The following is a 57368-nucleotide window of genomic DNA, read 5'->3' as shown; positions in this document are numbered from 1 at the left end:
AAGAGAAAAAGGAAGAGAAAAAGGAAGAGAAAAAGGAAGAGAAAAAGAAATTTAGGACCAGCACTTACCTCTCAGTCATGTGCCTGCTGCAGTTATCAGAGTGAAAAAGGCACCTTGCTCCAGTTTACATACATGAAATCTCCTGAACAAGCATTCTACATCACAGTGAAAACGAACCACCACTTACAAAGAGCCAATTCAAGGTATTCACAGTGTTAGAGGACAAAATCTGACATTCAATGTCAATTCCTGCTTGAAACACCTTGTGATAATGAGCGCATATCAAGACCATTCAGCGTTGCACTGTTAACACCTGCCCCACTGGTTTTCTACTGGAAAGTCCCAGCAAACATGCTCTTCCCACCACAGTCATTTCACTGTGCTCGTTTCCATGATCAAGAAAAACAAGGACAGAAATAAGATATTCCATTTACTACGTATTTCCTCCCTTACAAGCAACTTCCATAAAACAGTGTGTGTAAAACTCTAATTCAGCACCATCCTCAAGGCCTCAGAGTACAAGTGAGATATAAAATAATAATAAAAATCTGTCTTTACAATGATCACCTAAAGAGATCAGTATTTTAAAGACTTGATGAGATCTTCCCAGTTAGGGAGCTGTCAATGCATTATCTTCTTCCTGATGGCTGTACACTGCAATGCTCAGAAGCAGACATTTTAATTCTCTTTAGTTTGTAGAATTTTCTCTCCAGGAGCATAAACAGCACATGATTTAGAAGTAATAAAATAGCTTGTGTACATGCCATGGTATTTAACCACCTCACCAATTAAAATATCTAAAACAACTACCTCCTGATGAACAAGAATAAAGATACAGAAACGTTTAGTCATTCACAGGATGAAAGCCTCACAGTAAATATTTAGAATTTGTATTATAATCATTAAAATAGCTTATTATCAATCAATTATATCCATTTTCTTCTTCACTTGCAAGAGACCCCACACAACTTGCTATGTCTTCACGCTTGTTTAGTTGGGCAATTTTATTGGTCAGAAAGATCCTCCGGACTTTTTCCTGGTGAAATTAAAGGAATTTTCATTGAATGTAATTGCACAGAATTAACCTAGACCTAAACCATCCCTTCTCAGTTCTCCTTCCACTGATTTTTTTTCATTGAATTCATGGTATTGCAGCAACCCATTAGATTTGTTCCTGCTCTGGAGGGGAATTGGACTAGATGACCCTCCCAATCCCTGACATTTTGATTCTGTGCAATTTAACTACTTTTATTTTTAATGTTTTTGACTTAGCTATTTCAACTGAACTGACTGCTTTTCAAAAGCAGAAAGTCTGGTAAAACACGCTTCAGCTTCGATGAAATATTTGTCAGGAGCTTTCTTTCAGGTCCATGAAATTTAAGATCAGAAGAAAGCAGAAAGACAGATCAAGCTTTTGTAAGTAGACAGCCAGATCAGTCATACATAAAACCACTACTTTGAGTCTCTTGATTAGTGCCATGGACACCTCCCCTTGTTTTATTCCCAAGTTTCTTGTGGCTTAAAAACTTCTCTTTCTCCTCACTGAGCACAAAACCAGACCAGGACCTTAAGAAATGTCACAGATAGGAAAACCCAGACCCCTCTCACCTTTAACTACGTGTTTTCAGCACATTATACACTCACAGAGGGGGCTGCTAAATCCAACATTTCCACATGTTTCACTCTGAGGATGCTCCTCCTGTGCTCCTCCAAAAAGAAGTCAGATCAAAACCTGGCTCTGATTGACAATTCAATTGGGGTATCCCAATCACCATTCATCTTGACAACATAAGACAACATTGATAGAAACAAAAAATGACACAACTGCCATTTCCATGCAAGGTCCAGTGTATCACAAACTTAGCCATTAAACATACAAGTTTCCAAAACCTACTTCATGCAGAACATGCTTTGACAAACTACAGATAGTGGGAGGGACATAAAGATATTACCACAATACTCATGAAATGCAATTATTGAAAAATCTCTATCCTTCACAAGTGATGGAAGGCAAATGTTTTGCATATTGGAACTGGACTGATACTGCTCCAAATCTTATTTTATGCTTAAAAAAACATCGAAGTACATTATTTTAAAGGAGAAGTTAAAATATTTCTTACACAGCTTTACTTGGAAATTAACAGAGCCTTGGAAACTTTAAAGACGTGAGCAAAAATCCAAAAATACGGCTGCATTCAACTAGGTCCATATTAAACACATGCTGAATTTTAAGAAAAACTTTCCATGATTGTTTAAAGCCCTGTGAGCAACAGAAAATTATCAGACCTACCATCATCGCACTAAATCAAAAAATGGCATGGGACTGCATAGCCTGAGCTTTACATTTTGGCTTTCTCTCCTTAAATGTCTGCTTTCTTAAATCACACTTTGATAGCTACAAAATACTGATCTCACAATAAACACTCACCGATCTAACTGATCTTGGAAGTTTCTATATTCTCATCTGAACTTCACATCAAGATGCTTTGTGGCCAGACACAAGTTGGGCATTCAGCAAACTGCATTATGTTTTGTACAAATTTTTCAGTCTACTAACAGGTTGTCCTGCTTATTTTAAAGTCTCTTTGCACGTATAAAGAAGGGGAGCTAGGGCAAAGAAGGAAAGAAAAGAGTCCATTTGAAAAAATTACACTGCTAGATTACAAGAGTTGAAAGCTGGTATGTAACTTTGCTCCGGGTGATCAAACTGCTAATCAGGAATGCTGTCGGGAACAGAATGGAATTCCAAATAAATTAGCCATGTCCAAGAAGCCAATACAACACAGGATTAAGGCTCACAAAGAAAACAAATTTATTCAGCCTACTTTATCAGAATTCTTAATAACGTGTACTAGTTTTTCTCATCGCAGCCTGAGTTCTTCCAGTGGAACAGTGTGAAGAAGGAAAAATGAGTCACACTTCATAAATCATCTCCTAGTTCTACGGACACCTAAAAATGTTCTACAGAGAAAGACACAATACTGTTACATATTAATTCATATGCACATCAGAGTTACAGTAGAAATGGGCATTTTTGTTTCTTCAAATTTATTTCCAAAGCACTTGATCAAAGAAAAGGCGCTGCACAATTCTTTGTGAACATAAAAAGCTGAAGAAAAAGGTTAGAACAGCATTGATCTTCACACCGAGATTATCTTTTTGTAGCATATAAATCACTGAATTAAATAACCAACTAGTAAAATAAACCCCCCTCCAAACAACCGTGTCAAGACCCACATTTATTACTAAGTAAGAAACAAAATTTCTAATGTTCACATATACTGTGACTGAGGCACTGTCTGCAACTCCAATGCATATTCTATTTTTGCCTCTGACAGCATCCCAGGAAAACTTTTCAGAACAGTTTACGCCAAAATCACAGGAACATTAACACACGTGCTTAAATTTTTGCATTTTCTTGAATTAGGGTTTTAATCATTATCAGGCTGTTTTTCCACATCCATGAAACACACATGATTGTACAGTCCACCGAAGTTGGAACTAGTGCTTCTAAAGTACTTTCATTTTGAAAAAAATACTTAAAAATACTTCAAGTACTTCACACTGTACTTATTCACTGAAAAATAAGAAATTGGATATAGCAGTGCTAGCATTTGTGCAACTTTGCCACATTACCTCGAGAACCCATGTGCGAGTATGCATGTATTTTTCACAATAGAAGCTACCAAGCAAACCATAAGCTGAGAGCAAGTGCTAAGGAATCACATGTCTTGTAGTTCCCAGGTATGGCATTGTCCTGCTTTCCAGTTGACCAGTTGGCACCAGCAACTGGGTATGCATGGTTAACTTGTAAGGCACTTTCTGAAGACTTTTTCTCCCAGATAATGGAGTCTCCTCCATAAGACGCCATTTGTGTCCCTTTCCCAAAATAAATTGTCATCTACTCACAGAATCATCGAATTTGGAAAAGACCAGTAGGACCACCTGGTCTGACTGTTACCCTATCCAGTATCTTATTCAAGAGCAAAAGCAAATATTTCTACCAACCATGACTGAAGATTTTCTGTCAGGTGCATTTTTCCTTCCTGTAGGAGGACATTTGCACAACCATAAAAAGAAAAGCGTATATCTCTAAATCATCATCTCTGGAAGTGCTTCACCAGAGAGTGAGGGTCAACCTACGCAAGTTTCTGGTGCATCATTGATACCTTTAACTGGAAGGGGTCTGTTTACAGCCCAGACTCTCAGTCAGGGGCACGTAAATATCCATTTACTCTGGGTGAAATATCTTAGGGGTAATACAAAATATTTTCTCAGAAAAAAATAAACCAAAACAGCATCAAATACAACCAAAGCTTTTCATAAAGCCCAAGGAAAAGCATAGATTGTAATTTTCAGAGGAGTCTTTTCAGATAGGAAACAGACTTTTATTATTAACTACTGAAAGAAATGTTTTGATTCAGAGGACAGCAGAAAAGACATTTTCCCAGCTTAAATAATTTCCCAGTTTTGGTACAAATTCACAAATGGCTGCAAACGGTTTGAGGCCACAATTGCAGCAAATGAACCAGCGGTCTAAAAAAATGTTTCCCTGTTCTACCTTGGTCTGGCAAACAGCGCCATACATACTCCGTATTAATGAGCCATTCATGTGCTCTAGCTAAGCACACGTGCGGGTGCTTGCAGAATTGGGGTGGATTTCTACACTTCCAGAATACAGACGCTGGATTTCTGAGTGAAGAAAGGAGGATGATAGCTGGCAACGAGCGGAGCGGCTCCGCTTGCCCTCTGATGGCTGGTCGTAGGCCAATCAGCTGCCCTCCAAGTTAGCACATTAACTATTTGCCTTTATGAAATAATGTCATAAATTATGCTTTGATGGGCAAGCACACTGCTCTTCTTGCCTACAAACACCACACTGCAATTACATACGATATTTTTCTTTTAAAATGCTCAGAATAAAGCAAGTAGGTGAAAGGTAACTGTATCACTTTACAGACACAAGCTGCCCTCTGATTACAACTAATTAAGATATTCAGCAGCCTTAAAACAATACCTTTTTTTAAATCAATGAACCCAGACAGCATTCACAGCTTTTTGCGATGACAAATGCCCTTTGAAAGAGTTAATAGGCAAAGGTTTGTACTGGCAATGAATAGGGCTACCTTTAATTGATCCAAGAGCCTTAGAGAGCCGTCTTATAGTGATGTATTTGGGTTGCAAATAGGCCAAAATAAGCATAAAGAAAATCTGTAAGACCATGAGACCTTTCATTTTTCATCGCGGGGAACGAAGGGGGGGGTGAAGCACTGAGGAAAATGAGAGAACTATGATGGGGTTATCTTTGTGCTTCAGCACTTAAAATAGATAAAACGAGAGAAATTTTGAGGAAAAGGACAGGAAGTGATCAGGCCATAATTCTCAGAATAAACGTCATGATGCATGAAAACATACAAAACAAGGATTCTTCAGAAGAAAAAAAAATTAAAAAAAAGAGGAGATGATCTAATGCTATAAAGAAACATTGATTAAAGAAACACCCCAAGGGAGGAAGATATTCCATCAGCTTTCACAAACACTGCCTGGCCACGCATTCCCTCCAAACATCTTAAGTGAGAGGAAAAAAATGCCTGGAGAAGAGGCAGTCACATGGATCCATTTATAACCTTCCCCCTCCTTCTTTGTTCATCTTCTACATGTTTTTAAGATGTACAGGAAGTTTGCACACAAGTGGCAGCTCACGAAATTAAACAAGATGGGTTAATAGCAAACGTTCTCCCCTGACTTGCCATAGGAGAAAAAAAATTCATCTTTATAGGCAAGATAAAGTCCACTTAGTCATTTTTTTTTCTTTGCAGGCCTGATCATACATTAATGTTACCTAATAATTATGAAGAGACTCATCTGTCCATGTTTAAACTAGCCTTTCATTATAAACCCAATTTTGGCAGAAGCCCTTCCTCATTTAGCAAAAGCTAAACCAATTTCCCTGAACTTCCACAGGTGCAAACTTTATGCCAAGGTAGAATATTTCTGGAAAGTCTGAGGCAAATCAGACAAGGAAATTCCTAGACTAAAAGGCTTTTTTAAAATGGAATTACAGAGTAAGCATATTATCAGCAAATTAGGAAAAAAATTCAAGAAGAATGTTGCTGAGGTCTGAAATTTTCTTAAGTCAAATACTGTAGGAGCTAGAAAAGTATTGACATTGCTCCTTAAAAACTGAATAACCAAGAAATAAAATATTCTGATCCTGCATATATATTCAAATGTGGATTCACATTAGAAAAGGCAAGTCCTTTTTCAATTTGGACCAGGGAATTGAAAAACTGTTCTTAGACTCTGCTCATCCTACAGCCACAAATAAGTCCTCTTCCAGCAACAGCCAAACAGAAAAATATATCAAGTCTACAGTTGCATCCTTCAGCAGAACCTCACTTCAGGGCAAAAACATCACTGGACACACAGGAGAACAGCCATACATGGACACTGCCAACAAACTAAGGAAAGAATGTTCTTGAGGAAACTTCAAAATCAACTGCTTTTTGTACAGAGGACACGAGATGGATTTTCTTCTCCCAGGCATGATGAAGAGCCACTGTTTCATAAAATAGAAGACGTCACATCACAAAATAGCTATGTTCAGTAGCTTATCATTTGGTCAAAAAAAAAAAGGTGATAAGGTAGAAGGGGATTAAACTTGCTATTACACTTTTAGTGCTGGGGGTGAGGGAGTATAAACCGTATTTCCTCCACGGTTTGTAGTCATCAAAACTGTGAACAAAGAAAATTCATCAAGATTTGCAGGATAGTCTTAGAAGTCCAGAAGAAGCATGAGTGCTTGACTGTATGCACTGTCTTACTTTGTCACTTGTGTGTGAAGAGCCATGCGAGCCAAACTACAAACTGCTACAGCACCAGCCTCATGACAATCTCTGGGACCTTGGAGACAGCTAGGGTCACCAAAGGATGGCAGGTAACAGCCTGGGATATGGAAGAAGGAACTGAGAAGAGTGTCGTGAGCAAAATGAGTCAGAGAAAGGAAAAGAGTTATCTAAGATATTCGCCTAGGGCTTGTCAAGATGTTGTGTTCTCTACCTGCTGTCCCAACAAACTGACTCTATTCACAAAAGCACTTTCAACTGTGAAGCTTCCCCCAACAAACAGCTCGACGTGCCAGACTATTCAATGTCATACTTCAACTGCTTTCCTTGTAGACAGCAAAGAAAAAAAAAAGGACAATATTCAGAAGCTGTTTATGAACATTCAATTTCACTGAAGAACACACTAAGAAAGCAAAGGGCTTCTGAGACAAATGCAAGGAATATTGGAAATATTCGTCTCAATTAAGTCTAGAATGTGTTTATAGGTCTAGTTACAATAGCGGCAGAACATCCCATCTGGAGATGTACATAGGAGTAATTTAAGTAGGGCATACCACCAGGACATGACCATCATGGCCAGAAAGTGAATATGACTGCAGATGGCAACAAACACACAGGAGGACAGGCATAAACCAAGGCTGTTAGACCCACATTTTGGGCTCGGTGACTAAGCTGTGCCACACATTACTTGCATTTTACTGGACATACATGCTTAATACTGTTTAACTGCAATGCTCCTCCACATGTCCAATTGACTGTAATTGTCAGCAAATTTATTCTAAATTAAATTTATTACATTTTTATAATATATATAATTCATATTTTAAACTAAATTTATTGCATATTTTTTAAAATAATCTCACATAGATGAGTTTATTCTTGATCAAACAAGTCCACCTTCAACTATACTGATGAGGAACTGAAGAGTAGAAAGTCTGAGTAGAAATGAACCTGGATTTTCCAAAGAGCATCTATTTTGCAGCTGTCTAATAAAATTAACAGCAACAACAAATTTTTAAAGCCAATTCAAGTTTTACTCTTAAAGAAGTATTTCTATATTTGGCTAATCTTCATCCCTGCATGCATCCACACGCCTGGAAGGGCCAAAACAGAAGGACTTAAAAGCAGGGGAAGCTGAAGCAGGAATAGAAATGGATTTTCCAGTGGAGGAAGCAGACTTAGGTTAAGAGATGAGATTAAAAAGCAGTAGTTCTTGTCCTCAGAAGCAGTGTTTGCACAAATACTTCCCAGGCTCCTGACAAACACAAATAACCCTCACTGTCCTGAATAATTTGTTTTTAAAAGTAATCTTGAGCATGTTCTACTTGAAAGCTAGCTGAATCTCTTTGCAAAACTTGTTGTTTAACTCAGCTTTAATTACACTCTCTGTCATCTCAGATCCCAGGCCCAAGTACAGCAGAGGGGAAAACAAAACAGCATTTTGCCACAGGAGGCAGGAGGAGCTGTCACGCTGTAGCAGAAGCAGCAATGGACACAGATATAGCTGTGCTCCCAGCTCCACAAGTATAAATCCTCAGCAACCCCACATTGGCACAAACCTCATCCTAAAAGCTGCACGGATCCCCCTCCGCTCAGCTGGGATACCAAGTAAACTTTGATCCTTTTTCTAAAGACCTGCTTCACAATTCAACATCTTTGATGTAAATCTTTTAAAAGACCAAGATGGCATAAACTGAGGGACAGGATGGAGGGAAATGTGTTTCCATCCATGGGGGAACCATTAAGAGGAAGGTTAATAGCCCTGGGCATGCGATCAAATTAAAGCCTGTGCCAGTTTCCCCAGGGCTTCCCTTGCCACCACCAGCTCCCCCAGGCTGGGCACTCACCCTGCTCTTCCTACCAAAGGCAGCTCTTAAACAGAAGCACAACGGGCTGCTGGAAAGATAATAGCGTAATTAACTTATAAGGATACAATATGAAACAGGCAGAGGGAGGGAGCCTTTGGGTATCTTTGCGTTTGGAGAGAGATATACTTGCGGTACGTGCAGCTTAGAAGATGGGGAAGGAGCAGGAATTCAACCTTCCCACATGTGGATCACAGCACCGAGCCTAAACGAGGCCGGAGTTAGCATTCAGAGCACACGGCGCAGCAGAGTATGGGAAAGTGATGGAGCAGCCCAAAGAGCTGGCGCCATGAACTGACGAGCAGAGCGCAAGTGATAAAGATTTACTGCGAGAGAGGAGGAAACAGTCCGCTGGCCCGATTAGAGCTGTGAATACCGAGTTGTTCAGGGAGGATTTTGCAGCTGACTGATCACAGGCTGTCGGAGCAGGCCTCGGACAACAGCTGCAAGGCTTGCTGGGCTGCAGAAACAAAGGGCGCCTAGCACGGTGCAAAGAAAGAGTTGACAGGTTGTTGTTAGCAGTGGCAAATGTGTGAGGTATGTCACTGTGTGCGAGACGGGGTAGGGTGGGTCGGTGGGGAAGGAGGAGAGTGCTGAGCAGCACAGCAGAGGGAGCGAGGACGCGGGCTTGGTCAAAGCACTCTCCTAAAAGCAGGCTGGTGTTTGTGGGGAGGACAATCACAAGGTCTGTTTACTGCTGCCAAGATGAATTAGCCCATCGTCTCATTTATAGGACGAAGCTGGCGGCACAGACTATAAGGTGCACGGCATTAAAGAGACTAATTAGACAATTCCGGCAAATCTGAATTAAGACCCTTTCTTTCTTTGAAAGCTGGAAAGCATTTCTCAGGACTGTGCTCAGATGACAGAGGTTTTGTTGAGCTTTTCCATTCTCTTCTCTCTCACAAGAGTCCACTGTAAATTCAGCTCAGAGCTCCGCGAACAGTTGTTAGGAAGCTGCTGGCATTTACATCACATTTAAAAAGGTCCAAAGCAAAATCCCGGATCCTGCAGGAATCCAGCTCCAAGCCCAAGGACAAACCCTGCAGCTGGTCCCCCTCCTGTTGCAGAGGCGGAATCAGAAGCTGCCTGCAAACATACCTGAGCCGCGGGCCCACAGCTGAGCTCTCGCTCACACATAAAACAACACAGATTTTTCCAAAGCTGGCTTTGGAAAACACCCACCTCCCCCCTCCAACACAGCGTCTGCAGCCAAATGCTTTTCCCAAGCAACTGCACTCGCTAGAGCCATGGTTCACTAAGCTCGTGAGTGCTGGGTAGGAATGTATCAATGAAACTGCAGATGATCAAAGGCAGAAGCTGCAGAAGAGAACTCACTTTCAGCTCTGTGTTTGGCAAGTTTAGGATTCGATTCTCAAGATCTGGCAACGTTTTGCTCCGATTGTGACAAAAACAAAATGCTACAAACACCTCTGAAGCAATGGCGCATGCTGTTTGCACACAACCACTATATTACAGTGTTCACTATTAAAATGTTTTACAAGACGTTAACGTTACCATGGCATTCACTGGATACTAAGAGAAGGGAATACCACGAAAGTCACAGAAATTCTAAGCACTGTGAGCTGCAAATTTCAGATGTTTCACAGTAATGAGCAATGCTCTGTAAAATACAGACTTCTGCCTTACTACCTACGTATCTATCACCAACCAACAAATAAGAGACACTAAGAAATCGCACTGCCACTTATTGCATCTAATCAATTATACAAATAAACCCTATTTTGATTTTTCTCTTCTAAATGGTCTCCGGGTCCCAGTTACCCCCATCCCAATGGGCAGCACTTGATACTCTGTAAAGGGAATTCAGAACAAGAGGCATTTCAAGGCTTCCAACACACAGCTCCATTCTCCCCAAATATCAAAAATACCAGTGTGCAGAAGACTCCATCTAGGGGCAGAAATGTGACCCAAAATTTCCTGAGCCTCCACTTCAACATGTGTTAACCTCATTCTAGCGGGACTGAGCGCATGAGAAATAATCAGACGTTTCACAGAGCTTCCAAATAGTTCTTCCTCAGTAGGAGCCCATCGATTTCTACTTTCTATTATTTTAAATGCAAGGCTTCCAGCTTGAGTTTCCGCTGAGCAGTGATGAAGAACACAGGCACTGCCTTTATACGTCTACGAGCAACTGAATTATACTTCAAACTACAAATATTATCTTAGGAACAATTTATAACCCATTGTATCCACACGCTTAAATTTTTTAGCTGAATAAGGGTGGCCAGAGATCTCAACTGCAAAGAATAACGGAACGCCTGAAGGACTATTTAGGTAACTATATTTTTGGATATAATTGAGCTTCTGCTGAAGTCAAAGCGAGGCCTGAACTTGATTTCAGGGGGAGCAGAAACAGCCCTGTAGCACAGGCACACCTTTGATGAGAAATTCTGTAGCTGGAAAATTCAATATAATTAGTTTTTGACAATAGTAAACAGGATTTGCCCAGCAAAGGCATTTGAGAATAAGGTATACAATAGAGAAGCAACAGATTTGCAGACTCGGAAGAAAACAAAAAATACTGTAATGACTATTAGCAGCTTTTTTCCCTGTCTTCAGCAAAAAAAAATTTACAGCAAGTACATCAGGCCCTTCCCTCTAATAATATGTTTTCTTTACACGAATTGCTTTCAGCTGACGAGCCTGCGCTAATTTTCCTTAGTAAGCAATGGGTTACAGCTTGTCCATAACATCACAGCTTCCCCTGCACTGTGCCTTGCTCTTTGTCTCTCTGCAGAGCGGCTGCTTGTGAGGTTGGGGAACACTTCTGAAAGCAATCACATCTCTTCCTACGCTCGCTCTCCTGAACACCTACGTCTGGTCACCTTTATTCTTCCTGTGCAGGCCCTCAGCTGCGAGCTTCAGACTGCGTAAAGGCGAAGGTTCGAATTTTCTAGACACCGCTTTAATTTTTCAAATAGCAATCCAATTACCGAGCAAATTGGCACATGTGCTTAGTTACATAGCGACTTGGCACTGCCCCCGCTCTCGCTGGCAGTGATGAATGCGTTCCCCCTCAGCCCTCCTCGTCTATCTGCTGCAGCCTGCGAGCCAACACCAGTGACCACATAAGGAGAGTGCCTGGCAGCTGCAGGCCCGAGGAGCCAAGAAGCGGATTGTATCGTGCAGCAGCGGGATCTGGGGCTGTGACTGGCTTCCTAGCTGGGCTTTTGTGAGACCTTTTCCATGGCCTCGAGGTTGGCTCTAATGAAGCCTGTAGAAACGCCCGCGGGGAGCTGGTAGAGAAGTGAGTTTAGTCAAAGGTTTGATTTCGTTTCTAAAGTGAAGTGAATGTATATTGCCCTTCTTTTTCTACCCTGCAATTATACTCCTGCCACATTTATGAGGAAATACAGTATTCAGTCAACAATAGCAGTGCATTCCTGGGTATGTCTGCACTGCACATTGGGGCAAAGATCCCCAAGCCAATGTCAATTAACGTAGCAGCAGAACCAGCAGCAGTATAGCGGCGTTTGCTCCATGTGACACCCGAGCTAATTAACTACGTATGGCAGTAACAGAGCTCCACTGTTTCTGGCACCGAAGCTGGTATCCCTGTGTGGTAACCCACTACAGACATGCCAGCTCACTCGGAGGTAACCCCAGCCAGGTATCGCCTCGTGCTGCAGAGGTACAATCAGTAACGCTGCAGGAACCAGCAGAAGCAAGTTGATCCCCTTACAACATGCGAGTGGTGAGGCTGTAGATGTGGTTACAGCAAACCTGGAGTCTTCCTCTTCCATCCCGTTCACATCCTTTTATTACTCACAACATAATGGTTACAGAGCAGCTTTAAGTAACATGTTAAGCATCTTGAGCAGCATCTGTAACATGTGGTGCTTGCTAAATTTCTCTTTTCCTCCTCCAGGGGCAGAAAGCTGGACAAAGATATTTTAAAGTGCTTTTCAAACTTAATTTGGGTCTTAGCCCTCAAATGAACTCCTTTGGACTGTTCAGAAAGCCATTTTCAATTTTTTCAATGCAGCAGATAAGAACCCTTTCACAACAGGATGTTTTTCTCCCATTTAGTTTTTTTTCTGAAGTCCAAAAATCAACTTACCTAAAATAAATACCTACAAATAACAAAGCTGCCTGTAGCACAAACGGGCTTTGGTGAAGGCAAAAAAAAAAAAAAAACAACAACAATAACCAACCTACCATTACTCATTTAGCAACCTTCTGGTGCATATTGTAGATCGTGAAATGTCTAAGCAGACTCTGAACTGTGCACACTAGAATAGTTTGCTGGAATTGCTTGCTTGGACTTTATTTATCAATGCAGTTGTTTGTTACTGATGGAGTTTTCCTTTCGCTTTTTTTTTTTTTTTTTTTTTTTTTTTTTTTTTTTTTAAATGAAACCTAAAATACAGAGGTACCCAATGAGTTCTATGTGATTCTATGTGAGTACTGAAATGCATTCAATTAATTTTTCATTGTTCAACACTTAGGAGATTTAGCATTTGGGCTGCCTTTGCTGATATTCTTCTCATCTGTGGTCTGCAAGTAGACAGGAAGCATAAGATCCTTCATTGCCTTTCTAGCTTAGCAAAGCTGAGTTGTTACTCCAGGAACTGCCATAAGCATTTGAGAACTTTTTTGCTTTCGATCTGATAATCCAGTTCTGGAGATTGGCTTTTCACAAGGCAGCAAATGCAATGGTGAATTTTAACACGTACACCTCTCAAACTTCCCTGCAGCAATAACACACAAAGCTGCAGTGCAGTATATACTGCATGACAACTGAGCGTGCCAGTTCCCCACTGGCTCTTCCACATGGGTCAACTGAAGAATCCCATTCAACAAAACACACTGAGTTCTGTGCAGACTATACAGGAATTGTGTTTAAGTTGCAATGATTTACAGCAACGGGAACCTTTATGGACAACCTCATATTACTACTCAATCTACTAATCCGGAAATGACATTGGTCCATCAGAGTTTAATGAACAGCCCTAGTGATTGCAGAAGCTCACAGTCTCCTTCAGAACACCAAGGCATTTTGATTAGCGGACCTTACGCTGCATTCCAGAGATCACTGGGAGACCAAGAACTGATTCTAAGGCACCAGGTAAGGTAAAATACAGCATCAATAGTGCAGCATCAGCAAGCTTCAGGGGCCCATACCTCTACATTTCAGAGACATCTGTATGGATATGCAGCCCTATTAGCCCTCTAGGAGCAGGAAACTGAGGTCAAAACTAGACTCGTGCTCCAGACTGCAGGCCTATAGGACACAAGGAAGAGTTAGTTTCCAGAAGGGCACATCAGCATGCGCTTAGCACTAGGCATGTGAATGCCCCAAATGCATAAAAGCTCACATGCCAAAGTTAGTAACACTGCTGTAGCCAAGCCATGCTGAGAGTTAAGCATGCACTTAAGAGCTTTGCTGGATGGCAGCCATTTACAGATGTACAATCAGTGCAGAGACATGTAGGCAGAGACTTCCTTTAATGGGTCCGCTGAATTCTCTTCTTGAAGATACATATTTGGTTATTTTGTTTAACATATTTATAAACCCAAATACTGTCTCCTGATTACATCTCAGACACTAGGATGCATCGCTTTGCCTGGAGTCCTCTGTTTACCACGCTTTTTAAAACCAAGGGCCAGATAAACAATTCCAAATCAAATGCAAAAAGCAGCTGTCCTCTGACAACACAGAGCTCTGCTAATTCCTGTCCTCCTCTTGCTTTATCCTTTATTCGTTTGCTTTGGAGATGCTGATAGATGCTTGTCTGCATGTAACGATAATTACTAACAGCAGCTTGACGAATAAGAGAAAGTAGAAGAAAAACAATGGGAAAGGCATTAAGGGCACTAAGTTGCTCTTTCTGGGGTGGGCATCAGACATATGCTCACTACTCCGGTCATAGTGCAATCAAAGCAGTCCTATGCCACTGCCAAAAAAACTGCAACAGGTGCCAAAAGATTACAGCATTGGTTAAATCCACTCCTAAGGCACCAGCTCAGGGTCTGGTCTAAATCCCAGAAGCCAATGAACATCTTTCCCCAGATGTCAGTTGTTTTCAAACAGTTCCTCTTACTCATTTCCAGTGTGATGCTGGGGGAGAAAGAGGGGGGGGGGGGTCAGTTGGGGGGACTGCAAAATAGACTCCAGTGCCAGGAGGCAATCCTCTGATTTCACCACAGCATGTCTGGAGAGATGCCAGCCTCCCAAGCACGCTTGCAAGGTAATTAATATTTTATATTTGCAACAATAAGTTATCTCCACTCGGCAGGAACTAGGAGGACAGCTTCAGGTTCCACTCTCCCCAGTACATTACAATGACAACCCCACACTGGGAACAGCCACATGGCCCAGAGGTGCCAAGCTGGCACAGATATTTCACTCAGCATTCAGCATACAACCCCTTGGCAAGCAGCATGGCAGTTGTGCTTGGCTGCTCTTGGATCTGTCATGTGCTCAGGCTGCTGATAGCAGGAGGGTGCTGCGTCCTCTGGGCACCATTTCACTTTAACACCTGTCTGATTCAGAGGAATGTGTGCACATGGAGCGCAAGATCTCCACACAAATCCTCACAGAGACCCAGAGCACATGCTCCATTTGTTACTGGAAGGGGTCGTTTCCTCAGACCCACAAGTGTTTTTTCTTCCTCTCTTCCCCTTCATATATCTGTATACAACCCTTAGAGGGTCCGACATCCTGCTGTGCATTCCACATGTGTTGCACGTTTGCTTTGTGAACCAGGAATACAACACATAGCCTTTCTGTATATAATGAAATCTCATATTTTACTAGGCTCACATAAAGCCATTTCTCTGTGAATAAGACTTTATTTATTTGTGACATTTTAACGACCTACAAATGTTTGCTATAGATGAAAGGAAATGATTATTTCCAGGTCACTTTGCAGTAATACTTTTTGATGGGCACCATAATTCCAATTAAATTGAGTATTGCGGGGGGGAGGGGGGGGGATACATCCAACATTTTAAAGCGATCCCTGCAAAGTAACTCCAAAATCACAACAGGTTAGGCCTACACAGCCCTCCAAAGAAGTCTGGGAGCCCCACAGCCAAGGTGCAGTCAGTGCGCAGCGCAGCATGCTGACATCTCCCAGCACCTCTCTCCATTTGTGCCTACCCAGCAGCACTGCAGCCAGCCTCAGCTTTGCGCTAACAGCAGCCTGCTCTGATTCATCCAGGACATTCTGACACTTTGCACATGATTATCTTTGGATCAGACACTCTCTAAAGACTGTGAAATAAACGCAGTTCTTCGGTTGCTAAGTTCACGGTCACTAAATAACTGCTATCGCTCACTGAGGCAGGAACACTGTCACATTGCTCTTGCAATTGTTGTTTAGCATCAAGCAATGGCCCACAGACAGCAGCCAAGACCTCGCTGTTCCAGGCAGAGTACTAACAGGGCACGGCACCTGCCCGCAGCACGTAGATCTGCACTCAGTAGAACTCCCACGTGTTGCCATCCTAGCCCTGAGCATTTAACATACACACACCTACAGTGTTCTGAGATCCTCAAATAAAAAGTAACAGAAGCTCAAACATGACTTCACAATTGGAAAGTCACTAGGTTTGCCTACGTTCAAAATAGTATTAAAGAGATTTGAAGAGAAGATGGGATCAAGAGCTTACAAAATCACTCGTCATGCTTTGCTCTAGCATCAGGTAAGCAGCTTGTTTTGTTTCAAGGAACCTTGGATTCTTCTTTCCTTCTCGAACAGTTCTTCTTGGCTATTTACTAGAACGAGAGCTGAAACACGCTCTCTTCAGAGGACATGAGTAGCACATGGAACGGACACTGCAACCATGACAAATTTAATATCCAGTATTTTGAAGACTTCCCTGGCCACAAGTCATACTCTCCTAGAACGTAAATAGCTTTCCAATAAAGCAGTTTGAGTAACAAATTCAGTGTTTAACACTTGAGGTAATTACAATTTTAAGTTAGGATGTTTTCATCAGTTACATACAAAAATGCTGCTTTAGATTATCTGTAATTGCATTAATTTCCAGCTCTATTTCTCTGTGACGTGGGCTGTCAATTTCATTGTGATTAAAGCACCCGGCTTTTGGAGCAATGGAGATGAAAACTAAGTACCAAGTAAACATATAAAACTCTCTAGCAGCATTCCAGGAATATTTTCCTGTAACTACATGGCATGTTCAGAACACATGATTTTGTGCTACAAAGATTTTGTTGGCTTCACTGCTCAGTGTGGTCATTTCAGACTCATGCCAACTAAACCTTCCGGACTGTATCGTCATTTATTTTCTGTCTCCATATAGAAATGTAGTCTTTCCAAACACAAGTTTACAATTCCTGCATAATTCCCAAGGTGAATACATGTTACGTTACCTTTCTTTGCAATTGATAACCTCAGAATGGGGCACTGTACATTACTCCTGGCAACCGAAGAGCAAACAAGCATAGAGCTCAGAAGTGCTTGGAAAAAAAGGGGAGCTGGGGAGGATTCCCTCCAGCAGGTTCCTCGTGCCTCCCCCCTGCAGCATCCCAGCACTGAGCACCAGGCTTGTTCAGCTGGACCAAGCCCTCAAAATGAACGCAACACACAGTATGGCTTACTTACAGGTTACATGGAAGACCAAGGAATGAAGAAAATGTAAGGTCAAAAAACAGAAAAACCCTCCAGTTCCAGTTACTGAAGTGTAAACCTCCTACACGAATAGAGCTTGCCAGATGTTTCCTTATCATCATACACTTCCCCTTATTAACATTGCTAAACAAATAAAACCTACCAAATCAAATCCTGACCATTTCCCCTTTTTAAACTTAATGAATTTTCTCAGTTTATGCCCTCGTATCGGTATTTTTTTTTCGAACAAGTGATTGTGCCTTGACACAAGGGTGAAATACTGTTTTAAAGAGCTGCTGACTCCAGACAATTTATATGCTAATTTCAGAAATGATTCCTCCTACATTAAATAAGGAGCTAAGGAATGTTCCAAAGGTCTAGACAGACCATACCATTAACAGATTGGGTAAGTCAACGCTAATACTGCCCACAGCATATTACAGCGTGTGAACTTTCTTCACTGCACACACTTTACTAATTTTAGTTCCACGTGGTTCCTCAGCTGACTGGCCAAAATATAAACTACATGGTCTCCCTAAAGCCTCCCTCTGCCCATCTTGACCTTGGACTTGCCTTTAATATTAAACTTGAGGAAGAAATTGAATGGTCACACTTTTTTTTTTTTTTTTTTAATTCAGGGTACATTTATAAATGGTTTATGAAGGGTTAATAAATGATTAATAGATTATGAAAGTGTTGGGAAAGTACAGGCAGCTATGAACAATAAGGACAGCTGTCAAACACCTAGTAATATATGATCAGCTATTCAAGGCAGTAAAATGCAGACCCATATGTTCTAGTTCAAACCCCATCAGTATAAAGACTAAGTATGGCAAATAATCAAAATATCTTCAGACTCATCTGAGCACTGACAAACCTTCCAGCATTCATTAGCAGGGTTCTGAGGTTATTACTGCTGTAAAGAACAAGTCAAATTTGGCTCCAAATTTAGACTTTGTACAAACAAGCTGTTATAATGCCTTAGAATAACAGAAGATTTCCAGCTTTTATTTTACTCCCAATAAAAGTGATCTTTAAACAAATTCTTATATGGCGTATGTAATCCTAACAACGCAGAACTGAAAAGCGAACTCAAAATGAAACAAGAATCGCTAAATCAAATTAAAAGGATCATAAAATACAAGATCAATCGAACTGGGATTTTCTAATTTCTTCTGGTTTTCATATTTTAGCTGACTAACTAGACTGCTTAAACAAGGCATTAATGCATGATGTGAGGCTGAGCGTAAGTGCTTGACTGTTAAAGGAAAATCTCACTAGTGATTAAATCCAAATCTCAGAAATGAATTCCAATCAGCACCCAGAGCCATTTGCAGCATCTTGTGCATAATCTCAATGTAACAAATTATCACAGCCATTTCTTACTAGTAAATGAAGGGACTAAATGTTATAGGTACCTTCATTTCACAAAAATATGATTCCCCCCCCCAATTCCACACCCCCCAATAGAAAAGCCTCATATAGAATTTAATTTCCCCCCCCAATTAACTCTGAGGATTAAAGTAAATGCACACAACTCCTAATCTTGCAATACTTCTATTAACAGAAAATGCAGTTCTGAAGACACTAAGAGTTGAGTATTAAGTCAAAAGAGCACTGGGCATGCGTCCCCTCTCATTGATTTCAATAGCTGAGCTTTTACTGAATGCCAAGTAATGAGATTAGGTCCAGCAGAAGGCCACAAAGATGATAAAGGGCCTGAAGTATCTCCCATATGAGGAAAGGCTGAGTGACCTGGCTCTGTTCAGCCTGGGGAAAAGGAGACCGAGGGAGGGATCTAATTAACATTTATAAATATATCTGATGGGAGACAGGAGGCAAATGGATGAGGCCAGGCTCTTTTCTCCATGGTACGTAGCAAAAGGATGAGGAGTAATGACCTAAAACCTTAACATAGGAAGTTCTATACCAACATACAGAAGAATTTCTTTACAGTAAGGGTGATGGAGCACTGGAACAGGCTGCCCAGGGAGATTATGGAGTTTCTGTCCGTGGAGACATTCAAGAACCCTCCGGATGCCTACCTGTGTGATCAGCTGTAGGTGTCCCACTTTGGCACAGGATTCAGACTTAAGATCTCTTAAGGTTCCCTTCCAACCCCTTAAATCCTGTGATTCTGAGCAAGCTCATTTCCCTATCACACACACAACACCTAAACAGTGCACTACTACTCCATTATAACACAGGAACTCTCTCTCAGCGAACTACAACCTGTTCTGAAGAACAGCCTTCCATAAACCAGTACAAGCAGGTCCCCAGGACCTAAAACAGCTCACACATCACACACAGTCAAAAATAGACAACTCAAGTGACTCCTGATAATGATCAATGATAAATTGGCAGCTGGGCTACTGGAAAAATTCCAGACTTCACCTTGCAGCTACAGGAGTGAGGATGATATGCGAATGTGATTTTTGGCAGGGAAAGGTATATTGTTTCACTGATGTGGGGAAAAAAGCTTAATGCTCAAACATTTCCTTAAAAAAAGACTGCAGTGAAATAGGAGAGGTAGCATTATTAATGAAAATTAGCTTTCCTGCTTAAGTGAAAAGAAAAAAAAAAACACTCCAGAATCATCTCCAATCTTCAGAGAAAAATCCTGAATTTCATTCCATCACAGAGCACTTTAGAAGGCATAGTTACTGGAGAAGAGGCCCTCGTGTGCTTTAGTTTTTGAAAGTCAAGCAAGTTCCCAACTTACCTTCCCCCCCGGCCCTCACCCCCCCATCAAGGGTTGAAGAGATTAATCAAAACTTTGAGAAGGTCAAACTATAGCACCTCGATGGTACTGTAAACATGAACACTTACATCCTAACTTCACTTCTGAACAGTGAACCTCGATCAGGAAATGATGTGCCTGTGAAGGCGGGGACAATAAGTATGGCTTCTCCTTCAGAAGGCGTCCCCAAAACTCAAGTTGTTGCTGAACTCAATGATGTACAAAAAAAACTGAGCTAGCTTTATAATCTTTGTGTCAATACACGGCCACAAAACATTCCATTGTCTTATACCATGTCAGGACACTCCCTCAAACAGTAAGATGTTCCTCCATTGACCATGCTGGAGCATTGCAATAGCTACCACTGGGGCAGCCTCTCACCTTGCACACAAGCACTACACAACTGTTCAAAGACACCATACACTTCTCAATGGAAAGAGGGCAACTGAAGCCCAGAGATCACTCTGTGACTTTCCCTTCTAGCTTCTCCTAGAAGCTACTACATCTCAAAAAATAAAATATTCATCTTACTGTTATTATAGCATTATTTCTCTTACTCCTCTTTCCCCATACCACCTTTTAAAATTACAAATTCTTTGGGACAACACAGCTTGGCTCTTAAGCACCCTCCCAGTCACTACCCTAAAAATAAGAGAATATCTAAGGCAACAGCAGTTTCTTTTTAAATACTTTCCAGAGTGATATTAACCAATATTTATCCATCTTTACAAAAGAAACTCCTAGAAAGCACATAGCAAACATGCAAAACACAATGGAATCTAAGCCACTAATTATTTCAAAAAAAAAAAAAAAAAAAAAAAAAAGGCATTTCAAACAAAGCTTATAACACAAAATGCAATTGCACTTCACTCTAGGTACCTCAGAAATAGTAAGGCACAGTGGTGAGTTTGTTTTTGTTCAGGTCTCGCTCATTTATCTTTTCAGGGTACTTAGCAGTGATTTATTCCTGCTCACAGTCACTCCTTCTCTACACTGAGCCGCCTGGATACAATTAGGAAAAAATTCCATTGGCAAAAATGGTCTAAAAGATCACATTTGGTTATAGAAGAACCCAAAAGACTCAAGACGACATGCTAAAAACCATCAAAATGGTCTCTGAGCATGTTCATCTAAATACTATTAACTTAAAATTTTATAGCAATGTTCTGCTTAATTTTCTTAACAGCAAAGCACTTGGAAAATATGAAAAGTTCGGTTCTAGGTATGTTGCCAATCTGCTTTTAGGGTCAAAAAAACCACAGTGACATTCTCTGCTATTTTCATAATACATCACATGTCTGACCAAAGGCCACCGAAACCAGTGGAAATCTTTCAGACTCTTCAGTGGACTTAGAATCGAGAAATAACTTTCATTTTCCTGCATAACAGCTCAAAAGCAACTTAACCACAAAGTCTTCAGAGCAGTGAATGAATTTCTACCACTTTTAAGAGCGGAGGAACTCAGATTCCCAGTCTTCTCTTTAGGAAAAATGTGTTACTGCAGGAACTAGCCCATTCCAGGATGCCAAAATGATCTGTTTTCTTTCCCATGAAGCTCAAGTTTCCACCTTTGGCTACATTATCCGAACATGAAGTCCTGCTTTTAACCCAACTCAGTAGGGCATGCTATGAGGAGAGTGGAAGCACTTTCCTGAGCGTGCACTGAACTCTCAGCCAAGGCTGCTGTAGAAAGACGCATCAGTTTCAGATCAAGACTGACCATTACAGTCGCCTTATCTAATCATCTCCCTCATGCAGACCAGGCAGATCTAAATAGCTTAAAACTGCACATTACAGAAAGGCATCCTCTCAGCAGCTCTGAAATAAAACAACAATGTTTCAAAATGCTTGGAAAGTGACACCTGAAGGTTTCGTCGTGAACGTTACTAAGCCATGGAGAGGGTGTGCCTCCCAGCTTAGTACAGCATGCAGCATATGTCATGCACTCAGACAGCACTGAGTATTTTACATCTATGGTCAAACCTGGCAGGAACATTTTCTTTCAAGAGGGAAGTTTAAGCAGTGTATCCATGAATCTAAACTAAATTAAGTAGGTGGTAAATCCTTCAGCCCTCTGCTGGTGAATTTATGGAGAGGAAACGGACAAAATGATGGAAACATTATTTTATGAATAATACATAATCATTAATTTCCTTTTATAGAAGACCACATGAAATTCCAAAGGTCTGCGGTACGCTGGAAAAGAGGCATAAAAACCTGATTTGTCATTGGCCCATCTCAAGAACCTAATTTACCACTAACCGAGGGTAATGCGTCTAGACTTGAACAAGAACATTCAACGTGCTGAAGAAAGAGCTGTGTAGGCACTTTTCAAAGCTCCTAAGATCAGAATTTATCTGAAATATCCTAGATAGTATTACAGCAGAATTCACAGCATTAGTGCAAATACGTGGATTACTGCCTGCACGTGTGAGTAGCTGAGCTATCTGTACCACTGCTATAGCTCCTGTTTAGTAGTTCCCAGTGAACTACTCTACCATTTTCACATTTCAGTTTTCCTGGGGGAACCACTCCCACTGTGAGGACAGTACACATACTGGAACACCAAGGTACCTCAAACCACCAGATGCTCAGATGGTCACAAGTATATTACCCTGCCTCCAAAACAGAGACAACGCTTCTGTATTTGATACAACTGCACTTCATAGAATCATTTATGGCAGAAAAGACCTTCAACATCATCCTGACCAGGTTCATTCATACCGTATCTCCACAGTTGCGGAGCACCTTCAGCACAGCAACTCCATCTCCTTCCTAGACAGCCTGTCCCAAAGCACCATCACTCTTTCCAAGAAGAAATTTTTGGCCAACCTCATCTCAAAGTGCCCCCAAAATGCATGACTACTTTGATGTATTAGGTTGACATTCTTAAAAAAACAAAAAAAAACACTAACTTCTTCCCTCTTTACTCAAAGAGCTGTGTAAAGACTTTCTTCATTACAGTCCAAAGCTTTCTAGCTAAACTGATCTTTCGTTAAAGCAAGCTAGTCACTCAGCCCAGCATTATTCTTTGAAACCTGTGGGCTTTAGATGCAATTCTGTTGAATCCAAGGCAGATGGCCAGGGAACCCTGAGGAATTTCTCCTACAACTCCAGCAGGTCTGACCTTTTGTTGCAGCCACTAAAGCTGTAGGAACTTCAGACACCAGGAAGAGCTTATTTTACAGATCTCATGCTATTCTGTTAAACACAATGGTTCAACTCTTAAAAATTTGCCATAAGATAGCATCCCTTGCAACAGCCTACAGAGGCAAATATGCAATTCTCAGCCTGCAAACTTCATTTTTCCATCTACTGGAAATGATCAAATATCCCTGATCCAGGGAAGCTTAAACCGGAAGAAAAATAGCAGTTATCCTCTTGAAGTAACCCCTAGAGAAGATGAGAATGCCACTGCAAATTTGTGGGAAAAAGAGGGGTTTCCTATTGTCAGCTTGTAAAATAAGCATAGTACAATAGACACTGCGTTTTTTCTGCAGTCAGGTTGACAAATCCCCAAATGAAGAGAAAATGAAAGCCAGAGGTAATTTGTTTAAAAAAAAAAAAAAAAAACTCACACAATTAAGCGGAGGGCTGCAAAGTCAAAACCTACAGAGCCAATTCCTCACAAAGAAGCAATGCACAGTCTTCAAAGGACACAAAGCACCAGTGCTGTAATGTTTATAACAGATTTCAAAAAGCCTTATAACTTCTACCAGCATTAGTCCCTCTCTCCTGTACAAAAGAAAATGGAAAATACCTACCACTACATGTGCTACATATACTTCATTCCAAAAGAGGACAGCATTTTCAAAGTCCTTCAAGCACTGTCCACAACATCCGAGTTAAAACTAAAAACAAAAGGCATGTTTAAATTGTAGAATAAGTACAGAGAGGTTAACTCCTTCCTTGAATTAATGGAATGGTTCGGGTTGGAAAGGGTCTCTAAGATCACATAATTCCAACCCCACTGCTATAGGCAGGGACACCTCCTGGACCAGGTTGCTCATAGCCACTGATAAACACTGATAAACTCACACCTTTCTTACAAAGAGCCATGACTAATAAAAACACGGGTAGTTTCGGCTAACTAGCTAATGCTGGCCGTGTTCATACCACTACTTCCAGCAGAAAAACAATTTAGAACTATGACATGGCTTCGCTCACAAGACCACCACGCTACACATCTTCAGAAGAAGCTCGAACTGTGAGGGATCTAATTTGGGAACCAGCAGTGGTAGCATTAAAGCTCCTCACTGTCACAGAGCTGAAACCTGCACAGCCGACAGACAGTTCTTGCACACGCATCTACATTTGTATACATTAAACATGCAGACATTCACATGTTAAAACTTTTGGGGGGAAATCTGTCTTGAAGATCAAGGGCTCTCACCATAGATAGCATGCTAAGATAGTGCTTCAGAGTGCAAGCCTTTCTTTCAGACACCTACATCAAAATCAAGCAGAGCTGCAGTCCTTTCTTCTATTGGGATGCCATGGGAAGTGGTAAATGCTCTGCTGCCACCCAATGACTCAGCACAGTACTGCCTATTTCCTCCCACTCCATAACTAACCAGGTGAAAATAAAGATTAATTAAAGACAGCCCTTGCAGCTGAATGCCTTGCATACCTGTGGTGCCCTGCACTCTGCAGAACACAGGACATCGCCGCCCCTCTTCACCTGTATGCAAATGGCCCCAGCTCTTTTTATCATTCTGCCAACAGAAGCATAATTTTATCTGAATTCACAGTCACAAAAACATCATTGTGCTCTGGCAGTTAATTTTTACTGGTTTACAATGTACTTGGCTTTGCACAAGAGATAATGCCAACTAACCACAGCAAACCTTTCACACAGCTGTTATGCTTTATAGTTGATCAAAGCATTGATTTCGCAGTATTATGTCAATGCCAGACACGCTGATTCCCTCACTGTTTCCACTCTGGCACCGTTCAGTTTCTTTCTTTGATTTCTTTACAAAGCATAACTTGTTTTAGACCTCACTACTAAATCTAAATTAAGTTTGCAACACTATATAAGCACAAGTGGTAGCCCATCAGGTTTAAGGGAGGAAGGGAAACACCATTACTTGTATCTTAAAGGTCCATCCCACCCACAATTACTTGCAAGAGAGGCCTTCAAAGCTTTAAGCACTCTGGATTTTCTCAAAAGGAAAACACAGTCACAGAACACTGGTTTAAAGAAATTCAATCAACTAGCAAAGAAACAGTTGTTGTGATACATATTTACGCATAAAACCAACAAGCTGCTCAGTTCTGAAGGATTTGTCCACACAGCAGGGGCAGCAACATGGGTAGCCGCTCAATTAAGCGGAATTTAAAGCTTACAAGACCTACTTATACAATACTTTACTTTAAAACATAGATTATATTTTCAGTTACCAGCTTCAGATGCCATAAAAGACCCTGACTGATCAATGCATGGATGCTCAGCTGAGGGCCTACTGACAAAAATGAGAGGAACTGCACACTACAGGTTTAAAGGAAGTCCAACAGTCCTTGATTTATGTTCACATATATCAGTTTTCTGATTTTGTCACACAAGAGATAGCAGGACATCCTTGTCAGCAAAACACAAGAAGCCGCAGCATACACACCAGGAACCAAAAGAAAGCCTCTTTCCCTAGAACTGTCTACAGGAAAAACTGATCACTGTGCTAAAATTTGGGAAAGATTAAAAAAAAAAAAAAAAAAATTGTATCCACTGCTGCTCTGAGTTTCTCAATCAGAGATCATTTTGAGACTCATCTGCAGCCTATGCAATTTCCCTATATTTTATTCAGATGTGACACCAGATTTACCAAGTGGTAAGAAGTTTTGCTTTCTCATTTATTATGTATGCTTTGGTACAAAGAGATGTTTAGCATTGATAATTCATTGCCTCAAAACATATCTTCCTGCATTTTTCCTTTAAAAACAAGCAAGCAACCCCTTATTTATTTCAGACTTCTGATGCAGGCTGCAGTAATTAACCACACTGAGAATGTCTCATTGAGAGCACCCAGAGGCACTGACCCTACAGCCCAACCTGCACAGACTCAGTCTAAGATGGGGTCTTCAACTCCCTCTGCTGGCAAAAGCCACAGCTAGAGAAATAACAAAGAAACAAATGCTGTCACGTTCCATTCACACCAACAGCTGGCTACCTGAGATTTGCCTCTGCAAGAAGGTGTCTTAAAGGGAGATTATAGCACCTGAAGACTCCTGACCTCCCACAAAGCACTAGTTTGTGACTGGGAAGCTCTGGAGATGAGTCCTGCACATCCATCAAGTTGGACTCCATGATCTTCATGAGTCCTTTCCAACGAGGGCTATTCTATGATTCTGTGAATTTCTTTCCTCACTGATATCAAGAGACATGAAACATGGTACCTGGCTTGAGACAACCAAAAGACACAATGAGAAGACCCTTACAGAAAGTTTCCCAAGGACCAAAGTTACATCTTCAAGTCAAATTTACTGAAGAGAAAGGTCTACTAAGAGTAACAAAGCATGAAGTGTGAGATCTGTATTCTCCACTTCCGAGATCAATTCTTGTGCCTGAAGTCACAGAATCATAGAAGGGTCTGGATTCGAAGAGACTTCAGATTATCCAGTTCCAATCCCCCTGCCACAGACAGGAATACCAACCTGCTAAGATGATCAGGATGCCTGGGGCCCCATCCTACCTGGTCTTGGATGCCTAGGGCGCCATCCTACCTGGCCTTGGATGCCTATAAGGACAGAGCAAGTCCTTTTGTCACAGCTCCCCTCTGGAAAGTGGTCTTTCCTTGTCTTCTTCCTATCCATTTTGACTGTATGAGATACTGCAAGCCCCAAAAAGCTTAAAGAGAAGACTGTCCCTCCAGCACCTTTTGTGATGAGTCACATAACTTGGCTCTTGATGCATCAATTTCCCTATATAATTCTTCTAAACAACGTTACACAAGTAATAAACTACTAAGTGGAACTTCAACAACTGCAATACTGCCTTAAGCTGCTTTTGTGTATTACGTTTTTAAATCTAAACTGATCTAATGCAGTATCATTTTTCTATTTATTCCTATACTCTCAATCACACCCTGAAAGAGAAAAAAGAATTGAAAGAATACAGCGGGCTTAATTCCTGTTCACTGTAAATGTTCAGATGAACAAAGCACCGTGGAAAACTGAACCTAAGCACAGGCGCAGGCTCATTTTCACATGCTTTTGTTAGTTTGCATTCTATTTCAAAAGAAATAAGTAACTGCAACATCTACTGTCTTATATGGCTCTCTGTTACATGGCATCCTCACAAATAACAGGGTTGTATTATAAATGACCTCAAATAAATCTACACTTGGTATTTATTTGTATATTAACAAACAGCACTTGTATTGATTTTTAAAATGTATTCTGAAAGTGCTTCTAGAGCACTGAGTCTGATCTATCACAACCTTCCACAGGAGTATTCATTTTTAAGTTACAGCTAACCAGCTTAGATGCAATTAATCAGCTACACACTTACAGAAGCACTGCGTGGTATTGTGACCATAACTTTGTAAAAATGACTTTGAGATAGCAAAGCAGACTGTGTTAATCAGAAGGCTCCAGTCCAATTAACCCCCATGGTAAGCCTCTGCAGTAAGATATTTCCAAATTCAAATGGCGGTGTTTTACATTCTCTTGAGGGTGAATAGCATCACAAGGTGCAAGACAGACAAGATCTAATAATATAATATTCAAAATATCCCTTCTACAGGGAGATATTCACAACAGACATACAATGAAACTGTGAAGCCATCAAAACAAATGGTGTCAGCAAAGGCCATGGGACACCATAACACCAGTTAACAGTCTCGAGTACAGGGCAGCCCTTGCAAACATTCCATTAAGACTTCATTCTGCAAAACTGGTCCTTTAGCACGCTGACCTGCTGGTGGCCACAGAAAACATAGCTGAAATAAATCTTATTTAATTCCTTCTTAAAAAGAAAACAAGATTTTCTTTGTCTCAGCAGGATTCTTCCATACACTTTCACGCATCTGAACCATCATCTTAGCTACATAGGATTTGATTCAGCTCTTTCTTTCAGCAGATCAGATGTATCCTCCTCTAATGTCAGCTCATGAGAGCCTTGTGCTATTCCAGATAACACTCCACTCTGTACAATAAGACATCACATTCGTGAACCTTTGAGGCAGACCAAATAAAAGATCTTCCATGCACAAATTACAGTGGCCACCTATGCATAAGTCAGTTTCAGAACACATTACACCTGAAAAATCAAACCTTCAACCCACACTTCACTTTCCAATGTCTGTAATATTAGAAAGTACAGGAGCCTGCTTTACAGAACTCTAAAGAACTGTATCAGGATCATTCAGAAGGCCAGAAGAGAATAAATGACTTCAGAAAACAGAGACAAAAAGCTTAATAGTCACAGTGGAGGGTCTCAGTCATGCAGATATTTCAAACACATGCCTAATTTTAAAGTACTGAGTTTGATGGCAGTAGATATTACAATGGGCACCAACCCTAAACAGTTAAGAAGGAAAGGCTAACGGACCAAAAGGGAAGGGAAAAAAAAAAAAAACAGCATGAAAAACGTTTTGCATGTACTCTGTTGGTCTTTGTTATCTACCCTAAAGAGGCCCCAGCAAGCAAGTTCACTTCAGACCTCAATTACAACACATGGGCAATTTTATTGCCCAACAAAAAGCACATTAGACATTTATGACCTCATTTTATTAAATTCTCCTACTTATGATGATCACTATTGGGCATGCAAGCGTGTGAGTTTAATACAAAAATCTATATATATTTATACATTAACAAGTCTGAAAGCTCACCTGCATGGCAGGTGTTGCTGTGGGCACACTTTGGTTATGGATTAACTAACTGCTATCAAAATAACTGGGTTCTATCTACCAAATCTGAAGCAAGAAGGGCAGGTGCTTTCCTGCTGATCTAGCAGAGGGCTCTGATAGAATTACAACAGGAAAGAATAGCTTTGCTTTCTTTGTGAAATTTGATTAGAGGAGGAGAGAGGTAACACCCTGCACAACATGGTGGAGCTTAAAGGACAATCTGCTCCTCTTACAGCCTTTCCCACTGGCTACTTTGATCTAAGTTTTATTGTCCAGATTCAACACCTTTACCTTCAGTTACACAGAGAAGTTCTTTAGAGTCATTTTTCTATAGCGAGTAATTGCTCAGGTCTTTTCAGACAAGCTATCAATTATCCAGGATGCTGGAAACTAAACACTTGTAGCTTTGGTGAAATGTAAGACTTTTCTCACTAGCATTAAATAGCTAAGGGAAGCCACATTAAAGACCTAAGCTTTACTTTTTAAGGTCATTACTTAATAAAAAAGACTACTGGCAACAGCTCAGCTCAGTGCATGTGGAAACAATTCATTCCTAAATGCAAGGAGACATAACATCATAAAGTAATGCAGGTTAGACTGGCTTCCCAGTTCGCCTCAGTAAGATGCTCACTGTATGAGACCACTGTTGTACTATCACTACTCAGTTCAATGCTGTGGTGTTACAGTCCTACATCACACACAAAGCTATAATTCTGTTCTGGATGCAAGCAGAACCCACTCTGAATTTAGCCAGAATCCTGCACAACAGTCCTAACCTTAAGACTACAGGCTTATATGCTTACCTCATCTGACAGCCTACGTAACACAATCCTTACTATTTGACTCTAATTTCTGCATCCAACTCAGCAACCTGCAGTCACATTAGAGATCGTATTTCATGTTACAAACACTCATCCTTACTATACAATAGACTTAGGAGTTAAAAGCGTGCTCTATTTTTATATCAATTTCCATCCTCTTAAAGGCTGATGGTCCTTTGTAAAATGATGCAGGACAATTGGACATAGTTTTCAAAATTCAGTATGCCGCTGCAGGCGCTCACCAGCTCTGAGAAGGTGGACCGTTCATTTTCATCTCAAAGAGCAAAACACAAGCAGTATGAAGAGACAACACTAAGGAAAAACAAAGAATACCTGGAGAGAGTGCCAGGTCTGACAGCAGGGAGAGCAGGAGCTGTCAAATAGAAGTTGGTCTGGATGGTCATCCTATTTGTTCATTGTTCTTTTGCACACAGACAGTAGCATCTGGGATACCATAGATCTTGCAGTTCAGTTACACTTATTGAAATTCCAGCACATGGGTCAGCATCAGATCATTTCTACTCAATATTTGTAAGTCAGGTAGCAGAGCAGTAATAGCCCTCCTTTTTTTGGTAATATAGGAAATAAAGTTAGAAGTTGAGAGGTCCCTGGATTTTTCTGCAGTTTTAAAACAACATAAGCAGAAGTTAAATACAAGAATAGGCAGTAGCAAAACTGCAAACCAACTGACTGGAAACATCATCATCATCTACACCTGAAGTTCACAGATGTTATAAAGGAAGAAAGGCAGTATTATCTGTTAGTGAGAGCAGCAAGCAGGAACTCCAGGTTTTATTCTGAACTCTCCCACGGATTTCAAGCTTGGCTATGGGCAGATCACCAAATATCTCAGCTGATCATCTGTAAAATAAGGATAGTCATATTTTCCTATTCCAACAGGATGTTTTCAGTAACGTACTCGAGAGGCACTCAAATAATGCAGTGATGAGGGCCATGAAAGTATCCTTGCAGAACAAAGACAACACCTGCTCCACTGGCCTAATGGAAAAAAGATGACCAAGGCTGTTACAAGCTGCAATCATCTTCAACTTACAGTCTGAAGTTCAACAAAATATTACTGTGGAAAAGTGTAGGAGTGGATACGAGCAGAATTGCAAATAAGCTACATAAATAGAAATAAAAAACTGAACAGACGCTTAGGTTTATTTAGAAAATAACATGGGTAATTCTTGGCAAACAACCATTCTGCTACCTTTGGAAAACAAATATAAAATACAGGTATCACCACTATGGTTTTCCTACTGAACAACAATAATTTTAGTCCACTGTGACACTTTTCAAAAACATAAATGCTTGCTGTTCCTTGTGACTTCACCCTATATGCAGTCATGAAATTGTTCTCACGTGCTTTCCAGGTGATAACTACAGGTGGCTCCCCCAGCTGCACCCATCACTATGCACCTACTGTTTGCAGAGCGCCATCTTAGCCTCAGTTGAACACTTTCATTTTATGCTGTGAAAACAGTAGTTCTATGTACGCAGAAAAAGATTTAAGCATAGCATGAAGTGTGAGGCTTGTGATTCACAAAGTCTAAAGATTTGGTGCTTATTCCTGCCATAGCAACAGATTTCCCACTACCAGCTCTGTTATTTAAATGCACCATGATATATTTATCTTTCAAAAAAAAGCAGTGGTAACCATGGATGATGCACACAGTTCAGAAACACATTCTACAAACAGATTAATGATGGTGAGCACACTAGTGTCATAGAATTGCTCAGGTTAGAAAAGACCTCAAAAATCATGGAGTTCAACCACGACTTAGCCATACTGTCCTCTGAACCATCACCTCTTCTGCCAACTAGAGTCCCAATTCTCATTGAAAAGCTCTCAATTCTCAGTCACCCTGGATGCAGTGAATCATCACACCAATTTTAATTAATACAACTCCCAACAACACAGCTTTACTTGCTGTAACACTTTCTAGCTGCTTCACTCTAACAGTCACACAGAACATCACCCCCAGTAATCACAGAATCACCAAGGTTGGAAAAGATCTTCAATATCACCCAGTCCAACCATCCACCCATCACCAATAGTTCTCACTAAACCACATCCCTCAACACAAAATCCAAATGTTCTTTGAACACCTCCAGGGTCGGTGACTGCACCACTTCTCTGGGCCGCCCATTCCACTGCCTGACCACTCTTTCAGAAAAGCAGTATTAATCTCCCCTGGCGCAGCTTGAAGCCATTCCCTCCAGTCCTATCACTAGATACACGAGAGAAGAGGCCAACCCCCAGCTCACTACAACCTCCCTTCAGGTAGTTACACAGAGCAACAAGGTCTCCCCTGAGAATTCTTCAACTCATTCAAACCAAGTTTGACAGAGGAGCTAAACATGCCACAAAGTGGCATGAGATGACAGCTGGTCACAAGTAGAGCAGAGTGCCCAAATTAAGCCTTCTTACCACAAGAAAGATATGCCTTCTGTGCTTGTCTTACCAACAAGCAAACACAGACTGGTAGAAGGGCAGCACGTTACTCCTCTTACCCAAAGAGGTGGGATAACTAGAAACAAGATTAAAGGGAATCAAGTAGGAAAAACTGCATCTGCAATGAGGATGCAGTGAGGCATCTAGGGGAAATTAGGCTGATTATCAGAGATGTAGCACACACAACTAAGTTTCACCTCCCTACTTGACTAAACGGTGGATATTTTTCGATATCCCTCCCTGTAAAAATTTTCTTTACTGTACACATTTGTAAGCTGGATTCAACAGCACACGCTCTAACAACAAAAGCTGAGTTTGTTACAGCCATGGGAATTCTTTCCAGTGAAATCAGAGAGAGGTGGGTGGGACGGGATCTCAGGGACCAGCAGATGCTTCACCATCAGGGCAGGTTCACAAACATACAAAGCTGGAGCAGAGGGACTCCTAAGAGGCTTTCCTAAGAGGGCCTCAAGCAAAGGGAATCCGTGACCTCCCAGATTCCATGCCCACAGTCAGCAGCAGCTCCTCACAGCCAGAAACTCTTTCTAACGAAATCTGAGCAATGATTTGTCCTACCATCAGCGCAACAGAAACAGATCACCTCTCTCACATCATTCATAGCTTTTTAAACAGCAAATACATCTGCCCGTTTCTTGTTTGCCTGAACAAATCATCTCCTTCAAAGTCTTCCCAACACCGTTCCCAAATCCCTTATGACCTCTGTCACTATCCTGTAACAAATGCCTCCCCTAACTTGATTATTATAAAATGTGGGGTCCAACACTGGAATGCCATTTCAAGACTGGAATGCCATTCCAAGACTGCAATTCCAAAGCAAGTTACAGCAAAGTACTTTTCATTTAATCTTTCAGATACCTGTAAGATGTGTCCTCTAATACCACTTACTCTCCCATGCTGTATTTTTTAAAAACTGTAATAGTTTGCCTTATTACATTTTCCACTCGCAATTTTGGCTATTTCCTCTAGGTTATCAAGGTCATTTGGAAACATTCCTTGCAGTACTTAGAGCTGAAACTGAAACCAAGTCTCTTCCCTCCCCCACTCCAAATTATTTCTACTCAAAGTTCACATAATAAATGTCTCCAAACGTTTAGAAGACTGAAGATTAAGTCCAAACCATTTGATCTCCCCTCGGGCGGAAGGCCTGTTATTTAAAGAAAACTCTAGGGAAAGCAGAAGTCATCAACACGCCTACAGAAAGAGCACATGCAGACACCTATATTTATTTCCTTTTCAATAAAAAGCCAAGACAGATGGAAAGCTGAAATGACCTCATCTGACTAAAAGAACATTAAGCAATAGCAGAAGTCACAGTAACACTACTTACAGATGCTACTGCTTACGGTACACAGACAGGTGAAAACAAGATTTAAGATACTTTTACTTTACATTTCACAGTTTACTAATTGATAGTCCCCACCAGTGCAACATAGACAGGTCAAGAAAACAAGCCTTGTGTAGTCTACTCACATAATTCCTTGAAATCCAAGAGGATATTTCTTCTTCCATCTGCAGCTTCTGCCCAGTTACTAGTTATGCTAGTTACCCCATCTGCAGCTTTTGAAATTTCTTCATACATAAGCATGCTATTGAAACTGAATGTTGTTTCCATGCTTCTACTGAAACAGAGAACATCTGAATTCTCTCTTCTCTCTCCCATCACCCTTAAGTCTTTAAATAGTACAAATTCGTAACAGGTGAGGAATAAAAAACACCTGAGGAATCTCCAATTAGCCAACATGTTGCTCATTAAAGCCTCCTTGGGCAACTAGCAAAAAAATCTGTGCCTGATTAACAAGGCAAGGTCACCTGCTGCTTACTTTGTTTCCTACATGCTCCACTAAAGCAACTGCCAGAGACAGTAGCAAACTCAAGAGGACTTTAGCTTGACCCCAAATTGATTTTGTCCTGTTCTTAAAAAAATGTAACCTGTTTCAAAGTAAAGTTATGGGCTCTGACATATTTTGTGTGAGATCTGTCCCACCTGAAGGAAGAAAGGGGCAGACGCTTTAGCAGTGACAGGACAAGACAAAACGGTATCAAACTAAAAGATGGGAGGTTTAGGTTGGATATAAGGAAAAAGTTTTTTTTTATGATAAGGCACCAGCACAGGTTGCTCAGAGAGGTGGTGGATGCCCCATCCATGGAGGCATCCGAGGTCAGGTTGGATGGGACACTGAGCACCTAGTGTAGGTGTGCCTGTTCACTGCAGGGCAGTTGGACCAGATGGCCTTCAAGGGTCCCTTCCAACTCAAACAGTTCTGTGAAGTGCTATGAGAACATACATTGCACTGACCCTCCCAGGGAGAACAAGGAAGGAAAATCCAGTTTGCAGATGCACCAAAGACTAAAATGAAAATGGAAACTGTGCTGCCCAACATCCTGACTTAGTTCCAAGGAACTATTCACCTTAGAAGTTAAGCATAAGTACCTACAGATGATGCTAACATGTGCTTAGAAACAAAAAATTCTGTAGCTATGGGACATGGAAAGAAAACAAGCCACAGGAATCTTTTTAACAGCTCATACTTTCATATTTTAAGAATAAACCTTTTTAATAATACAAACCTCAAATTTTACCCAGTTACATTAATTGTCAATGATTTATACAGTTATTGTGCAAGACTTGTGGTCATTTACATCTTTCAGTACAACTGCCATTAGATTTAATATTAACTTCTAATTAAATTTCCCATCCATTACACAGCTGTGAAACATGAACAAGACTAAGACTATTCCCTTCAGAGTGCCTTCTTCACCCCATGCAGATGTGAAGACTGCATTGCAGAAGCACTGGTGAAGATAATTCCACACCAATTCATGTTGCTTTGGTAGATTATGGGGGAACATAACAGACAAAGAAAAATCTTAAGAACAAATAAAATAAAACAGGATTGAAGCTTGCAAGCCAATAGGAAATGGTCACCAACTTTCTGGCCAGGCAAAGTGGCTTCCCCAAGTATTCAGAAAAGTCCAAAATGAAAAAGACAATTGAGTAAAAAGGTCAGCAGAGCAAAACTCCATTAACAGTGCCAATAAATTGGTGCCTGTGATTAAATCAAGCTCGAAAAAGCAGAAGTCACCCTGACAAAACCAAAATCAAATACAGAAATGTGGTGGTGCTTTTTATCTACTCGCTATAATCTGCGTTCTAAGTTCCCAATAGAATATAAGCATGGTAATGCCCCCAAAAACCTGTACAATCAAGTTACTCATTGGATTATTAAGGAATTGAGATGAGTAAAAAAGACAACAGCATGGCTTAAGGTGCAGAATTACAGAAGTAAAGAAAAATTGCTGTGTGGCATAGAGCTCAGCTGAGACCTGTCATATAAATATGCAAACAAGATACGCACTTTGTCTAAAGCACAAGGAAAATCAGTGATAAAGAAACAGACAAGGACTGCCAAATAACTTTTAAATAGTGCAATAATGCAAAAATACACTTCTGAGCTTGTTGTACCATTGTCCCAGATTCTTTCCTGTATTGTTAGGGAGAGGAAACTAGAAAAAAAAAAAAGAACTGACAAAACAAGCGGAAAAAGTAAATACGATGACTACTTGGCACTTTCTATAATGTTTTGTTATCTAAAAAGTATCAAATAACTCCTAAGTTCATAGGCATTTTAGAGCCATTTACCTTCCCCAGGCCTTTGCCAGGTGCAGAGAATCACTGTCCATTTTAGCGACAAGTGACTCAATGAAAATTCAGTGCCTCCAAGTAGAGTTTCATTTTCACATACAAAAATTTAAATTGGGAACGAGTGTATCTGTGACTGTGGTTTACCAGTTATGTGACAAAGAATCAAACTTAAGCACCATTTTTAGAGAAATACTAAGGGGTAATGAGAAGCACGTAAGCATAACTTACTGTTAATTCTCAACTTTAGATACACTGACCAAGGTACTTACACAGGACAAATTACTCTGGTACAAAGCAAGTGGCCACAAAGCCACAGCAACACTCAGAAGAAAATCTGAACTGCTATGCACTTTGATTACCCCACTCAGCCTTTTTTCGCCCCCTTTAAAAGGGAGACTCACAGTGATCACGATGCTACAGCTGGCCAAAGTTAACCCCCCTCAGCTTTTTTTATGGAACACGATACATTATAAAACAGGATTTAGAAGATAAAGTTAAAAAAGAAGAGTTCACTAAAAAGCAACATGAAAATATTTACCCTAAAGGTGAGCTCAGTCTTATCACACTGAAAACCACAAATGTAATTTTTCCATTCACACTTACTATTGCTCTCAAGGCAACCAGCATGGTGCAACCAGCACAAACCCTTGATCAAATAGAAGAGGTGTGAAGTAGGCTCTCCACATGATTAAGTTCAACCACAGTTGAACTTAATTGTGTTCTGAAGTGATTAACACCTGTAAATTTAGTAAGACAGGCTGGTGACATGTTTCAGTGAAAACAGTGTTTCAGTCTCCCTACAGAAAAATGAAGGATTTTGTTCTGGCCCTGCCTAATCCATTCACCAACTGCAGGGTGCAGCCCTCTCCACACTCCCCTTCTAGGAAAGGCAGCTCCATTTTCTTGTGCTTTTCAAAATAGTAGGCTTAGTGGTTACAGAGTCCATATTTTAAAGTGCACTGTCCTTTTAACACACTTTCCCTTCTTAAAAAAGAAAATAAAACTTTCTGATACCAACAGTTTATAAAAATAATAGCTGCAATACTCCTCTAAAATTGCAACTTAAAATCAAGTTGGAATAGCAAGGATTCAAATATGAACAATTAAAAACATTCTTTCGGCAGAGAATTGCCAAGCAAAGCCTTACATATTGCCTTGCAAGCCTCTCCCAGCAGCACCTCACAGAAAATCCATTCTATTTCTTCCAGCTGACAACCTCAAAAAACAGAGGTCTAAATAAGTCCATCCTTCCCACCAGTCACCTACATAAGTGCAGGTGTGGATGTTGGTGCAGCTTTTCCATCAGCTCTTCCTCTGTTGGTTCTTCCAAAACATCTCTACAAAGAGAAAGCATGGGTTGTTAGGGACAACAAAGGGAACTTCTCAGCAGTTGTTGCATCTCAGTGTCCACACTGCGAGAACACGTGCTCGTTTCATTCTTGAAAAGTGGAATTAAAATTACAATAAGTTGATGCTCCCTAAAGATGCATCTACTTGCCAGTGATCCATCCTTTACAGATGTGTCATGGAAACCAGCAGCTGTTTTCCCATAAGGAGCAGGGAAACAATTTCCTGCACACAGTGCAATACAACTGAAGGTCAGTAAGTTTGTTTTCCTGAAAAAGCTCCCAAATGAGAACATGTTCCCAACGCTACTATTGAATATCCAATGTGCACCAGAAGTTCTACGTGTTCATGATCATCGAGTATCAGCTCACCACCCACAGTTTCATAATAAGCCAAGAATGTGCATCAGTTTCCTCATCTTCAATTTCTTCTCCCCCTCAGCACAGCTCCCCCTACTTCCAATACCTCTTCTCCCACCACAATCTTGGCAGAAAGCATATAAAGGTTAGGCTCACAAGTCAGCTTAAAACAAGTCCAACTAGAGCACGTACTGAGATTCACCAAGGTAAAAGATGATACAGTTTACTTCTGAGGAAGGAAATTAAGAGAAGTCTTGTACCATCTTGCAACGAACACCAAGAGAGAAACAGAATAATCTAAATCAATCACCATGCCCAATTTAATTCACCTGAACATTAGTTCTACTGTCCTCTGGTATTCAATATCTGAGAGAGACTCCCGATGACAGCGACGGTCCCACTTGTGAATGAAGTTCTGGAAGACAAAAACAATGGAAAAAAACTGACACCATAACACATCTTCATAGTGAATCAGCTGTAATGGACAAACATTCACATCCAACAAAATGCAGTCAGACTTGTGACAAAGTTTCAAAATAAAGAAATGCACAACTGTTTGGGGAAAAGAAAATGCTTCCTGAACATCTGGGGAAAAAAGATCAAGTAGACATGCAAAACCAAACCAAATTTCCCAGGAGGTTTTCTGGGCTCTTTTCATTTCCCATAAAGATCATAACCTTTTATCAGGATTTAACATCAAATAATACTCCTTCTTACCTCTAGAAGTAAAGCTATGAAGAGATTAACCCATATGACAGAGGAGATCAACCACCAGGCTACAAAATAGATCTTTGCCCACCTGCAGATCAGATTAAAGGAAATAAATGAGTCTGTGGGTCTACAATAAAGTAGACAGCAAATAAACTCAGCCTGGAAGTAACCAAAGCCAGAATGAAATCACATTTTTCCTTCAAAGATTATACTACTAATGGAAAAGAAGATCTGGATCTAACAACAACAATCTTGACTTTTCATTCAGTTAGCCTAACAGATTTTGTTCCCCAACTTAACCATGGGGACAAGAAACCATAAAAGGAGAGGGGAAAAATTAAAAAAATAAATAAAAAAAAAAAACCCACAGACTAGGAAAGGATGTTACGGATCACTGAAAGATCTACCTAGGATGGTATGCTTTGAGTGGCCAACAGCAGCAGGAAATGGAACAATTGCAAAAACACAGCAAAATACCTACAAGGCTACCCCTTAAGTGCTCTTCATCTCCAACCACTTGCACTTTAGAAATGTATTGAGCTAGAGGTGGATTCTGTTCATTTCAGATCCCAACAGATTTCTCTCGTGACTTCTCCAATCATCACCAGACCACATTTAACACTTAACACACCTAACAGCTTGTAAAAAAATGCTCCATCTTAACCACATGCTGGGTGAAGAATCGCTTCCTTCTGCTTGATTCAAACTGCAATATTTGATATGTGGATGAAACCATGACTCCACAGAAATCAAACAGCAAAACTCCCAAGTTACTGCATTGAAATGTGACCAGTCAAGGATAGCTGCAGCAAGCCAACTCAGAGGCTATCCTGCTAACTCAAAATATCCTGCTAACTCAAAATTCCCACAAAACAGTGCAATACAAATGAAAGATACGCCCAAGATTCTAAGCCTACCAAAAGTTATTTACACACAGAGTAAATACAAAAGCAGCCTCAAGTAAGTTACTGTGATTCACTTACATCTCTTCTGCACAATTGACTCTACAGTGAGAGCCACCCAGCAAATGTATGTTGCAAACCTGTTTATAATTCACTTTTTTTGGAACAAGAGAACTATCAAACCAGTTTAGAATACCTTCTAAACATGATCATAGTTTTCGCAGCAGCAAGTCATTGAGTTACATAGTTAGTAGTTTTTCCTACAAACCTGGAATTACCCAAAAGAAAAGTAAGAAGCACCTCTCTTTATAAGATTATAGGAACTGTGCTATCTCTGCAATTCTCATTTGTTTACAAGCCAAATTGATACGACACTGTATCAGTTTTATTACTGCTACTTACGGACTTGAGTATCTCGAAAATGCTTCCAAAAAGACTTGCCAGTTGTTCACTACCATCACATCCCAAAGAGTCACTAACGCTGCCTGAAGAGAATGAGGAAAAGAGAAGCTGAGTGAATGCATCACATACTTCAAAGCCTTGGAAAAAGAAGGACAGCATCAGGCAGAGAGAGAAGGAGAGCTAAGACTGACTCACAGCAAAGTCATCAAAGTTGTTTGGCCAATATTCCAGTTGCTCATAGGTCCCACACTGCAAAGTGCCATTGTTATACGTTGTATTAACAAGACTGTAAGAGAATGATAGTCTGATATGAGCATAGCTATCTACATACTATACCTCAGAAACAAGATTCCTGTGAGTACCTTGCAGAAATTTAAGTATCTCATTTGGGCAGAAAACAGAGGAAATCGTTAAACTAAGTATTAAAGCTACAGCAGGTTAAACATTTTGAGCTTTAGGTGAGCTTTCTGCAATTCCAACACAGTAAGAAGAACTGACAGAGTAACAAATGAAAAAAGTCTGTGTGATTAATGCAAAGACAGCTTCAAACACAAGGATAAAATAAAAACTCAGAGTCACAGTGTTGCAGATGCACTTGAAAACTATCGAGTACTACTTTGAATATTACCTGACATTTCCCAGAGGAACCACAGCACCTTTAAACAGCATTATGCCAGTTATAGCAAATGCATAGAAAACCACCTGGAAGGAATACATTTAGGCATTAGTTTAGACAGAATATTTCTGTCACTAAATAAGAAAACAGTGCAATTAATACAGAATTCACCTTAGCATCACAGGTAAAGGGCAACAGTCAAGAAAAATGCCTGGAACTTTTTGAAATAAAAATACTTCTTAATACCTATACTTTTTATATATTATATATATATATATAAGTTAAAAATATATTTTTTATATATATATATAAAATTGTTCTTACTTTATAAAATCCCATTTAACTTTCAGTTAAATATAAGTAAGGAGCCCTTTGTTTTACAACCGCTTAAGACAAGATGAGTTTACAGACTGAGGTGTCTTTAGTCACATCTCTGTGTTTTGCTAGAAAACCAAGTGGAGAAGTCCACGAGAGAAGGAAGACTGCACTGCTCTTTTTGGACATTACTGGAGTAAAGTTGAAGCTGTCATTCCACAGCCTACCAGCAGATGGGGCATATGGCCTTGCAATAAAGTTGACTTCAGTCTTTGATATTTTATGTAAGCACATGGATCATCTGAGAAAGTAGCTAATGAGTTATATTACTTCACCAGCACAAGCTTCAGGAGAAAATTTGTTAAAACTTTTAGCATCAGCTAATAATATACCCAGATGTCAACACGACAGAAGCTCAGTGGCAGCTCCTAGTGCCTCAAGTAAAAGCAAGTTAAATTAATGGAAAATTATGAAATTTTTAATCATGAAAAATGATTAAAATAGTGAAAAATTACAGTTCACACTCCTGGCATGATGGACATTTTGCAGTGGATAAGAACCACTTCATAAGCATTACATCTTACATGCATGAGTAGGGACACCAGACTGAAACGCTAAGGGATAACCACTAAAGAAGAACTTGACTCTATAACTACAAGCTCCTGCCACTGTAATTACGACTGTCAGTAATCAAAGGATCTTCCAGCAGAACACTAAGCCCATGTACAGCCGTAGCAGTAGCAGCACAGCTTTGGGATCCTGCAGTAAAGCACGATGGAGCTCACCCAAAGACTGCAACTCCACAGGGCTCTGACATTTGGCAACTCAGCTCCTGAAATATACTTTGGCCTATCATAAAGGCATAGAATGGCTTGGATTGGAAGGGACATCAAGGATCATCATCTCCAACCCCCCTGCCACAGGCAGGGTCGCCAACCTCCCCATTTAATGCTAGACCAGGCTGCCCAGGGCCCCATCCAACCTGGCCTTGAACACCTCCAGGGACAGGGCATCCACAACCTCTCTGGGCAGCCTGTTCCAGCACCTCACCATTCTCTCTGTGAAGAATTTCCCCCTGACATCCAACCTCAATCTTCTCTCCTCCAACTTAAAACCAGTTCCCCTTGTCCTACCTCTATCTACCCTTGCAAAGAGTCTTCATCCTTTTGTAGTCTCCCTTTAGATATTGGGGAAAAAAAAATAAAAAAAAAAAAAAAAAAAATAAAAAAAAAAAAAAAAACATAAAAGCTAACATCTCAGTTGGCACACTGCTGAAGCATCTCTCAGTTTTATACATAGGTCCCAACAGGATATATGACTTGCATAGCAGAACAAAGTTGTTACCAATTTATCTTTGCACAAGACAACATCATTTTAAATTGCAACATAAGCCTCTCCAGGCCACAACTGAAGATAAAAACCAAGATTAGCAATGACAGTAATTATTCTAGGATAAAATGAATGACAAGCCAGTTTTTATTTTGATATACAAAAAAAAAAAAAAACTTCATAGACAATACCTAACATACAGCAAGTCCTTGGTCTTTAACCATTATCTCAAATTTAAGTATCTTAACAAAATAAAACTAAAATATTATAAAAATAATGCCCCACAAACTCATTTGCTCTGCCAGGAAGACAGCTGCAAATCCAGAAACTCAGGAGTTAGGAAATGCAGCCATGAACATCATGTGCTGTGACACAACCTTTAATCACACATTACACACATCACACACTCTTTGAGCATGACAGCATGGGCTTTCAGAAATCCCCATGTCCAAACACACAATATCTCAAGATCTTTCCAACTCAAAGTGATTTTAAAGTTGTTATGCTAATTTTAAGATAAGCAGATCAGTGTAAGGAAAACCAGGCTGCTTCTAGAAAACAGGTGATTTTTTCAAAACTGAAGTATCCAACCTGAGACAAGTACTTCAGGAAAGTCTTAAATAACCTTTTGAAGTGTGATCCTAAGAGACACTGGTAGCTGAAGTTGAGGCACACTTTGTGCAGGCCAGAACAAAACAGCAGCTCGTTACAATACTGAAGAACTGCCTGATTTCAGTGAAATGTTAGAAGTCACAGAAACTGACATCCAAAGGCCCTGGTTTACTTCCTCACTGCCCTTCTTACAGATACCAGCATAATCAAGAGAATGTGCTTGACACTTCTGCATCATGACTTACCACCAGGATTCCTGCAAAGGCTCTCAAGTTTTTTACCAGGTCCAGCAACGTAGTAACAACCAAAGACATGAACTGAAACAAAGCAAATTTTATACACATTACATTTATCATGCTACCAACCTGCACAAAATTATTTTTACTAGAAGGAAAACTGAGATCTGTCTGAACGCAGACAATCCTTACAGCGATAACTGTGGGATTTACAAACAGAGCCATGCTCCTTTTCATAAAGGGATATCAAGCTAAATTTTAGGTATGCTCAGACACGGTGACCTAAAGGGCGAGGTGTAAGACCAGAATATGGAGGAAACAAGTTTAAGCATCCCACAGCTCCAGAGAGATTGACAAGGAAGCATTTCTAGTCTACAATTCCCACCCACTGACACTCTGATGACATCAGGTAGATATTTATGCTTTATTAAACTACAATACAAGTCCCACTCCTGATGGGAATTCAGACGTAGCTTTCAAGCCAATTTAAGTGCAGGATTATAACCGTCGAAGTGATGCCAGAGCACCCGTGATCTGAAATAACTATTCATAACTGGAAAGTGAAGAGAGGAACTCCTCCCAAACAAGCTTCTGCAGGATCAAAATGCCCAGCAGCACCCAGTGAGAGCCTATCAGCTCCTGAGTACAAAGTTCCCCAAGGACTTCATATCAAGTCACTAGTTGAGGCTGAAGCCCAACACAAGCTGTGCAAGAATTTCTGGATGCGTTTCTCTACCCATTTTATAACGTCAGCATCAGCTACAGCAACATCAACAGGACTTCCCTACCACGTCAGTGGAGAAAACCAGCTAAAGAGGGTTTGTGAGGTGCTGTGCAATTGTCTGGACACTTGGAGTGCAAACTGAAGAATTACACTCCCATTCAGGTGAGACAGAAGGAAAAGCTAGTGCACAGCACTGGGAGAGCCTTTCACAAAATCTGTAATTTGATCAAAGATATCAGAAGAGTGGAGGAATAAACAACCTTCATATTACCTTCATATTAGGAATGATCCGCAGGAACCTGAACACAATTAACATGTTCACCAGTCGAACCATATCCCACAGGGATAGCAGGCCCACAAACTCTGGTCTCCTAGGAAAGAAATAACATATCAGAGAAACAGCCCAAAAAGACATTAATGAAGTTACTGAGCCCTGGCTGAAGTTAGTCTTCAAAGAAAGTATAAAGCTGACAGATTGCCCAGTCAACATTCTTTCTTATGTATGTATTCCATAGACAATATCTATACACTTCAAATCTCAGCTCGAGCATTAGCTGACTTTTACACAGGCATGCTGGGTGCTCCTTGCTGCAAGTGTGGGCAGGTGGTGGGGGAAGGAAAGATAGCAGTGACAAAACTCCTTGGTAACAGATGCTAGATCACAATTTGCATCACAAACATTCAAGTTTAGCCTTAATATCATCTAAGACAGCACCACACAGAACACATTCTAGAATAATAGTAGAAACCTCAGTCTTGTCTTTAAGATGCTACTTAATCTGCAGATGTAACTGCAATTGTGATTAAAGGATGTATCACAGAACATGATGTTAGTGCCATCCAGAACCTTCTGGGCCGTAATCTGTTTGTGGTGATGGAGAAAATAACTGGTGCTTCAAGATACTGTTAGAGTGCAAACAGCTGTCCACATTCAAGAATCACCCTTGAAAGTAAGACTCACAAAGTCCTCCAAAAGTTCTTTGCTTTTCTTTTCTGATATGGCTGTACATGTATTTAAAAAATGGAAACAATCACTTCCATGGTTTTAATGATGAAAAAAGATTAAGATAATTATCCAAGAACCATTTGGACTTAAAAAATATACATACAGAAAAAAAGTCGGGAGACCTGTGCTTTCTGTTCCAGTACACATGAACAGCTCCATGGCAATTTCTCTACTAAACTTTGCAACATGAAGTTTAGTGACTACGATAGGGAAAACTTCTACTAAGTTGGTAAGTTATGCACTGGGCTGATAATTACAGCAGAACACCACAAGTGTGCATGAACATGCACGTATATTCCCCCGATCCAACCCATACACCTAAGACAGTGTAATGGTTCAAGGAGATTACTTACCAACCAGGATGAGGAAATCCATATTCAGCAAAAGTTGCAATCTCCAAAACCTTCAGACAGAGAGAAAGGAAAGAGAGTAAAAAACCTTTTTAAACTTGGTAATTTTGAGGTTTAAATATTACTTACCTTTCTCAACAGAAAACATGTTCAATAGCTTTAAGCCACTAGTATGACTCTACTTATATACTCTGGTATTGCTATATTTGACAATACATCCAAATTAGTCCTAAGGTGACACATAGAAAGATACTGAGTGAATTACATTGTGTAAGTTAGGTTTCAGGGGTTTACCAAACAGATTTAATATCCTGCCACTTTATTATTCAATAAGTGATGCTTAACTACATTACAGACATCCTTGTGAGCAGAATGCTTCCAAATAACATTAAAAAGGCTGCCTGTAAGAGAGCTCAACTTTTCCAGCAATTTCTCCACAAAAAGGACATTCAAAGTAACATTCCAAAGCACTCATGCCACTGCAAAACACAACACTGGCTCAAGCTGTTCAACTCAGCACATCAGTGTTCAACTAGGAGTAATCTTACTGGCATCCTGCTAGATCTTGTAGCTCAATATCACCCTAAACAACAAATCCAGAAATACAGAAGTTAACAACAAAACAAACTTACCAGCAAAATTGTAGTTAGAAGTCCATCAAACCTATTGCTCGGGTATGATAAATATCTTTTCAAGCCCATTGCCAAGATTTTCAACAACATTTCCATCAGATAGTATATGATGAAGAAGCAGTTGATAGTCTTCAGACCGTACAAATGATAATAAAAATTAGAATTAACCACATTAAGGGAACAGCAATATCCACAGAAATACTGTTGCTTCTTACCCCCAAGAAAAAGTCGTCTCTTTCAGAAGGCTGCTTATCTGCATCCAACACCAAAACCACCTTAAATAACAATAAATCTTCCATGAATCCACTGTTTTACTGCTGAATTTTGCAACAAGAAAAAAAAATTGTTTTTCTCTCTTACGTACACAGATAGAAACAATGTTTGCAAGGGCAACAACATTTCCCAAGTAGCCAAAGTAGGGATGGCCAAAGGCAAACTGCATTTTCCGCATGAAATGGGATCGGTATTCTGGACTGGGAGGATGCTGAAAAGAACACAACAATTACACTGAAAGGCAACACAAGTATTTTAATAACAATGCAAGGAAAAATAGCCCAGTTTCAGATTTAAGAAACGTACCTTTTCAATGCAAAACTTTTCAAGTCCATTTTTATTAGGAAAGTGCTTTCAAGCTCTAGCTATTATCAGCAAGAGATCATCTCCAAAGAGCAAAAGCATTGGCGATCATGGCACAATACAAGATAAGAAAGGGAAAAAATCCAACCTCTCCAATGCCTCAAGCAGGTAAATTAACCAGGCTATTAATTGCACATATTCCTTCCACCACTCCCATCATTTGTCTCCCTCAAAGAGAGGGAAAGACCTTAGTTCCACATAAATACAGAACTGTTCAAAACCATACTACCTTATGACACTCTGTAAATAGTGATGAGGTACATACGTACTTGTTTAATGGCATCCTTGTCCAGCTCTTCAAAGAGCCACTGGAACTGGGCAGCTGACAGCTGGTCACAGGAGCATATTTTGAGTGACTTCACATGAAAGAGAAAGCCAGATCAACATCTGCATTAAGTGCACCTTCAGGAAGTACCACCACTCTCAGACTGGATTTGCGTACTTAACAAACAGTGCAGTCTTAACCACAGAGCAGAGTGCTATTTTCAGGCAACTCTGTTTACACAGCCCCTATCCCAGACAATGATACAAAGCAACATGTGTATCTTCACAATGGATCCAGCCAACTGCTGGCACACCATTACCATCAGCTCTTATGTTGGCCCCTTCTCTTGGCATTAGTTCATAACATCTACCTCCAAGACCTGCTGCAATTTGGTCCTTAAAAAGCAATAATATTTTTGGAGCAGTTTTTCTGATACCATACCTGTAACTTTTGCATCTTGTATCTCCTGTTGAGCTAATTGCTCTACCTAAAAACTGCAGCGCAAACAGCAACATTAAGGCCTTAGATAAGCAAAACAATTCTTCCTATAGCCTGACATAAGTATCAGAACTTAGAGGAAGCAATACAATTACATACAACCCCCCATGTTCAAATGGTAAAGATACACCAAGCTGTAGGTAGCAGCTCCAGACCACAGTGAGAGAGATTTTATTTTCAGAGATAAACCAAAGCAAATCAGAATTTTGGCTCTGCAAAACAAAGTCTTCACTACACCACCTATCAGTGAATGCCTTCTTCTTCAAACCAACCACAGGAGTGGCAGTCTTAGTTTGGAATCATTGGAACTAAAGCTGTTACTAGGCAAAGACCAGCACATAAGCAGACACTGATCTGGACTCAGCTCATGCTCATAAAGCAAGCAGGACACAAACAGCTGAAGACTACTGCTCCTAAATCACTGCTGTGATTAAAAATAATAATAATAATAATAATAATAATAAGTTTCCATAACTGTCCCAGCAAGAGTTTGACAGCCTCCAAGGATTAAGAAGATCCAGCTCTTACCATCATGATTGCTTGCCTGCTGCGAGAATCCATTTCAACTTTCTGCAGCACTTGAAGCAAGGCTCCAGCACTAACATACGACCTATCCAAAAGAAGATGAGCTTAGAGAATGGGTCCTGAAAGAGACATCTTGCCACTGAGACAATCAATAGTTCTGGTTTTGTTTTCTTCTTTTAAAGCCAATAAAATTACAAGCAGCAATGAAAAGAAAATATCCCATAAAAGTCCCAGACAACTCACTATAAAAACCCACTTGAAGAATAGAATTTAAAAAATAAGCAAAACTGTTGTTTTTCCAATGAGAGATCTTCAGTTCACACTAGTTCTGTTTCTGAAGAAGCAAACTTGCTTCTTGGTGATACGAAGTAAAGCATTCAAAGGTAGGCCAATAGTCATGTACAAAGAAGAATGGAACTCATCCAGCTGGTGAAGAGGATCTCTGGCTACACAGCACCCCTTCTCAGGAAGCAGCCAAGGCCCAAGAGATGCTCCCCTCTTCAGCAGCTGGCCCTTATATGAGCCCAGGATGGCTCCACCCTGGGCCCTCTCCTTCTGGTTGCACAGGGAGCACAGGTGCCAACAATTTGCCAGTGTCCCCTGGGCCAGCCATACCTCTTCACCAGCTCAAGCCATGACCCTATCAGTTTCCTGCATACACTGAAACAAGAGCTGAAAATTTGGTCTTTTCTGCTGGGTGCACTACTGCCTCAATATCCACCACTCACTGTTCTGCATTAGCAGGAGTCTCTTTTAGGGAAGAAAGCACTTCAAATGCAGCCCGGATTCCCAGCCGTCTTCTGAAGAGGGAGGACTGAACGGATTTCTGCACAAGAAAGACACCACACGTTAAGAAGATAATAGGAGGCAGTCTGCTTAACACTGGGAAATTCAACCAGATCATGGAATCATCTGAGTTGGAAGGGATCTGCAGAGATCACCTAGCCCAACTCCCCTGTTATGAACACGGATAAATGGTATGAGAAATAAAACAGATGACACAAATGTCAGCTAGCAAAGCCAACTGCAAGCTTCACAGAAGGCCTTGTCTATGTAACTCAATCTGTTTCCAAGAAGTCAAAATACTGCTTTCTTTCCCTTCCTGCCAAAGTCCTCATCATCAGCTACTAGATTTGACTGTTAAGATACCAGACAGACATTACCACAGTTTAAGGGGAACTGTTGAAGGATCAAAGGTTGAAATCAGCAACGTCCAGTCCTACCAGAAGGACTTGCAGACCAACAGGAAAACCCAGCTCAGATAGCATACTGATCCTCTGGCACTCTTGCAGTCTTATGACTGGAGAAGAGACTTCCTAGCTCTCACTCCTTACAAGAACTCTGTACAAAGGAAGGAAGAAACCAAGCAGACAAGGCTCTAGACTTCAAGTAAACACGGTTTACTTACACAATAGGAAAATGCTGCTCATTCTAAGCCAGGGAAGCCATCACCACACTGGTACACAAAACAAAAACACTCACCAAAACACAGCCTTAACCCACAGCCCAGCAGTTCAGCTGTGAGACAAACTACATTTGTGTAACACAGCCTCTACCTTACCCAGTCATTTACTGGAAGTAGTAAAATGAAAGTTCATCTTCGCTTATGCTCTCCCTTCTTTTTAAAATACGCTTGCCTCAGCTCACTGCTCTCATACTGCTAAACTATTCTACCTCAGCGAGAAACCAAAAGAACTTACATCTGTTTCCTACTAAGGAAATCCAGAGCTTTTCCATCTGGTGTACCTAATACAACAGAACACACTACACAGCTTGTCAATGAAGGAGAAAGAACCTGTAACGCCCAGTTTCATCACCACCACAGCTAAGTGCCTTCCACAATTTGTGGAATCAACTACAGTTACTTTGTCAGCTTTTACTTCTCTTATAGACACCAAGGTCAGCAAGTTGTTTTTAGTGAGGGCTTCTCATACTGTGCTACTCTGAGAAATTAAATGCTGGGCTTTGCAACAACAGCTATTGAAAAAGTACAGTCCTTGTTCACCATTTTATTGTTGTTCTCACTCTTGTTTTTCTCATATGCTAGTCACAGCTGCACATCTAAAGCATACATAAACATGTGATTTTCTCACCCAAAAGGCATCAAGCTACAATAGCACACATGGGTAAAAATATATACATCCGTTTTATGAAGCTTTCTCATCTTAAAACTGTACTTACTATTAGATTGGCATACTTCAATACACAGGTAAATCCATAAACACCCAGGATTTCACAGCCGTAAGGTTACAGTAGAACACAGATGTTAGGAAAGTTTTACTCACCAGAAGGTACCCACGAAACTGGTTGTAGATTATTGCTGTAAGTAGGTTCATCAGAAATAAGTTACCTTTTGAAGAAAAAAGTGACCAGAATTACTTGGATAGATGCTTGTTTCTCAAAGATGCATCACATTTCTCTGATTCTAGGCCAACAACTATTTAAATCTAAACATTTTTACATCGTACAGCATACAACACAATACTCAGCCTTCTCTCACACCAACCAAGAAAAGAATCAGCTTCGACAGTAATCAAGAGACATTTCAATCACGTCCCAAATGAGAGGCAGCCATTAGTTTTCAAAAGACAAAAAAAATAAGATTCACAAACTTCACAAAACTTTCCCTCCTAAGATGGAAAAAATGTCAGTGTATCACACGAGCACTGGAAAGAAGTTTCATATGTGCATATAGCAAATCACACGTAAGAATTCAAAAGACAGTCTTCTTGAATGTCTCCTCTAAAACTAAAGCTTAACATTGTACATGCAGTTGTGTATCTGTTCTCTAATGATAAGTTACAAAAAAAAAAAAAAAAACTGAACTATTTAATAAGAGCCTTTTGTGAAACTTATCTTGCAAGGCAGAACATGGTCAAGAAATAACGATTTTTAAAAAGCCATAAAGGAAAACTTGCGATGAAACTCTCTGAGAAAAATAAACCCCTTTCCAGCTGGCATGCATCAGTGCCAAAGCTACACTCCATTTAAGTTAATGAAGACAAGCAATGACTTACCTAATACAGTGAAGAGTATGAAGAAGATGGAATATGCTCGGTTCTTAGAATAAGCAGGAATCATTACTGCAACAGATTTAAAAAAATACATATTATTAATTTCGTATTTAAGAGGATAAAAAAAATAAAGGAGATCTCTGTCAATTTTGGACAACTGGTAAAAGCTCTCATACAGCTCCACTTCAGAGCTGTGTATATAAACTAAAGCACAGAAATACAAAAAAACCTGAGTAACTTCATGCACAAATCATCTTTGCAGAACCTTCCTAAGAGCTTTCAACTGCAAGAACAATTACAGCAATCTGACAATATTTCACTGTTCATTGATTAATACAGACAAGAGTTATTTCTGAAACAGAGTGCTCACCATCAGGGTTATTTGCTGTAGTCAGCAGGACCAGCAGTGATGTCAGGGAATCTGGCAAATTCCGAAAGTAGCCCACCCACTCCTTATCCTGTTGACCATCCTAGTGAAAAATGCTCACTGTTATCAGAGAAGCACTTAGAATCACTAAGCCTGACTCACCAAGAAAATGATACATACACAGATAGTTTTAGTCAATAATCCATTCCTTATGCACACAATTAGATCTGCCACGTGGAAGAAAACACAAGACAAGCATAAAAACTAGGACAACGTAGTGGTCCTGCAGGAATACAGTGCAACCACTTATTCACAGTCAATAAAGAACATAAGGGAAAACAGCAAGCTGAGAGAGACAGGAGGCTCCAAACAAAAGTTCCATCCATCACCTCAAATCCAGTGGGGACCATAAAGACATGAGCAGACAGCATGGGGAACTAAAGCTGCCCTTATTGATAGAAAAAGCCAAATGAGAGACGTCGAGGGTACCAGAGCAAGAAGAACTCTAAACACGACCTAAATAAAACATATCACAGACTGTTCCCATATTCAAACCAAATTCACATAAAAATCAAGCAGAAAACTGGAGCTGCTTACTTTTTATTCTAGCTATACAATGCTGTACCCACTTGTTTTTTTTCCCAAGTTCAAGTAGAGACAGCTACAAAAGATGCAGAGTGCAAACAATACAAACGTGAATCATACACTACAGAATAAACAGCCATTAACTCTGCTGAGAAGAATGGAAAACTGCACCTCTAGGGCATATATGCAAGGCAATGTGCAAATCTAGAGGCCAGAATTTTATTGCTAACACATCCTTTGAGCACACTGCCTGGTTAGCTAAAATTAGTATGTATGGGTATCAGGTCAGAGAATCTGAAAAGGAAAAATAAATAGTTCTCTTTTTTTTTTTTTTTTTTTTAAACTTAAGTTTATTTTGAAGTGCCTGGTGCATGTATATAAAATGTATTCCCCTCTGCTGGGAAAGATTACAACTGAAATTATAGGTGACATGGAAATATAATACAGAGATATCGGATTCAACTAAGAAAAGGGAAAAATAGAGCTCTACTTGTAATTCCAGAAATTCTGTAACAGGAATTCAAGGAATTTGCTGATGGTAAGAAAGACCAGAAGCTCAAGAACAAACTGCAGGAGGAATGAAGGCTCAGTAAAGATTAAGGAAAGAACTAAGATTACTGCAAAAAGTACATAACAAGTCTTAGTGATCATACAAACAAGGCTGCGGAAGGCCTTATAGATGGAAAGGAGTGCAGTACAAAGAAGGATACATAAAGATACAGGAAGCTTAGGAGAAAGGACACCCCAAAAGCACTTGAACATAAAAGTGACTTTAATCACACTTCAAATAAGCTTTCGGGAAGTGAGAAGGGAAACAAAACAAAAATAAAAAGGAAGCCACAAAAATCAGAAGCCAAAACATCAGAAAAACGCAGGTAAAAACCTACCAAGGCAAGGCCAGGGATACCAGTACTGCAGATAGCTTAACATTGCAGTAAACTTAACTAAAAGCTAGATAAGGAAAGAAAAAAGAAAAAAAAAGAAATGTGAGATAATAGAAACAGAAAACACCAGGATTAAGAGCTATGGACACAGAACAGCACAGGTGGTTTCAACAAAAGCAGAAAAGTAAGGTAAAAGATTGACTGGAGAATTGTAAGAAGCTGCTCTACTAGCAGACTTTAAGCTTCTCACTTGTGAGAAAAGCATCAGCACCAAGAAGTATGGGACCATAAAAAAAAAAAGAAAGTATTCTGTGCAACTTACATCTCTCTAAATAGACTTCAAACTCATCCCAGTGGGTCTCTCCCAGGGAAACAAGTTTCACTAGTTTGATTAGAAAACCAGACATGCAGCTACACGAGTAAGCAGAAAAGCAGTGAGATCTACACACCAATACAGCTGGTTACCTTTGTTCGAGCAAACAGCAGCATGGCAAACATGGTGAAGAGAGACAGATGAACAGCGAGTAGTAGAACAACACTATTGGAAAGAACACATCATGTGCATTAATATCAACATCATCCTTCATGTCTAGAGATACACAAATAGCCAAGGATATTTTTTAAGAAACTACATGGAGCTAACAGAAGACCATCCAAGCTTTGATTCGTAAGAATCACACTTCTTCAGAACTCCTTAGCATGAGCTGAGGCAGTTCTAAGGTCAAAGAGATCCTAGCACGTTTTTCTAAAACCATTTAGAAATGAAAAGCCTGAAGTAAAGCATCCTGAAAAGAACACGAAGTACCTTGCTGTGTGGTATTCAAGGGAGAGGGACACCTTTGTGCCTTACCCATACCGCCCCTAGAGGAAACATTACAGTAATATGGCACAGCCCTTTGCCCAGCTGATGACTCAGCTCTTCCCTTACAAAAGGGCTGGACTCAACACAATAACAAAAGGGGAAAAAAAAAGAAAACCACTCAATCAGCATCAAAAAAAATCCTCCTTGTCACATCACATGCATTCTTGAGAACTCTTACAGAATACAGGAGCCACAGAATTACTACAGCTTCCCATCCATCACTACTTGATCTCAGAGACCATTTCAAGAAAGCTGCTGAGGCATCACACTCCAAGATGCAAAGGGTAACTACAGACTTGCTGTGAAGGGATGCTTTCTGTGCTGTTACCTACCTTGCCATTTCAGGCAATGTGCTGTTGATACTTTTTAATGTTTTCTTCATCATCGAAGAATTCTGAAGGAGAAAGAAAGGACGAAGAATTCTTCTTATTCTTACAGTCTGCAAAACAAAACAGTGGATCAGATGCTGAGCTCCCACGAAGTATTTGTGGTCTTAAGTGCATGTTTGTCAAAACAGATCTAAATATATATATAAACCAGAAAAAAAAAAATCAGTGCAGCACAAAAGGCTGTTCTCAGAAGCTAAATCTATCCCACCAAAGTCAAAAAAGGCCTAAAGGAAACTCTACAGACCTCCTTTTAAAAGAAAAACTGTTTCTAATTAATGGTCTGGTGAGCCTACTGAAATTTCAACTTGCATTTTTAAAGAAACCTAACTACTTCTGGGTAAACATGACAAACAGGTCAAGTGATTGCATTTCTGCATTTTTTGCCAAGATCCATTTCAAGAAGTGAATCAATAACAAGCTGCTTTCATTAAAAATAGACACACATCTTGAAATTAGGATTTGGTTTCAGTTTTCAGCTTTTTTTAACGTATTACGGTCTGCTTATTACACAGCAATTTCTGCCTCTGACAAGGCTTAAATGCAATTGTTCTGATATTCCTTAGCATACCCAAAAGCAATAAAGCTGTCTACATCTCAGTATTTTTACCATATTAGCATTTTCTTAATGCTGACAGCAAGCGAGCAACAATAAATTTGATCCAGTGTGACCCATCTCACCCCTTCCCTTAGCTCTCCAAGGCATCACACAGCCCCTGCTGTGCATCCCTCTGCAGCTTCTCCTCCTTGCCTCACTGCCCAGACACACTGCACAGTTTCTGCAGAAAGCAGCAAGCACGTCTTACCTCTGTGCAGAAAAAGCTCAGCGACACAACCCAATCAGTAAGGGAAATAATTAACGTCAGGATATAAGCCATCAGCCATTTATTTTTCCAAAATTCTTCCCATCCAATTAAGTAACTCTGGGGGAGGAAAAAAAAAAAAAAAAAAGCAGCACAATAACTTAAAACAAATTCCAGCACCCTAATGAAGTCAGCACCGATTGCTTTTCAAGTATCTCCAGGTTTACAATTGTGCTCTTTATAAAGAGCTCCCTGCAATCTATAAGAATGCACTGATAGCAGAATTTTCCTACAAGTCTTTAACTGACATCAATGGATCAGACAGGGGCACACAGGCCACGTGTGGCAAGAAGTTCATTCAGCGAAGTCATTCCGAAACAAGGATCCAAAGAACAGCTCTGTTTATTACAAAGCCCAACTTCTACAGTCTCAAACAAGCAGCCAAGCCAAAGCCATTCACTCAGAGCCAGGTGGAAGCGCTGCTCACCTTCACAGACACATCGATCACAAAGACCAGGAAGCACAGCAGCTCAATGCTTTCGGTCAGGCCGCACGGAGGATCCCACGCAGGAAGGCGGTACCGCACATCTGATGTGACAGTAAGCGAGGACGGTGTTTCAATGAAAGCCAACGCCAGGATTATGGTAATGGTGAAGCTCAAAATCCTGCTCGGGTAGAAATGAAAGCACTCGCAATGCAGCACCTGAATAGCATGATTTACATGAACTGCAGTAAGGTTGTAGTAACAACAACGCATTACAACAGCAACCGCTGACGTTCATATAGCCCTAGGTGGGGTGGTTTTGAAGCTAACAACAACAAACAGCCCTGCTAGTATTTAATAAGGTTAGAAATTGATATTCAGAGAACTAACACACACTGCTGGGCATCGTACCAATAATCCATCATGCAGCAGTCCTATGACTGTTGCAGAGAGCCATAGACTTTGTGAAATGATGAGTTGGAAGGGACCCTTAGAGCCTACCTGGTCCAACTCCCCTGCAACGGACAGGGACACCTACAGACAGATGAGGGTGCTCAGAGCCCCGTCCTGCCTGACTCTGAGCATCTCCAGGGATGGTGCATCAATCACCTCTCTGAGCAACCTGTGTGCCAGTGCTGCACCACCTTTATTGTAAAAAACTACTTCCTTACATTCAGTCTAAATTTCCCCCCTTGTAGTTCATAACCATTTCCCTTTGTCCTATCACAACAGACCCTGTTAAAAAGCTCATGCTCTTCTTCACCACATTTTCGTACACCTTGCTGCTTTCCACTCCTATCTCATCTACATGTACTCATTGCTTGCTTCCTACAGTGTGTTCTAAAGAATAAAAGGACAATTATTTAAGTACTCTTAAAAAAAAGAAGAAAAAAAGACTAAGACTTACTCCTGACCCAAAAAGCACAAACAATAAGTTCTCACCACTGGCAAATTCTTGAATAATACCAGCGATACAGCCACAGGGATTTAGAGTCCACACGGTGATTTATAGATCGATACTGTAGGGAGAAAGCAAAAAAAAAAAAAGATCACTGAACCATTACACATGGTCTGCATCACAGACAAAAATAAGGTTACAAAAATAAACCATACCTTCATCAACAAGGCTTGAGACAAACCCAATTTCACAAGAAGATAAAGAAATTACTGCATGAGTTATTATTAAACTAGCACTCACCAATGACTATGCCTTGACTACAGCCAATGTGGGCGCAATGGGAAAGATTCTACTGAGGTTTTCTCAACCTAACGATCGCTCTGTTATTGGATAACCAATGTGGCAGCACTGCCCTTGCTACATGTAACAGCAGCTGGAGCAGCTCACAACTTAAGGTTCCACCTGCTTGCCAAAGAGGCCCATACACACGGTTCACCTCTCCAGCACTCCTTCCATTCACGGATCTTTTGCTTCATCCCTCTAAAAAGCCGTATGATGCACGCAACTGTGAAAATAGAAGCTTCGACCTACACCTCTACACAAGGGGAATGGAGACTTCCACACACTGTCAGTGCTGCTCAAGCAAACAGTTCCAGCTTCTCCATTGAAACCAACCTCAAAGTTTGCCAGCTCTGAAGCTCCGTAACCATGTTTTGAGGCAAATCACAGTTCTGCCCAGATGCTAGCTTAAAATTAAAAAAAAAAAAAGGGCACATCCACCCACAAAGCAGCACAGTCAGCGCCTGCTGGGCAAACGGGAAGAGAAGGCGCTATTTCAACATAATTGCATTGGAAAAAAAAAAACAAAACAAAACAAAACACATTTCTTCTGGGCAGAAGCGCACTGGAACTGTGGTACCGCAGGGATCTGGGGTTCCGAGCCAGCTTTGCGGAGCACGGCAGCGCCAGGTGACAGCACCGTGTCGCACAGCCGGGTCGGACTTACTTGTATCGCGTCCTCGATAAACACTACGGCCTGGTCGATGCGGAGGTCCTCGGCAGCTCCGGCGGCTGCGAAGTTAGAAAGAAAGAAAGAATGACTCGCTGCACGCCGCGGGGCTAAGAGCCAACAGCAGCCGCACCGCACCGCACCGCTCCTCCTCATAAAGGACACAGAGGTCGACCCAAGCCGGACGCGAGACGCGGCACTCTAGGAAGCCTCCGCGACGGCGGAAGCAACCCGCGCTAAGCCGGGGCAGCGCGGGGCGGCAGGCCGCCTCCGCCACGCACTCACCGCCCCCCGCCGCCCGCCAGCTCCGCGGGGGCAGCAGCGGCTCCGTCTCGGCGGCAGCTCCCGCCTCCATCAGCGCGGCTCGCCGCTGGCCGGACCGGCCGGGGGGCAGCCGCCCTGACACCACGTGACCGGCACTGCGCCGGGCAGAGGCGGAGCGCGGGCGCGGGCCGGTACCGCCCCTGAGCTGCGGGAGCGAGCGGCGCGGGGCCAGGGAGTTGTGCGAATGGCCGCAGTCTTTAAAGGTCACCCGGTCCAACTCCCCTGTAACGACGGGGGTCTGGCTAGATCGTTTCCCGAAAGCAAACGCTGAAGGAGGAACGAAGGGCTGAATCGCATTGAGTTTATTGAAAGGTGAATTGAGAGGAGGTTCCTTACAGTGACTGCGGGGTGAGAGAGAAGAAAGTACTCAGGGAGTAGTTGTTGGGGACAGGCAGATAGCAGCGGATCTTGCGACCCTGCCCGTGGCAGGGGGCTGAAACTG

At 40.8% G+C, this 57368-nt stretch overlaps 1 protein-coding gene across 1 annotated transcript; it reads right to left on the bottom strand.

Moving 5' to 3' along the window:
- Window positions 1-34738: 34738 nt before the first annotated feature.
- On the bottom strand, window positions 34739-56957 carry TPCN2 (two pore segment channel 2). Its single transcript, XM_042814529.1, has 25 exons — window positions 56888-56957; window positions 56600-56664; window positions 55638-55714; window positions 54699-54876; window positions 54215-54331; window positions 53355-53461; window positions 52626-52698; window positions 50695-50794; window positions 50328-50393; window positions 49596-49660; window positions 48039-48136; window positions 47314-47395; window positions 46292-46378; window positions 45751-45870; window positions 45602-45661; window positions 45387-45515; window positions 44758-44807; window positions 43670-43769; window positions 42684-42755; window positions 40195-40268; window positions 39762-39852; window positions 39567-39649; window positions 38269-38350; window positions 37881-37966; window positions 34739-37182 (listed from the first exon to the last, which is right to left on the bottom strand). The coding sequence occupies exons 1-25, from the start codon at window positions 56955-56957 to the stop codon at window positions 37104-37106; spliced, it is 2211 nt and encodes a 736-aa protein (XP_042670463.1). The 3' UTR covers window positions 34739-37103.
- Window positions 56958-57368: the final 411 nt, after the last annotated feature.

This window comes from Centrocercus urophasianus, unplaced genomic scaffold, assembly GCF_019232065.1.
Source record: "Centrocercus urophasianus isolate 14NV4802_14NV808 unplaced genomic scaffold, USGS_Curo_1.0 seq_14, whole genome shotgun sequence".
NCBI classification, from domain to species: domain Eukaryota; kingdom Metazoa; phylum Chordata; class Aves; order Galliformes; family Phasianidae; genus Centrocercus; species Centrocercus urophasianus.
This window is presented reverse-complemented; position numbering and strand designations above follow the sequence as displayed.

What these genes read in the sequence shown, in the direction of transcription:
- TPCN2 (XM_042814529.1), bottom strand. Translation starts at nt 56,957, where the DNA reads ATGGAGGCGGGAGCTGCCGCCGAGACGGAGCCGCTGCTGCCCCCGCGG. An exon ending in ACAAGGATGCCATTAAACAA is followed by an intron (nt 45,871 to 46,291) that starts GTACGTATGTAC and finishes TGTTCTTTTCAG; the next exon opens with CATCCTCCCAGTCCAGAATA. An exon ending in GGATCATTCCTAATATGAAG is followed by an intron (nt 42,756 to 43,669) that starts GTAATATGAAGG and finishes GCTTTGTTTCAG; the next exon opens with TTCATGTCTTTGGTTGTTAC.